Source organism: Passer domesticus, chromosome Z (assembly GCF_036417665.1).
Source record: "Passer domesticus isolate bPasDom1 chromosome Z, bPasDom1.hap1, whole genome shotgun sequence".
NCBI lineage: Eukaryota > Metazoa > Chordata > Aves > Passeriformes > Passeridae > Passer > Passer domesticus.
In genome coordinates this window covers 55,536,155-55,608,243 of record NC_087512.1, presented here as the reverse complement: position 1 = coordinate 55,608,243, position 72,089 = coordinate 55,536,155, and the positions used below count along the sequence as shown (strand labels likewise).

The window sequence follows — 72,089 nt, the reverse complement described above, 5'->3', positions numbered from 1 at the left end:
CAGATGTTACTAAAAGGGGAATTTGGACGATGCTACTGGTATGAGTTTTGGACTGTGGCAGACAAAGGAAATGCAGCCGAGGCTGAACATATCTCATTCCTCTTTCTCCCTGCTAATTACTGCTTCTCAAAAGTGTTCATTCAGTGGTGCTCCCTGATTCTTCACATGAATAGTAGTGGCTGTGCTATTGTAATGGTTGTGCTATTGGAGCTGCACTGTAAACATCCCAAATCATCTATTCCATTAAGTGAGTTTGATCACATTTTCTTATTTCAACGGTTATGAGTAAATTCCTCACATCCTGTGGCATCTCACATCTCCTAGTTGTTGTTGGTGTAAGCTCCAAGAAAATTCAATGCTAATACCTAAAGCACTGACTCAGCAAACTTCAATTCTGAAAGTTAAAGGGGTGAAAGCCAAAAACAATGGACCAGCTGTTCCTACTGGAACAACAGAAAGAAAAGGTGAATAACAAGGACTTGAAATGTGTGTCTTAAACACACATTAAAATAATGTCTGTGTGGTGTTTTCCTTCTTGAAGACTCTACGTAATTTAAATATACATTAATTTATGAAATACAACATTTGAAGCATTTCAGGCCCTGTTTAAAATCCCATCAGTTTTTTCACCCTGTTTAGAATGATGAAGCTCACAGAAAAAAAAAAAAAAATTCTGCTTTCCGTTCAGATGAATGACAGACAAACTCTTACTGGGGACACCAATCTACTCTCAGCTATAGCAAAGTTATAGCTAAAAGAAAAATTCTTTATTTTAGCTTAGATGCCAACTAAGCTAAACTTACTACTGGTACATAAATATGATACCAGATTGTATACAATATCATTGCAAATATGTACCACCAGATAAGTCATCAAGTGAACAAACTTTCCTGGAAAACTGTCCTTACAGTTCACAGACACATGAATAGGTAGGGGGTCTGCACAGCTTTTCTTGAATAAAATTGTGATTTAGAATTTAAATTGCTATCTTAAAATAATTTAAAATATTTGAAATAATTCTATGCATTTTTCAAAAAAGGAAACCCTATAAAAACTATGACTCTTTTTACCTTCACATATCACTGAGTTTTCTGTGTGAATAAATAACAAAGTGTTATATTATCCTATAGCTCCTGAAACTACTATGAAATATTAGAGAGTGAAGGAAGAGAAGAAAAGATGAAGAAGGAATGAAAAGTCTTATCTATGCTTAATTTTGTAAGGCTTATTTCATTCAAACAGAGTTTGTGAAAAAAAAAATAATTTAAATATCTACCCTAACACATGAGGTTGTTTTCATATTTTTAATCTACAGATACTAATATATAACTGAACTTGAATTCCAGCTTTAAATTGTAATTCAATAGTTTTGCTTTTTCCTTCCTCATCTCACTCGGTAGTTTTGAGTAAAAGTTACACATAGTTGGACTATTTCTCTGAAGGGACCTGTTTATTTTAATTACTGAAGTGGCTGCAAAATAGTATGCCTAGATAAATATTTGCTACTCTCAACTGCAAAACTCAATGTTTTCCTAATAGTTGAGGTTCCTCCTCTAGTCAGATAATTTTTCCTCTGGGATACTTGAAAATGCTTAGGAAGACATTACCTATTACATTTGGTTAATCTCCAGAGATGCTCCACCACGGCTGATTTCCACATGTATCTCAGAGTGCAGCATCAACCGTATGAGCACAAACTGTTTCAGAATGACACAGGTCAGTTTAAATCATGTCAGAGAGAGCAGTCACTTTGAGCAGAAGAGAGAGAAGCAGCAGTAGAGCCAGTCAATTGTTAGCATTTGTCCAACTGTAACCAGCTCACACTATTGATTGCAGTACCTCTGCTGAGAAAACTGCAACTCAGCTTAATGGCAGTAATTTCTTAAAACACTAAGAATATGAGTACTCTGTGTGATCCCTTAAAAGGCTACAAATGATATTAGGCAGATATGCATGAAAAGTAAAAAGTTATGGTCCAGTCTTACAAATCAAGAGTGCATTTACATAGAGCAATACATGAATGCCTTCTGTCTCAGAGGATCCTAACTGATCAATCTTGGCATAGTCACTCACTAGTAATGCACTAGTTTCTTCTGAGAATTTTCTTGGTCTTTTACTAATAAAAAACCAAATGTATCGTACTTCCCGGTCAGCTTTACATCTCACAACCTCATTTAAGTTTCTTCAATAGCTACTCCTCTGAGGTGGCTCATCTGAGTATGATTTGTTTGTAAACAAAATACAGTCCTTAAAATTTGAGGCAACCCCACTCTGAGCCCAGCTCATAAGTAAAATTAAGTAGTAGTCTTGTTGATGTTTTCACAACATTGCTAGCCTGAAATACTTAAATTGTCACAGGATGTAATACATTTTGTTTTCCCATAATTTAGAGTTTAAGACAGTTATGATAACTTTGGCTTTAATACTCATTACTAACACATACAAAGCGATTACAAGTGACTGCAAGTATACAAGTAGCACAGTGTTTTGCCTCAAAAAGAGTCAAAATTTGATGCTGACATGTATTTTTAAAATCTCTCTCAAGAAGAACTAATGCTTGCTTCAATTTCAATACTATTTTGTTATTTTGGTAGTGGCATTTAAGTATTACTATTTTGTCATTTAAATAGTATTAGAAGAATTGATACTGGTCATGTGTTAAGCTATGTACAAAGGACACGGTAAAAGGTAAACTCTGATATATCATCTTGAACAGTTGCTTGAATTTAGTAAAGCAAATTCAGGCCCCTAATTTATTTTGAAATTAAATCTAAATATCCTACCATTTGAGCAAACACTGCTATTAACTTTCCAGTAAAATAGGTGCCCAATGTCAATGTTTTCCTCTCTTGCTGAATATTATGTCCAGAAACTAAAACTGGCATGAATTCGTATGATAATGAATTAATTTAGAAGTCAAACATATGGTCCATTTGCTCTGTGTGGGTGAAATAACCCATCATATGATCAGACATGGAAATAACATTTCTGGTTATTAGACACATAACAGTGAATCAATAAATCCTGAATAGTGTCAATATTTCTCAATGTTAAAAAAAAAAAAAAGGAAGAAAAAAATTAACAGTTCAATCTGTGCTCGTCCTTCATGTGTCCTGTTTTCTGAAGTTAACTATTTTGCCATTTTGAAATGTAAAACCAAACCCTTCCTGTTTAATAAACACATGCTTTATATAAAGTCTATATTACTGAGATGGGATTTTAAAAATTTTTTAGCAATATTTCATCAAATAAATATCATTCAGGTCTTGAACATTTTTATACTTCAAAATTTCTTTTATCTAGTTTTCTAGTGTTAGATAATTAGAAATCATACGAAATTGCTGTAGGCCACTGGAATCGGGCTATTTCTATACTCTCCAGTAGCCTCGACCGGAGTGGGTAACAGCTGGGAATTGGGGTTTGCCCACCGCTGAACCTCAAGAGCCGTAAGCTCTACAGTGCTGTTATAGCCATGGCAAGGACCAGACAAAGGAAAAGACTCTTTTATCTTGAGGTTCCTTGGGGAAAACATACTCCTGATGAAGGAGTTAAGACAAAAGTGCCCCAGGCACCTCAATTCACAGGGTCAAATACAGTTACAAACTAGGGGGTGGGTACAGAAAATCAACCAATAGGGAAACTTCAAGGGTGGAAAATGGGGACTACATTATTAATGTGGGACCAATCAGGATAGGGGGAGGAGAGGAAAGGTCACATGAGCCAATGGGGTGTGGTATATTAGGCGATTTTCAAGTGGGCATTTCAATCAGGGATTGGCCCAGGGAATGAGTGGCAAGGAACATTCAGGAAAAAGGGGCAGGGTCGCCTTGTCAGGCAGGGAAAGAGGGGCAGGGTCGTCTTGATAGACAGGAAAGGAGCCAGAACAAAGGTAGGGGAGTAGCTTGAGTGGCAGCTTTAAAGGTGGGTACAACTCAGGGATACGCCAACTTTGGGGGCGTTAACAGAACAAACCATTTAACAGCAACTTAATGAAATAAACATGAACCGCAATATGAAATCTACTTAAAATTGCTGATACTTCAGATTATCCATTTCCTAATTATTTCTTGTATGTTTTTTTTTCTGTCAGATGAGCTATCCCTATGTAGGACAAAAAACCACAGACATAGAATATGGATGAGTGAAGTTGCAAAACAGCATGTAAAAGAGAAAGTTCTAGATGCACAGTAACTTCAGAGACACCTACTTTGGTCTCCTGATTCTTCAGGTGTAAAATTATCCTTGTGATGTATGCATCTCTTGCAATTTATCCTAAATGTATAATCTGCATTGAAACTATATTGGCAATTTTTTTCAGGCACTAAAATGGAGGTCATTAGTATATTCTTAAATGTGTTTGTACTTGAAACTAGCAATGGAACAACAAACCTTATTAGTCTAAGAGGTATGGGCAAAAACCGCACAAACTTTCTTACCCTGGAAAACACTGAACATTTGTACTTTAAATATAATTTTTCTAAAACAAATTCATGTTATTGAAGAAATTGACTCAACAGGAAAAAATGGCTCTTTCTCTTGATAGGACTGTCAGAGACAAATTCTTACAAATGAATTTGTCTATTACTTATTATCTTCTGTTTCTATATTATTGCAGAATAAGCAGTTAAAAACAGAGAAAAAACACAGGCTATTCTTTCTACTTTTATAACACCAGACTCAGATGAAAGATATTTAATCATAAAGTGCTCCAGTGGCCAGCTTGGCAGCAATGAATGCAGAGTCCTGCACTGCAAGACTCTTGATGGAGCAAATAAAAAGACATTTGTCTTCTCAGCCCACTCTTCAAGGTAAGCCTTCGGGCAACAAAAATAAATCCACTCACTTATGTTTGATTCTTTCTCATATTTATTATTTCTCTGTTGTATCATAATTTTGTTATGACATATTTCTCTGGTTTTTAGTCTAATTACATCCATATTTGGTGCTTTGTTTTTTCTATAAACGTACTCATTGAAAAAAAGAAAGAAGTAATGAATTTTTTTTTAAAACAGTTTTCATTAGAGGGAGATCTAGGATCTGTCAAGCCATTTTCTATCTTAATGTCCTTCTTCTTTCTGAAACACAGTAAGCTATTGTTTCTGGATATCTTTTGTAGCTAAGCTGACATATTGACAATTGAGCGTGTCTTTGAGCTGAGAGTTTTAGAGGTAGAGCAGCCTGTCATGAAAATTGAAAAAACACTACATAAGGAAAGTAACTGGCATGATTTATTGCTGTCAAGTAATAAACATAGCTTTCTGAGATTTTTTTTTTCTCATGAGAACGATCAGGATCTGACCTTCTATCAAACTAGACCCATGCTTTACTTTTTAGCTACTATCTTTTTAATTCTTGCCCTCCATTTCAAAGATTCAGCTTTATTTGATGGTCTCCACTTCTGCCACTGGCTTGGATATTTTATGAGCCAATGCCTATGATTCTCAGGAATACAGATATCTTGATCTTGAGGCATAATAAAAGTCACCCTAGAAATTAGATCTGATAAGGGAAATCCAAGACTCTAGTCACAGTATGTACGCATATGCATTAATATGAGTGCAATTTATGATCCATATTTTCATAATAACATTTTTTTTCCAGCCACAGATGGAGATTTCATGTTCTTCTTCCATATTCAGAAAGCTGAAATTGTTGTAGAGCTTTGTTAACACTTTGAACATGAATTTTCCTAGTAGGAATGTGTTCCACTGGCCAAACTTGCACAAACCACAGTGATATTCGCAGGTATTTGGGAGTTCCAGGGGTACTCAATAGAATATTTTTGTTTCAAAGTGTCCTCAGTTTTTTGTGGGACACTGCCCACAAAAATCTGTGTAAACTCTGCCACGTATATCTCGTGTCCTGTTATATTTAGAAGCTTTCACTTGATAGAATAGAAATCTTATTTCACTTGGTGAGTAATAAAGACTTGATGTAATGTATCTTCACTTGTTGTAGTGAAGTATAGTAAATAAGGCTTTGTGCTAATTTCAGCAGCACAGCCTAGTACATAGGTGAATGATAAAAATTACGATGGTTCTTCTGAGACCTTCTACTCAGAAATATTTTTGACTTATGTGTTTACCCTGTAAACCAAAGTGTTCTACTAAGATCAGGCTGGCTAGACCATATGATGTAATGCAAATGACTTATACAAATCAGCTTTTCCCTTACTGTATGCTTCTATCTGAGGAGAAGGTATTTAATTAACATTTCAGCTATATAGGAATATTTTGTGTATTTAGTCCACAATATGACTGTACTAACAAGGGAGATACTCTAGTAATTTACTATTTTGAAACCCCAGCTGGAATTTGGAGTGAAACATTATCTTTTTTTTTTTTTTTTCTTTTTTTTTTTTTTTTTTTTTTTGTTTAGTAAGATTATAAAAGCACAGAAAACCAATTTTATCATTACTATTATTATAGTTCTATCTGGTTCTTTTTCTGTTCTTTCAGACTTGCATCAATTTGACGAATATGGTTGTGGATGAAAATAAAAAAAACTTTCTTGACAAAGGGGAAAGAGATTAATGGATCAGGAGGTGAGATAGGGTGATAAAGCAGGTACATAAGAAAATGGGAAAAATCACTAGGATGCAGAAACTGTGTGTGCACTCAGGGATACGAGAAGGATCGATTAGGTGAGGGGTGGAAGGTAGGACAGAGGAGGAAGATGAGGGTAATAGAGGGCAACAAACTTTCTGTTTTAATATTGTGAGGAGAATGGAATGAAATAGGAACCTGAAGAATCATATGCAGCTGTCAATATGATGAGCTTTTTGAATACAAAATACATTGCTTGTTGTCCCAGGTTTTGCCTGTATATTTTGTGCACATTAGTTGTTTATATGAAAATCACTGGCATGCATGAGAATCTGGGAACTGTAAATGTGGATGTCAGACAGAAAAATAATTCATACAGGCTCATGGAGGTATTGATGAAAGCACTTCCTGTAGTAACTTCCCCAGCTGGTGACAGAACTGGTTTTTGGCCGTCTTGTAGTCTTAGGCTCTTTGCTGTTATCTCTACTAATGATTGATTATTGCTATAAATCTCTGATGTGAACAGATGAAATAGAGTATCTATGTATTATTGATCACCATATCCACAGGATCTAAGAAAAGCATCTTAGACAAGAATCCTAGACAAGAATTTCTCTGCAGAAAGAAACAAAACTAAACTGTTAGACCTGAAAGTTATTGAAATCACCCAATATATCAAGAAGCTGTGGAAGTAGACACTCAGTAGTATCAGTCTTCAGTGAAGGATACTTCACACTTTGAACTTCAGTGACTTTTTAGATACTTAACACTTCACTAAAGTGAGACATGCCAATACAATTTGCTTACAGAAAAATGTGATGAGAAAAAGTTTTCAGAGACAACAAAATGCGAAAGTATAGCAATTATTCTGTTTTGTTGCTATTTTATTGTCATGTAAATGGGAACAATAGAAGCAGAATACAATGTATTGTTGAATTGGAGACAGTACAAGAAAGAAGACAATGAATAGAAAAATATTTTTATTTACAGGTGATGTGAAAGAGGAACACGGATATCATAACAAACCCACTTCTTCAGTATTTATGTGGATTTATTTTACTGTTGAAGCTCCTTATGGGCTGGGGTTTTTTTGCAAGCTATTATTTCACAAACAAACTTCTCGTCTGCAAAGTTATATTTCTGTAGGCTTGAATTTACGACATACGTTCTCAGATAAAGAAAGACAGTATTATACTTTAATTTCTTTTTTTTTTTCTACAATAAAGGTTTGCTACAGAAAGCTAACTTCTCTGCTTAAAAAGCAGATAATATTGGGAACAAGCAAACATTGTTTTGGCGGCCCAACCAACTTCTGAATCTAAATATTTGGTTGCAAATAATTTTTTTTTTCCATAAGCGAACAATTTAACTAGTATATCAGGAGATTATGGGTTTTTTCTCTGAATTGGAGATTTCTATGCTGTTAAAAAGACCTTAGACTTACAAGACATTTATACAATTTTTCTTTCCTTCTCACATTCTCCTTCCTTCCTTCCTTCCTTCCTTCCTTCCTTCCTTCCTTCCTTCCTTCCTTCCTTCCTTCCTTCCTTCCTTCCTTCCTTCCTTCCTTCCTTCCTTCCTTCCTTCCTTCCTTCCTTCCTTCCTTCCTTCCTTCCTTCCTTCCTTCCTTCCTTCCTTCCTTCCTTCCTCCCTCCCTCCCTCCCTCCCTTCCTTCCTTCCTTCCTTCCTTCCTTCCTTCCTTCCTTCCTTCCTTCCTTCCTTCCTTCCTTCCTTCCTTCCTTCCTTCCTTCCTTCCTTCCTTCCTTCCTTCCTTCCTTCCTTCCTTCCTTCCTTCCTTCCTTCCTTCCTTCCTTCCTTCCTTCCTTCCTTCCTTCCTTCCTCCCTTCCTTCCTCCCTTCCTCCCTCCCTCCCTCCCTCCCTCCCTCCCTCCCTCCCTCCCTCCCTCCCTCCCTCCCTCCCTCCCTCCCTCCCTCCCTCCCTCCCTCCCTCCCTCCCTCCCTCCCTCCCTCCCTCCCTCCCTCCCTCCCTCCCTCCCTCCCTCCCTCCCTCCCTCCCTCCCTCCCTCCCTCCCTCCCTCCCTCCCTCCCTCCCTTCCTTCCTCCCTTCCTTCCTTCCTTCCTTCCTTCCTTCCTTCCTTCCTTCCTTCCTTCCTTCCTTCCTTCCTTCCTTCCTTCCTTCCTTCCTTCCTTCCTTCCTTCCTTCCTTCCTTCCTTCCTTCCTTCCTTCCTTCCTTCCTTCCTTCCTTCCTTCCTTCCTTCCTTCCTTCCTTCCTTCCTTCCTTCCTTCCTTCCTTCCTTCCTTCCTTCCTTCCTTCCTTCCTTCCTTCCTTCCTTCCTTCCTTCCTTCCTTCCTTCCTTCCTTCCTTCCTTCCTTCCTTCCTTCCTTCCTTCCTTCCTTCCTTCCTCCCTTCCTCCCTTCCTCCCTCCCTCCCTCCCTCCCTCCCTCCCTCCCTCCCTCCCTCCCTCCCTCCCTCCCTCCCTCCCTCCCTCATTCTTCCTTTCTTTCTCTCTCATTCCCTCTCTCAGTCTCTCTTCCCCACCCCACCCCCCCCCATGCTTTTCCATTTTCTTTACCCATTTCTTTCTTTTTTAGTCCTCTCTAGTAGGGCAACTCTTTTTTTGTTTTTTTTTTTTTTTTTAATTTCCCTTACCAGTAAATGGTTTGCAGACACAATACTGTCTCATTTGATTTAATTGCATCCTAGGACATCTATTTTTAAAAGAACTTATCACAGTTCCCCACAGTTGAATGGAACTCTCTCCTTCCTTTCCTCCTTTCCTCCTTCCCTCTTTCTCTCCTCCCTCCTTCCTCTTGTCCCACCCTTCCCTTTCATCTTTTCTTATTGTTGTTGCTTAGTCAAGTGGCTTAGGATGTTTGAGTTGAAAACTGTGGTTTGAGCTGAAAGAGCTGACGATGAACATTGCATGAAGAGGAAGTGTAATAACAATGTTTTTGTCCCTCCTATTGAAAAAACGTGGGGAAAAAAAGATGGAAGCTTGAAAGACTGCAACTTTAGAGGGAAAAAGGGGATGAGCAAATTGTAGAAGTTTATTTGGCAAGAAAGCAGTGATTCTAGTGTATCAAACCCTGTGTGCTGTTGTTCCTTCAGTCTCTATGGTAATAATAACACAGAAGAGGAACACTGAGGAAAGGCTGATGAAAACAAAGCATACTTGCATTTTCAAAAATGCCTGGGGAATTGGAGTTTTGGATGAGTTGACTAAAATAAAATTCATTTTCTAAATGCTTGGCATTCAGCATCACTAAATTGAGCTCTTCTGAGGTGTCTAAAGTTAGTGTCAGGTAGCCTGGATTCCATAAAACCATTAAAAGGTAAAAAGAGTATTATGCTGCTAGTCACTTACGGCAACATTTCTCAGACTTTTGTTGTATTCCTGGAATGAGAAGCCCCACATTTTACACACCACTTCAAATACATGAACAAAATCCTTTGAATAAATCAAGACACAGAGTCTAGCCTGAACTCATGTACAGATACAGTTGATAATCTATTTACTCCATAAATAATCTGATTCTTAGCTCGTCAGATTAACATCTAGAGTCCCATTTTTTATAAATGAGTGATTTGATTTTTAGTGTTACTAAGCAAATCACATGCTGCACCTTCCTCTGAAAGCATCAATCATTAACATACTTGTAAATGTTGTATTTATAAAAAATTAAAAGTGAAACAAAAGAAATTCTTGCAAAACATTTTCCCCTAGCTAGGTTTTAAATTTTCTGCAAACATTTTTGCATTCTTTATAGTCCTCATGTGACACATTTCTGGCATAGAAGAAACAATGTAGCAGTCACTGCTCATATTGAATCTAGTACAGAGGTAAATGTGCAGCAGCTGAACAAGGACAGTAAGCAAAGAAGCACAGGAGTAATCATAACTGTGAAGGACAGAATTTTTAATAGAAAAATGCCAACTCCTTTCTCCCTGACATATCTTTAACTCTTGTTATACCATTTGTATGACAGACAAGGTCATCTCTGACTAATTTTCAGCAAATTATGTTATGTTCAGTTAGAAGGTAGGTGAAATTAAAACCTTTTTTCTGAAAGATCATAATGGGTGCAACTAATAAAGCGCTTCTTCACCAATACCTAGTAGCCTGATTTTAAAAAATAGTCTATTAGAGAATAGTGTGCATTTTTGATTGCAGATTCAAACCTCTTGTAAAAAGTAAAAAAATGTTATTTCATCCTTCAACTTTGCATGTCTGTATATCTGTTTTGAATGGTTCTTGTTTTGGTTTCTGAGTTATATGGAAGCCTAGTGATGCTGAAAATGCATGGACAACCTTTTCACCGGCTAAGATTATTCTTTGTGATCTATATATTTCTAGTATTAAAGAGCAAATAAATCCCTTCTTTACAGCCAGATGCTCAGGGGTTGAACTCCCTTAGCTGCAGTTTGGGTTGTATATGAAACTTCTAAAAGTTTGTCATCACTGGAGCTTTGGTCTTTGCTGCTCCACTGTATAAAGCAACTATGCATAATTAGAAAACTAAACTTTGCACAGTAGATGTGGATTTAATTTTGTCAGCATAACAGTAAAAAGAGTTAAATAATCTCTGTATTTATTGTTGGCATGATGCTTTACTTGAAACAATTACCACCAACACCTTTTTAAAGGAAACTAGGTCATTCTGTTGCAGCAGAAACTGACAAAATTAGGGGATAATACTCAGATTTTACAGACAGGTCTTGCTATTACATAATACTTTGACTCTTGAAGAAAGGGAAAAGAAATAAAAAAGGATAAATAAAAATAAAAGAAATTTTAAAATACATAAACATATAAAAAGTCTCTATAAAGTAAATAATAGAAAACATGGAATTTCAATATGGCCCTCTGAGTAGAAATAGTTAATTAGCAAGAGATATTCAACTATAAATTTCTAATATGAAAGCTTCCAATACTTTATCCAATAGACTTTAGTTGACTGCTACAAAACACAACCCATTGTGCTAAAAATGTAATTATAAAGGGACAACATAAGTCTGCTTGTTTTTTCTCCTAACAGTCATTTGCTCTGCTTATTATGTCAGTATCAGCCAATCAGTTTTTGTTTTCAAAACATGATTTATATTATGCGCCTATTGGAATTTACATTGTATTCCACATTTGTGTGCATTAAGCATTTCTGAGCTAGTTTTTGGTAATAAATTATAATTGAGCTTCATATACTTTTGGATTGAAATAATGTGTGGGCAAAACCTACTTGAACACAGCCATGCTCAGGAATGAAATAGAAAGTGCTGTGCTGTCAGTTAAAGAGGCATCAGAAAATATTATTTTTTTCTGCTTTTGGTCATATTTACAGATATGTCATTGTCCTGAATAGGAAAAAGAAAATAATACTGGGTTTAACTGTTTCTTATGAATTTGGAGAAAAGCATTACTTGAATTCCAATTTTCTGTCTAGGTGGAAATTCTCATGTCTGTTCACTTCCTTCACCTTGTTTTAGTGTTTTTCTGTTTATTAAATATTTTATATATTGAGAAAATTCAATAGATAATTCAAATGTATGTATAGTACACAGATTTAATTTATTTTCAAGAATTTAGATGTATTCTTAATTAAAAGTTTCTCCAGCTGTGAGATACATAAGCAGAAAAAATTCTGTAACAAGGTGGTACTGTGTAGTGTTCTGACAGATAAGCAAATGCATATTACGCATAAAATAAGACTATGTATAAGCAAAGATAAACATCATTCTAGAACTTCCTTGTATAAGATAATTTCTTATAGAAACTCATCTGGTGCAAGTATCAGGATTATCTCATTAAGAGAGATTTATCCATAAATGAATTGCAGTTAATAAAGAGACACACGAACCTTAGGTGCTGTACTTTGTCTGTGGATCTAGACCTGCATTTCCACTGATGTCTAGATCTGCTACTCTCCTGGCTAAAGTAAACATCAGTCTTGCACTCATACATAAACTAGGCCACAATCTAGAAATGAGCCTATCAGAACTATCTGAGCAGTCTTCATGCAGGTTCACTACAATATTCACCATACCATATTTTAAGATAAATTGCTGTTGAATAAAACAAAAATTATGTCTGAAAGTACAAAGAAGAGAGAGTGCTCTTTTTTTTTTAAATAAGTGGTTTATTACTAGGCTGTAGGGAAGTCTTCTCTTCTGGTCAGACTTGATTTTCATTATGGAAACACATAAATAAGACAAAAGGCTAGAATATGGACCCTCTTTATCCTAGTGTAGTTAGATGGTTTTGTCTTAAAAGGGGATTTTAACTCCCTTAAATAAGGGAGAAAATTGCTGAAATTCTTTTGGATTTCTTAGGGTTCTCCGGTAATTACACTTAAAATGAAGGAAGAAGTTGTCAGGAAACAGTTTCTAATTTAGCAATCATAATGATTGAAATTACTAAAAATTTAATTTCTAAGCTAAATAATTTATATGGCTGTCATCTTAAGTGCTCAGAGTATTTTTTAATATAAACAGAAACTCCTGCCTGAATCACAGTTAGATTTTCATTGTGGCCTAGCTCTCATTTCCAGTGTTCTAGAGAAGTGTATGCCAAGTATGCACCTTTAAGAAAAACTTTGGTGCTGCAGTCCCTAAAAAATGCTGTTAGCATGTCAGTCTGGTCTTTTGTAGATTAATTTGATCTATACCTTCCCATACCCTCTGTATGATATGTCTGAGTAGGCCCTGTGAGGGCATTGAACATCATTCTAAGCATAGATATCTCCTGTTCTAAGCATAGATATCTCCTCCTTTGATATGTCCTGTTAGTTTGCCCAGGGTTGTATCTGGATAAGACTAAGTTGTTATCTCTGAGACTAAACTGAGGAAGGGTCATGGAGATAGTATGATCTGCCCCCTATACACGCTAACAGCATTATCTATTACAGTTGCAATGTTAAAATCCTTCCTCCACCGACACTAGTGTCAAGTCATTTACACATTGTAGTGGGAATGGCATCTGACCTATATGGTCCTCAAAGGCAGTCTGCAGCATTGCCTGCCATGGATCAAAACCATAGCAATACAGGATTGTTGCAAATCTCAAATATGTGTGCTGGTCACCCATGGTTTCTTCTAGGGGACAGATAGGTTACAACATATGAATACAGTGGGAAATTTGGAGAATGTGATAGAGAGGTGGACACACGACACACTTAGCCTTTATGGGCAAAATTTCTGAGTTTCCATATGGCTTGTGAGCCATATGTTGTATGCTAAAATGGAACTCTTTGCACTGTAACCTGTTACCTCCCTGTGGCTTGGCTACAGAAATCATAAATCAGAAAGAAATTATATACTCTCATATAATAGCATCAGGAATGGACAAGATAGGCCTTTCCTATAAAAGCTGGTCATGTTTAGTCCTCTTCTGATCAAGTTTCTATCCAAAGCCCTTCTCCTACAGATCCCTAATCTAAGTCTAAGCCAGCAGAGTATTAACTGCTCCCTTATCAAACCCATCCTGAAGTGACACAAAAGGACCTAAGAAAGGTAGGGCAATCACCTTAACCAGTTTCCAGAAATGAGGATATTGCCCCAATACTTGCACTATTAAGCAAAATTAACTATGAACCTTTTTCTGTTCAAAATAACCCATATATGCTGCCTGAACTATGGAAACAGAATATAACTTTAGCCTCAGATACTCTTCCCTTACACAGTATTAAGTTCCAATTTCTAGAATTCTTCTTAATAAACAATTTGTATATTCATGCTTTACAATAAATATTTCTAAAGATAAAAATTAATGGGTTTACTTGTTCATTTCTCCAAATATGACACATACACATGCTGTGCTTAAAAGTGAACATCAGTTTCAGCTAGCTTGAAAATTTTTCAAATTCATTTTAGACTTTCTCTTGAAATGTTAGGGTGCAGAGAGAAAGAAACCATTAAAACATATTCTAGTTTTCCCTTTGGAATTGAGGAGTCTACACATCAATGTCTCAGAACAACAAACAATCAGAAAAGCAGCCAGACTATCGTGACTGCCATTCCATTGCCATAAATTTTGTCCCCCTTAGAATATTATTTTTAAGGACTGAAACGACAGAAAACTAAATTCTGCTCTCAGTTACCATGGAACAACTCCAATTTTACTCAGTTTCTTCACAAAATATGTCACAATAATGAGGACATATTTTATGCCTGAGAAGAACTTAGTTTGCTGAGCTTATAGTCAATAGTACAGAAAAAATGCGCACAGCAGGCTTAGTTTGTTGCTCCTGCTTTGCAGTAGTAGGTGCAAGAAGTAAGGTGAATGGCTGTAATCACACAATGAAGAGTATTATTTTTTGAACAATGCATGTTGTCAGCTAAAGGAAATGATGAGATTTAATACATTTTTTTCCCTTATTTTTGATGTGACATACATGGAATATGAATGGAATGCATAATTTATTGCTCCCTTCCTGTCTTTTTTACTGGTTTGAATTCAATTTACCAAAGTGCCTGTTCTTTATCCCTGTTACACATGTAGTTTGTACATTGAATCATGCTGTTAAATGGAGGATCAATAATGATACATTATGTGCCATTAACACATAAAGTAAATGTATGGAGATTATAACTCAGTTCATCAGAGTTCCTGTGCCTAGAATTTGTTTAAATGCTCAAGAAACAAAGGGAATTCCCTCTAGTCTACTAGATGTGTCTACTGCCCAGCAGATTGTCCTTTACACAAGAATTTCGTACAAGAAATAAAGTCTCTCTGTAGTCACAACTGACCCTCATTTTCCTCTATTACAACATATCCTTAATTATGGCAGGGAATTTGGGGAGGAAACAGAAGATAAGACATGCATGTAGTTACCTATGACTTAGATGATCTTTCCGACTATATCTTAGTGTTTTTCCCCCTCCTATATGTAAACATGGAAAACCTTCCATGTGTGTCTGTTACATGCATCATTAAGGATTAGTGATCTGCACTGTCACAGAAGGAAAAAAATGCACTTGTTGAAGCAGTTTAGAAGTCAGAGGTTCATCCTAAAGTAGCCAGAACAATTGATTAATTAATTTCAAAATTAGGCCTTTTATTGGTGAAAAAACCTGTTCTTAATTGAAGGGAATAGAGCCTGATACATTTATGACTGCTGGAAATGGAGAAGGTCATAGATACCATCTGTACCAGCTGGAATTTTGTCATAACCTTGGCAGAGGTTACAGAGACTCAGTGGCACTGACCTACCATCCAAACTGGGCATAGCAGGAGTCTCTGCACAGTGGAAAGATTAAAGCTTCCCAGCAAACTGAAAACAGAAAAATATACTGGAAATTAAAAGAAAAGGAAGCTCTTAATTTAACTGTGCTCAAAGAGCACTCGAGTAAGAGTCTAATGCTTTGAGCCACTTGGTACTTGTAAAGGACTATTTATTTACCCTAAAAAGTGAAGGAAATACCACAGTTAGTTCTTCAGAGCAATTTACTTTTCAATTTATTATTTCTTTCTTCAAACAGAAGAAAGTAGTAGCAGATGGGAATTAGGCTTGTCTTAGCATAAGACTAATTTGCATTGCAGAAGATCTTGAAATATCATTTTTTGTTAGTATCTAGCTAAGGAAATCTGCTGTTATTTAGTTAAAAGTTGATCTTCACTTTAATTTTAAAGATCAAATCTAATTTTTTTTAAGCTTGTATTTTTTTGTGATCCTCTGATCATTCTCTTTTCACTGGGTTGTCTTTACTACATGTCTTTTTTAGAGGGCAGAACCTTTTAAGCACCATGCTATTCATGCTGCAGGTATGTTTTTCCTTAGTACACATTAACTATTGTAGCTGGGTTTGTTTGAGGTTTGTTTTTTCTCTTTCCCCTGTAGCTTCGTGTACATTGATGATTTACTCTTCTATACTTTCCATACAGCTTCTTGCAAAACACTTACAGTCTTTTTTCCCCAACCTTTCCCGAAGCTCCTGATGTAAATTTATCATTATAAAAAAAGCAGCTAACTTTGTCCAATTTATTTTCTTATCTAATTTCTCAAATTTATAAAAAAGGATCAACTTTAAGCCTCCTTACCAACTGTTGTAGGTTAAGAAGGAATTGAGTTTTTTGTGAGATGGTGGTCAAACCAATCAGTGCTTGGATTGGAATATTGGCACCTGGTTTGGCCACTGAAGTTACAGACCACCTCTGAGAACAGAGGGGGTTGAAATCAGAGAACTCCCAGGAGAACTCTCTCTTGGTCTGGTCAGTGGAGGAGGTCAGAGCTCCCCTGCCCAGCCAGGGCTGGGTGGGGGAGGGAAGCCATGTGGCCGGGTGAGGTAGGGCAGAGCCTTGGGCAGAGGAGCGGGGTGAAGGCTTGGCAAAATAGAAAAGTAGAAGAGCCCTGAGCCCTTCTACTCCCCTGGAAGGTAGAGAGCCAGTGCCTGTGCTGCCTTGAAATTCGAGATCACTGACTGGCAGCATGGCCAGCCAGAAAGAGAAGTGGGGGATGCAGTGTGAGAAAGTGTCCAGCCGCTGTGGGAGTTCTGGGCAGACAGAGGCAAAGATTTTAACCCCTTTCTAGAATAATAGAAACCTTACAAATACTGATCCTCCTGAATCAGAATGAGGAGAGAGAGATGAAGCAGGAAGAAATGAGCAAGTATGATGAAAGTTGATGCACGTGAGAAATGTCAGAAGAGGTGAGAAAAATCCTAAGTGAGAGGAGATGATGGAGTGGACTTGAGCTGGACTCTTTTCTTGTATAGCCATAGACAGACCCATGGTTTTTTCCTGTGACCCAGAGACTGCATTTAGGGGGAAGCAATGCCTTGGAGCCAAAAGTGAGGCAGTGGCGAGAACAGAGATGGCTGAGGAGGGTGTGGTGATGCCCTCTTGTCTTCAGTAGAGAGGAAGATCTCTGTTCACGAGGCCCCTTGGCCCCCGGGGGTAAATTTGGGGGGGACTGATGTCCCGAAGTTGAGAGACTGCTGCTTTTAGAACTGGGTGGAGCATCCTTAAACAGAGAACCCTAAAAGCAGTCCTAGTGTGCAGTGGTGAGAGCACTAGACATGGAAGGGAAGAAGTCACGAGGGCAGATGTTCTCTGGGCAGTGCCATGAGTGACATGGAAACAAAAGAGGTTTCAATTGTGTTTCCGGGGGAAGCCTATGGTGCAAGGGGGGACTTCTCTCTCCCTGATAGACTTGAGGGTTGATTATTTGAGGGGTGGTCATAGACTGAAAGTTGATTATCTGAGACATAGTAACAGGGTGGAAATCTATGGTGTTATTTCATGCTGTAAAAGAAATGAGGGGAAGGAAGAAGAATGCATTTAGAAAGTTTTCATTCTTAGTGCCATGTCTGTTCCTTTTTAGATATTGTAATTAATAAAGTTTGTTTTCCTTACTCCGAAGTTGAAGCCTGCTTTGCTCTGTTCCTGATCACATCTCACAGAAGTCACTAGGGAAATTATATTTTCATGAGGGTACTGGCATTGTGCCAGCCTCAAACCATGACACCAACTTATTTCCTTCCAAGTAGATGTAATCAGCATTTGTGAAAATATGTAGGTGTCTTGGTTTAGGGCAAATTCTGGAGGAAACCTCTGAATTGGGTTCCTTCTAGAAAGCAAATCTAAGTAGCCTCTTCTTTAATTGGTTTGGGAAAATATTTCTTTGAGAAAAGTGGAAAAAAACCCTGTTTATTTAATAGGCAAAGCATTTACCAGCAGAAAAATGAACAATATTAAACAATAAAACCTCTCAACGCTTGAAAAAGATGACAAACTCATAAAGTCCCTTCATGGGGTGTAGCTTGGCTCACTGAATCTCTTGTCAGTCCCTCTGGCTCTGGAAAATACCATGGCCCAGGCCAGGCCCCAGTGGGCTATAGGTGTGAGCCTCCAGTGCTTCTCTGGGTCCCTAGTCTAGAGCAGGTTTAAACTGTTCTAAGAAAAGGAAAAAAAAAACACAGTCCAGGGAACTTCTCTGCCTCAGCTAGCTGAAAACTAACTAAAAAGCAAAGGAGACCTCTCTCTTGCTGATTGTCTGCAGACAACACAATCCAGGAGCAGGAATGTGGAGGAGTGAGTGCAGTTACTGAAAACAAACTCCACACTTCTCTCTCCCTGCTTCACTCTCAGAACCAGTCTTAAAGGTGCAGTACTTATTTCTGGGCTAAACAGATGAACTGTCTGATGTTTATCTGAGGGCAAATTTATCTAGAGGATTCTTCATTTAAAAAACAAAAAAACCCTAAAACTCATCCTAAATTACTTCTGTCCAAAAGACCTTTTATTTAGTTGAATATGACATAAAACAGTAATACAACTGCTTTTTGATGAACACTTTAAATTCTGCAGAAACTCATTCCTATATTTAGGTTTCTAGTTTTCTTCTGTAGTGTGTTTGCCTACACAGTTCTGGTACAGGGAGTCAACACCTTTGATAGAAGATGTCAGAGGTTGCCTTGAAGTTAGATTAAATCAGAACCAGCTTCAGACGAACCCACTGCTGGCCAAAGCTGAACCAGTGGTGGCAGTGCCTCTGTGATAACATATTTAAGAAGTAAAAATTACTGCAAAAAAAGCATCCAGAAGATGAGTGAGAATATGGAAAAGAAACTGCCTTGTAGCCATCAAGGTCAGTAAAGAAGGATGGAAGAAAGATGCTACAGGTTCTAGAGCTGAGATTCTCCTAAAAACACTCATTAATACCATTGTAAGGCAGCTATGACCCTGAAGATCATGAAGGTCTACAGGGAAGCAGGTCTCCCCTGCAGCCTGTGGAGGAGGCCACAAACGAGCAAGCAGATGTGTCCTGGAGAACTCTGTCACCCATGGTGCCCTAACACCTGTATTGCTCAGTAATTGGTGAGTGATCTCTCTCTGTCCTAACCTTTACCCATAAGGATTTTGCTGTATTTTCTGCCCCTGTGCAGCTGAGGAGGGGCAGTGATAGACCGCTTGGTGGGCACCAGGAAAAGTCAACTGATCTCTCTGCCTTAGCAGCTTTTCTTTCTGTAACTTGTGCTTATATACAGCTTGCTGTAGTCTCTTCATTGAAGACAATGTTATACAATTCTTTCTTTAGCTGGTAATTCATCATTTACAAGACTGTGGTGACAACCACTATGGTTTAGTGTTTTAGTAAATTCCCATAAGTAATATAGAATAAAAATAATTTGTCTCAGAATCTAAAAGTGCCTAATTGTCCTAAATTCTCATTAGTTTCTTATTTCCTAGGCTGAAATTTGATTCACTTGTCACCATTTTAAATTGTTATAGGGATTTGATTATTTAGTGATTTTTTTTGGAAGCCACTGATAACTAGTACACAGCTGACCACAATCATCACCATAAATATGAGGGTTAAAATAACTTCTCCTATGTATCTTCTGCTTTTCTCTTGTCGCTGAAGTGTGTGCAGTGTGGCATGCATGCATGGCATGGTGTGGTTTTTAAATGTCATGGAAGAATTTTAGGAGTAAGAGATCCCTTCTAGTTTTTACATCTTTGTGTTGAGAGCTTATGGTACTGGGTAGCCTATTTTGTATTCCTGGTTGGCAAGACATGTAGAAGTGATATTCCTGCTCTGTGATTAGTGTGTCAAAGACAGCAAATGGGTTTTGCAATATTATCTTTAGTGTAATTTCAAAAACATATGGAAAAGGCCTCCTTTATCTTTTTTTTTTTTACTTGTTTGCTTATTTGTTTTATTAGTAGTATTAGAAGTAGTAGTACTGTGTTTTTTCAGAGTTGGGTATGGAGAAGCCATAAAATAAATGTAGAGCTAGAAGGTTTTAATTTTGGAGGAGTGGGACTCTGTTGTCCTCTTCATTTGCCAGCCAACAAAGCTACTAACCTAGCAGAGGAGGATAACTCTCTTCCTTGAACAGGAAAAACAGCCAAAGCTACACTTAGACGTGTTCAAAATTCCGATGTTGTATAGACATATACATACATATACACACACACAGAGATATGGATATTTCATACAGAGATAGACAGATAGATATAATGTAGATACCTAAGAAAATAGATATATCAATCTATGATAATGAATTTTTACCTCATATACATCCTTAGACACTTTTTACAGGCTATGGAGAGCCTTCAGTTACTAGCAAGGTGTTTTTTCACCTGTGAAAATTTGGATTAGTTATATTTTCTTTCCAATTTCATAAAGAGTAAATACCAATTAAAAATAAAGAATAAATGTCTTCCATGATGTAGATCTAGGCTCAGTTTGTACAATCCTAAAATAGCATTTGCAGATGGCACAATGTTTGTTTTCAGTAGGTATTTAAAAAATTCATCTCTATACTCTAAGCAAACATCTCTACACTCTTTGACAGTTATTTTATCTAGCTTACAACATAACAATTTTTACCTGAGGGACAAAATGAATCTTCACCAAGAACATAAAGTAGTATACTGTTATCTTGAATAAAAATAATTAGTATATATTTTCATCCAAAAGTTGAAAAATAGTAACAAAACAGATAATGTAATTATATTTAAATACACTGCATGCAAATTGTACCTGAATTGGCCTAAAGACTGGTGTTTTCAATATTGTAGAAACTATCTACTAGTTTATGGCATCTGATTTAAAAAAAAATTGCTGTAACACTGCTACTTACTCAGGGTAAGTAAGGTAAGGCTAGAAAAAATAATCCTCAAATCATCCTCTTGTAGTCTGTTCAGGAAAAGATATGAAGATGTGAAATACAGCATGTGGGGTTTTAGATCCAACCTCAAAATTTCCTACTAGAAATTGACCTCAACAAAACCAAAAAGGCAATTCATGGCTACTGATCTGATTTGTTATTTTACTTTGGAGCCAAACATTTTAAAGATAATGAAGATAATGGATGGTTGTAGCTTAGACAGCAGCAGTTGCAGAATTATGTCTTACAAAAGAGAGCATCATTAAAAATGTTAAAGAGGAAAAGGGTTTTTGCTAAAGTTAAGTGAGTGACTAGAGGTAATTGCACTGTTTCACTTATTTTTCTTCTTCACATAAAATATTGTGAGGCTGAGTGCTCTACAGAAAAAAAGCAGCAGATAATGAAATGCTGAAAAAAACTAGATTCAAAATTAGTGCTAGAGGAATGATCACACAAGGACTCCTAACTCTGGCATTTGGATGTGCATACTGTCAATGGAATATGGTGATAAGAGTTGGTCATTATCATAAGAAATCTAAATATGTATGTAAAGAACAATGATAGACAATTTCTGAATTGCCTTACGTTTGGTTCTGCCACCTTCAGTTCTTAACTTTGCAGTGAGGTAAACTCATTATAGGAGAGGAGAAGGTGGTTGAGGTGGCTGATAAATGTTCTGGAGTGTTTGCAATGTGTTTTGAATGCACAGTTTCAGAGGGTGAGAAAAAAATGGCTTTATTTAAAAACTATTGAGAAACCCTTTGTCTGCCAACAAATTTTCACAGCTAATTCTATTCTTACAGATACATTTTTAGTGACGCTAATTTCTTTAAATGCCTTCTATCAATTAGTATTACCATTACACATCCTTTGAGATTATAATCACATGCTCCTTGCTGTGAAAATATTTGTATTTGTAGATCTATTTGTCGCACTTCACAGGGTAGCACTTTAAGCCTCTTGAGATGCCATAGAACATAAGATGCAAAAAGGAAATTAAAATACAAACCACAGTTTTTAGACAACAAGTAAGATGCAATACAAGGGTTGCAATACTGTGGAGCCATGAACTTTGCTGAGGAAAAATACATTGTCTTCTCTACATGGCATGTAAAAACTTATTCACAGAGATCTTAGTGACCCTTGGCATTAATGGAGAAAAATATTCCATGGGTAATATAACCAGCAGCTTTATGAATCTTGAAAATATTTTGAATATGACAGAGCTGTTTCAAGAAAGGTTGAAGATAATCTTGGTAAGAAAACCTGACGTGCACTTCACCATGTTTCCAGCAAGGCAGGAAGGATTTAACTACTCAGACTGCCACTAGAGGGGAGTAATAGCACAGACTCTCTCTCCTCAATGGCTACAGGGAAACAAAAATTCCATGGATGGATAACAATTATTTCCTGGGGGAAACAGGTGCTGCAGAGCCCAAGGAGGTGGAGATGACTATATGCTCACTTTCCCAGTCCCAATCCAAAGAGCAGAAATTCAGATGTCCTGTCTCCAGTGTTTCCTCTTCTCTCTGTTGTTTAACACAGTATTTACTCAGCATCCTGCCAGCTTCAGCTGCCATCTTGAGGAAGTTTCATGAGTTCAGAATCAGAATGCTCAAGACTTAATAAAGGTTTCTCAAGTGATCCATGAGTATGCCTGCTTATGTATGACAGCAAATATTTCTAACTGAATTTACTAATGACTTGCTTCTCTTTAACACATCTAAATACAAATGATTGAATGCTGTATACAGAGGACAAATGTGAAGAATAGCCAAGAGCAGTTCAATTTGTTTTGCTACATAGTATCAAACCAGTTGATAAAATGTTAAATATTTTTTTGCAGCATAGTTTATTGTTATTTTTAATGTGCTGCATCCATTTCACAGATGAAAATATGTATTTTGCCAGTTTCCTTCTAGAAGTCAGGATTGTGTACAATCAAATTAATCGAAGTAGATGAGAGCAGAAGAAATGGATTGTGATTATCCTGGAGCTCCTGGCATCAAAATATGAAATTATTTAAAAAAAATATCTTCAAAAGTTATAAAACTACAACAGTAACAAAAATTGAAGGGGAATTAAATTTTTCCTCTTCAAAAATTGTGCTTTTCATGAAAAAGGCACAACATTATTTGAGTGGAGAAAACAGATATAGAAATTATTGCTGCTCTCTTAGTGGAGACAAAGAACACATCCCTCACATGTGAATGAGATGGCTCTCATAATAGACGTACCTTCTGAAATTGCTTTGATCATTACGGTTCCAGTGCCTGAGTTAAGAGAAAAGGAGGGATGCATATTCTGATACTAAAGCAGTGAAAATGCTTTCATTTTGTCTGCCTTCTCAATGACAGGCAGACAAAACTGATCATTTTTTAAGGAAGCATTTTACTGAAAAGTGTTTCAGCTTTGTAGTTCTCTGAGAAAATAGAATAATGTAAAAATTGGACAAGATGAAATGAGCTTTTCCATTTCACACATTGACTGCACAAGTCACTTTCAATTAATCTACTGCTTATAAGACTTAAGGCAGCACTTTGTTGACTTTAAGAAGGCAGATACAAAATTTTCTGTTTCATAAGAGAATCTTCTGGCACCAGAAACTGAAGTTTATCTAAAGAACATATTTGAGTACGGTTTCAAGTATGTAAGGGAAAAAAACATGAATTAACTGTAACAGGTCGGTCACGGAATGGCTGTCAAGACAATCTGATTAGAAAGTTGCTTTTTTCAGACCACTATAGAATTAAAACTCAGTGGTAAAATGAAGCAATATATATGCTCTTTTACCAGACCTTGGATCTCATAATTTTCATCACATTGTAGTACCCCAAAACCTGAGTTAAGACTAAACTAATTATTTCAGTTCCTAGGGGTAAAGAAAACCAAGAATCAAATCTATATCAAGAAGCAAAATACCACCCTAATTCATGTTTACATTAAAACCCCAGCAGGGTCTTTACCCCAGCAGTGTTTCTGAGGAAGTGGTGTTGCCCCACAGGAGCATGACGATTGAAGTTTGCTGGATGAGATCTGGATCTGACTTGATTTTTTTCCTTAAAAAGTGGGCGAACAGAGTAGTCAAGCAATTGCTCTCTGCTTCTCCAATAAACAGGTTTCAGCAAGATTTGCCTTGAACACTTGGACAGGATCCACTGACCTATGGAAGCTGATGGGGATCCCTTTCTTTTCTTTCCATGACATGCCAGAAAAATAATGTCCAAATGACACTGACACTTGGAAGGAAACAGACTTCTACATTAGCTGAATTATTTTGTATTTCTGCTCCTGCCCTTTGTTCCTCCTCCAGTACCACCTGAATAGCTGTCAGATACTAATTAGCTGACACTGAATTTTTTCTCCTGCCATAACGCATCTAAGCCTGCTTGCTGACTCACCTACATGAGAGGTGTCAGAAGTCAGCAGAGTTTTTTCTAGAATAGCAACCAGTGTACCCCAGGTTAATACTTTGATATTTAGAGTGGAGGAAGTTTAGTAGATAGTGTCTCAGTCTACCACACTGATACCCACCATCAATGCACTCAAGACCACTGGAAAGGATTACCTTGTAAAGGAGTTTCTGAATCTCTTCTTTAGAAATGTTTAGAAAAGCCTAGACAAATGTTCCATACTGGAAACCCAATTTAAAATAGCTTAGAGTAAATTACCCAGATCAACAACTATTCCCTATTTCCTCTTAGGAATGGAGGAAAAAAGTTGAATAGTGCTATTTCTTGACTCTGCTTTTAGGACTTTTCCAATAATAACATAGCACATGCTAAAAGCCTTTAGGCTGTTCACAGACAGTGCTAAGACTACATAGGACAGCAGCAGAATGAGGAGAATGAGGAAATCTCCTCTATTAAATGTGAGAACTGGCGCCACTTAGATTTTGTCTTAGTGCTCCACAAACTGCATCTCTGGCAATCAGGAGAATATATTCTGAGTCTCGCCTGAATGCTGTAATTACATTTTTTACTGATTAAAATTTATTTATTTTTAACTGTGATACATTACTATTTTTGTATGTACTGTAATAAACAGTAATACCACCAGATTCTTACCAACAGCCCAAAATCTTTGAGTCAGCATATGAAAATCACAGTCTAAATTTTGCTTTACAGCATAAAATGACCCTCAATTTTCCTTTTTGTTTGCTAAAATATGAAGTGACATACTGCTGCTGGTATTTTAATGTTATCAGATTTGATTTCATTAGCTTTTTATAATATCACATAAATGATTATTTGTCATTTAAAATGTTAATTAATCTATGACTTCTGCAATAGGAAAATATTTTATTCAGTAAAGCACCTAGTATCAGCAAAGGATTGACACTCATGGGACTCAGTTACCTGCTTAAAATTTAGATAACTTTGAGGAGTATTGATAAAATCTGATATACTTTTAGAGGTGGTAGCATATTTGAGTGATTTGTTTAACACTGATATGTCTGTCATCTATCTGTTAGAACTTTAATATCTTTAAAAACCTGTCAGTTTGACCTTGTCTTGCAGCCAGGTTAAAGAGCAATTAGAATACACTTCAAATAAAGTATAAGTGTATATATGTCCTATGGAAGTTCATTGTGTATGCTCAGCCCATAATATATAAAGAAAGTTGGGAATCTGTAGGGTACCTGAGATAAATATAGGTATTTCAGTATAATTCCATTATATATTGAACTCAGAAGTAAGCAAATTTCAGCCTTTAAGGTTGTTCCAAATCCCAGCTGTGGTTTTGCAACACTGTAAACCAGGTAACAGGCATGAATAAAAGGAAGGTCTCAAATTGGTGGGAGGAAGTGTAAATATGTACAATAAAAATACAATTTTGAATGCACTGCTTTGTAAGCAAAAAACCCTGTGATAAAACTGAGTTTGTCCTGTGAAAATAATGATTTACTATTATTGATTCATAGCCACAGTTAAGTTTCCAAAGCTATTAACTGGAGATATTAATTTCAGTCTGATCTGGGAAAGAAAAATGAAAATAATTAGAGATTACTAAATGGATAAGAAAGCAGAAACTTACCCTGTCACTACCTTAAATGAAACATTTGAAAGCCGAGGTATTCTGATTTTACATACTCTAGGTTTGCAATTATCTGATCACAGGGAAAACTTAGTATCACAAATGCTGGAATCTCACTAACTGTTTCTGACTCACTAAGGTGTTTCCAAGAAAAAGGTCAAAGTAAATGGGACAAATTATTATGTGAAATGCTCAAGAGTTTAAGCATTTTTACTTATTATTTATTTACTGTCACATCCATTCATTAAAACACCGATTATGATTTCCTGGTCTTTTTTCTTCTCCTCCTCTTGACACACACAGAGAAAAAAAAGAGAGAAAAAAATGGCGTTATTAAAGAAGCTCATTGCAAAATGCACTTTGCTGTGAATAAATTAGTCTAGTAAGTGGGGTTGTGAATTTTTGAGAACTTACATGTGTGACTGAAAAAATTAACTAAATGGTTCTGTGAAAAATGTTTTTTAAGGATGGCAAATGTTTCTTAAGTGTTATACTAATCATGGAATGAATTATGTCCATGTCCAATCCCCCTGCTTTGTACAGGGATACTACCACTAGACTAGATTACTCAGACTCGTGCAACTGCTTTTGAACAACTCCAGGGAGGGAGCACCTACAGGTTTCCCTGGGAAACCTGTTCCAGTTCTTCTCTCTTCTCTAGGTAAAGTATTTCTTCCCAATATCTAATCTACATCTAACTGTTTTCAGTTTAAAACTGAAGCCGCTTGTCCTATAAGCACAAAGCTTCATAGAGTCCATAATCACCTTTCTGTAGGCTCCTTTAAAGCACTGAAAGGCTGCTATAAGGTCTCACTGGAGCTGGCTCTTCTCCAGGCTGAACTCCCAACTCTCTCAGTCTTTCTTCATAGAGAATGTACTCCAGATTCCCTGATAAGTTTGTGGTCTTCTTCCAGGCCCACTCAAGCAGGTCTGTATCTTTTTGTGCTGGGGACCCCAGAGCTGGACTCTGTGCTCCAGGTGGGGTCTCACAGGGTCCTTGTAGAGGGGTAAAATCACCTCCCTTGACCTGTAGTCCAGGATGTGGTTGGTCTCCAAGCACACATTGCCAGGATATATTCAGGTTTTCATCCACCATGTCCTTCTCGGCAGAACTGTTCTCTATCTAATGAGCCAGGCTGTCTCCATGTTTGCTGCCCTATCCTTGCATTTGGCTGTGCTGAAGGTTGACATGGACCCACATCACTAGTCTGTTGTACGTCTGATTGGCATTCCTTCTATCTGGATCACACCTAGACTACTAAGCCTGGTGTGATCCACAGGTTTGTTGAGTGTACATAGTCCCATTGTCCGTGTCCCCAGAAAAGATATTACTGGTCCCAATACAGACCACAGAAGAACATAACTCGTCATTGGTCTCCACCCAGACACTGAGAGTAACTCTTTGAGTATGATCATCCACTCTATTCCTTACTCAGTGAATGGTCCACCCATCAAACCCATGTCTCTTTGGTTTAGAGACACCAGTCAAGTCCAGCTAGATAACATCATCCATAGAAGCCCACAAAGTTTGACACGCTTCTCTTAGAGAAGCCATGCTGGCAGGCACTGGTCCCTTCTCTGTTTCCTATGTACTCTAGTATAGGCTCCATGAGGATCTGCTCCATGATCTTGCTGAACACAGCAGTGAAACTGACCAGCCTGTAATTCCTCAGGTCCTTCTACTTTTGTTTTTCAAAATTAGAAGGTTATATCTTCCTTTTCCAGGAACTGGGAACTTCACTACCATTCTGCCATGACTTTTCAAATATGATGCTCTTCACTGTCATTATTACCGTCACACATACTAATTTATCAGCAGGATGCAGATATGGTATGATTCGTTCTGTAAGTGGCTCAGTCATCTGTACCAGTTTCTGGCCTGGAAATTGTAGATTTAAAATTCCACATGTTGGAACCACTAGTGCTCTGAAAAAAAAAAAAAAAAAAAAAATAGGAAAAGAAAAAGTAGTAGCAGAACTGATACCTATTAAAGTAGTGACAGCCAAATTTATATAGCAAGTGCATATAGTATTTAAAGATTCTAGCATTTGATAGTATTTAAATAATTATTTGGGTATTAGTTTATTCTAATGATGAAAATATTTTTGGAAAAAAAGTCCTGTAAGTAGTCAGGCAATTTCTTAAGAGTTCCTTCTCCACCTCATTTTCACTGCCTCACTGTGAAAAGATCACAGGATGGATGAATGCACAGAGGGTCACACCAAACATATACTCAAAGCAGTGCACTGTCTCTAATCCATTGCCTCAAATGCATGCTAAGGATGATGCGCCCGTGCTGTTGTCTCTGTTAGAAAGGACTGTGGCTAGTCATGTACCTCTCAATGAATAACCACCTCTTTCTGTCTCTGTGAACTTACCTCTTTTTAGTTCCGTTTGATGGTAACTAGTTCTAACAGAGGGACAAACTGGGGTCTTCACTGAACTTAAATATACTGATTAGATTTTTTGTAAATCTGTAGTCTTAGACCTCTTACAAGTCCTTTTTTCAGAACTAATACTCAGCTTATTTGAAAGGTCTACTCAACAAAGCACTTCTAATGTTATATTTTATCAACACTGTTGTCTAGAAAAAGAAGTCTTTCCAGGCTAGTTTACTATGCATTTTAAAATTAAGAAAACAAAACAGCATTCTATAATCAGTATGTGGGTGTATGCAACACAGAGAAGTTAAGCCTTAACTAACTTTTGCATCAGGCTTAAATAATAAATATTTCTCAGTTTAATGAAGAAGAAAAAAGACTAGTATTTTAGCCCATCTGTGGAAAGTGCAAATTTAACTATTTTCATTAATACATAAAAATGTTTAATTTTTTCAGAGAACTAGCCTTGATTTCCCCCTGTTCTCTGGGCTATACTTTTAGAGATATTTTGTGAAACTGATAGATCTTTTAAAAATTTCTGAAACTTGGAATCCTAGAATATATTAAGAAGTTAAAATTACTTTAGAATCAGTTCCTGAATGCTGATGGACTTATATAGAACCCCCACAGCGAAAGAGTGTAGCTGAGAAGACCAAAAAGCATTTAAGCCGATGTTTGAATTTCTGCATTCTGCATTGACAACTGGTTTCTCAGTGCAAATAAATATATATTTTAACTGAGAAAAGCTACCAGATATATATGAAAATCCTTGAAACTCTTCTAATTTTGCATTTAAAGTTGGCTGATAGCAGTCAAGAATAAAAGACAGCAGGATTCTTCTTAAGTGAAGCATCTCTGAGAGTATTTCAGTATCAGGAGAGAACAACACAAATTTAGCATTGCAATTACAATATTATTAGTGTTGTTCTTGATAAGAATTAGTTTTATTTGATTTAGTATCCAAATGATACAAGAGCTCAAGCTGTGCTAAACACTGCAGAAGCACAAAAGAAACTTCTAATCTTACTTATTTGTTGCTGAATGAATAAGAAAATGTGAAAATCAGTTTTACAATTGAAAACAACCAAACAAAAAAAGCACTGATGAAATAATTCCTGCTCAAATTTTATCAATAACTACTCAGAAACAGTTTAGTATTCTTTACTGCTCCAGTGTGAGAAACGACTGCTCACTTTAAAAATTTAAAGGGTTTATTAAACCTTAACAAAAATGCAACAAAAAGACTAAATAAGGACAAGCAGGTCTGTAGCTGTCCTCGTGGCTACCTACTGCATGGCTAGCTCATCTTCAAGATGGATGGGTTTTTATACTCCTGGGGGGTTGCCTCAGCCAACCTGGGCCCCTCCCAAAGTCTGTCAGTCAGCTCTTTGCCATTTTTTGGTGGAGACTGCTTTCTTGTAACTGGATTGGAGATCAGGTGTTGTCATGCCATGCCCCACCCCCCACCCCAGCAACAAGCTTTTCCATTCCCAACAGCCACCGGTAAGGGGCAGATGTGCACATCTTCTTTCTACCTGTCCTAGACAGTGCAGGCTGTCTGATGGCAGCAGTACGGGGGTGGGGAGGAAAGGGAACTATGAGTAGAACAGAGGACATCTAAACTACAATAACATAACTATACATCACTAAAGCTTCTCTTAATATTCATTCAATATTAATCTCTTAATTGCGAAAGCAAATAATCTCATTATCCATCTATAATATCCAGGAACTATAAATAGAAAATATTCATGTGGACATCTGTTTAGCCAGATTTTTGATTCTTAAACAGTTGTTATTCAAGCAACAATCACCACACATATAAAGAAAACAACAGACATATTCACACACTTCTGAAGATTTTTTTCTGAAAATAGTCCTTTGCATTTATGGTTGAATATATTTACATTTAACCCCAAAATTATTTGGTTATGCTGTCTGAAATTACAATTTAATTGTCTTTAGATCTGGTAAGGCCTGGATGACTTTGGAATCTATGAATTTTTTTCTTCAAAATTAAAATAAATAAGAAAGAGATACCAGATTTCAGTTTTGCAGTGTTCAGCAGGAACTGCTCTTAACACAGCTCTCCATTTTCCCCCTGAACCATCAGCTATAAATATTATTGTCTACTTTAAGGGGAAAATTCCTTGATAGTGCCGAGGTGAAGAAATAAACAAATGTCTCCATCCTGAATTTTTTATTCATCTGAGGAATCCTGATTAATCACCACTGAAAACTGAAATTTTTTGAATAGGGATGTAGGGACTGTTATGTTAGTGTTGAGTTTATCAGCACTGAAATACATTAGCGTTGAAAAGGAATTCTGAAATTCTTATGGTATATGGCACTTGGGAAAATGTGACCTTTAGGTTACTAATTATGTTTTTGCATGCACAAAAACAGATTGTGGAAGAGTGGACCTTGAAAAAAGACATAGAGAAAGAATATGCAGCAACTGTTGCACAAAAAGCCCCATATGATTGCTCTCTTACACAGTGTTTTCAAGCATATATGTGAATAAAAGCACTGCTTGTGGTCCTTAATTAAGTATATGTAGTGAGTGCTAACTCAGGCCTCATTCAGGAGTTAAGGATTATGTGAATTTTAAAGTGGGGCAGTTGAAGGCATTTATTTCCTGCCTGAAATAAATGTCTAAAAGCAGTTATTTATTTAAAGTTTTGGCTTTCCTGATTTTTTTTCCTGACCAACTTTAAACCTTTCCTCTCAGTTGGGTACTTAGTACACAATGATGATATTTATAGAACAGTGGGTTTTCTGTAAATGATACTAAAGCCAAAAAGGTTTTTAGGAAAAAGCCAAACCAAACATATATTAAACTGTTTATATTTGGTTGTTTTCCACTACCAATTATTCTCTAGACACAAAAAACTACTACCAATTTTTTTTTCTTTTTTTTTTTTAGAATGAAAACCTAGGTATTTAATCTTCAGAAGAAATTACGTAGTCTCTCTTTGCTAAACTGAAGAAAAGCTTTAAATACTTTTGTGCTAGTGAAAATGTCACTAGAGGCACAGAAAGTATAGTCATTGCCAAAGCCAAGGTTCTGGAATAACACTCATAATTTTTGTGACCCTTCTCTGGACCCAGCCTAATTGACACATTTCTCTTGTTCTGGGAACCCCAGAGCAATATTCAGCATTCTAAGTTGGGTCTTTCAAGTGCAAAGAAGAGGAATGGGGTGATCAACTTACTGTCTCTCCACTGGACTAATTTCAACAGGTCCCCTGTCTTACTCTGTGGTCTCACAAGACTGGAGTGTAGGGGAGAGACTAACTTCAAATCCATTTTAGTTATAGAGTCCTTGTTCTGAAAACTCCCAAGCAGCATGAAAACAGCCAGGTTTCATACAAAACACAGCTCTGAATTTTAGCTCTAAGTGCCTTAAACATAGCTTGGTGTATAAGGTGTTTGGGAGCACTGACAATGAGGATACAAGTTACGTGAGGGAGAGAATTCTATTGCATAGATCTATGCTATCCTAGAGTACACTAGTGTATAATACTATAAAGAAAGAGAGTAGGCAAAACCATGAAGCTTTGTAAATTTTAAGAAAAAATATATAATTTTATAGCTATTTAGAACCCATCTTTCCCTATACCAAAATATCTTCTTGGCACCAGATGTTGAAAAGATAGGATATCCAGAAATCCTGAATTAAGACTTTAAGTTGCTGAAAGAAATAAGTTTTCAGAGACATTACTTATTGGCAGAAGTCTAACAGTCTCTAAAATGTTTTTGTTCATGGTTTAGTTCTGTTCTGAGATATCCTGTTTTTCTAGTGTCCAGAGGATTCTGGGTTACAAATTCTGTTAGAGAATCAGAAAATATTTTCCAATATATATTTCCAATATAAATGCCAAGACTTTAACAATAGGCTTTGTTACATCTAACAGAACAGTTTCTATATTTTCTTCTTGGTCCAGTTTTATTCCTATTTTAACCATATCCATGAGTTGAAAATACTGTCCTTAATTCATATAATGAAATGGCTTGTTGAAGAGAGTATGTCCTAATTGAGGCATGTGTTTAAATGTTCCTTATTAACTCTAAAATAGGTAATCCTGAAGTGCCACTTTGAAAGAGAAATTAATTACACAGAGATTTTTCTTTTAACATACAAATTAAAAAAATAATTGCAAGAAGCTAGGAAAAATAGTAAAATAAACCCCTTTCTCTCAGAGAATTTGATTCTGATTCATAATTTTCTGAAAAACAGCCTTTTTTCTACAGTTAAGTAACACTCAGGGTTTAACCCCAGCCAGCAGCCCAGCCCCATGCAGCTGCTCATGCACTCCTGCACCAACAGAATAAGGGAGAATATTGCAAGGGTAAAAGCTACAAAGCCCATGGGTTGAGTTATACAGTGTTTAATAGGGAAAGCAAAAGCTGTGCACACAAAGAAATTGAAACAAGGAATGAATTCACATGTTCCCCTGTGTGGGCAGGCGTTCAGCCATCCCCAGCAGAGCAGAGCCACGTCACATGTAATGGTGACTTGGTAAGACAACCATCAAACCAAACATCCCCTCTTTCCTCCTTCTTCCCTCCATTTTATATACTGAGCATGATATCACATTGTCTGGAGGTCAGATGGGGTAACCTGTCCCATCTGTGTCTCCTCCCAGGCTCCCATGCACCCCCAGTCTTCTCACAGCATGGATGTACAAAAACCAGAAAAGGCCTTGAGTCTATTCAATTCCTGCTCAGCAATAACAAAACCATCTCTGAATTATCAACCCTGTATTCACCACAAATCCAAAACACAGCTCTATATCAACCACTGTGAAGAAAGGTAACCCTACCCCAGCCAAAACCAGCACATTAACATACAGCATTTAATAGTGTGTTTTAGTAAATACTGTATTAATTCCACCAAAGTAAACTTCAAAATTTATCACTATTACCACAATACAAAAATTTTCAAATGTCAATATATAAGCATATATATATATATATATATATATATATATATATATATATATATATATATATAGTTTTTCTGTTTTTATTTATATATCTTAACAAAATATGAAAGAAGCATTGGCACGGCAGTATACTATAATAGAAAAACAGTTTGTTTGAGCCAGCCAAACAATACATGGCAATAAAAGTAACCCAATCATCCATTTTCCTTCTTATCCCATTACTTGACAGATTCACTAGTCACTGATTTATAAGTATGATAGGAATATGCAAATATGCATATATATGTTTGTTGAAACATGGGAAAATTTATAGCAAAATACTAAGAAAAGAAAAAGATTTTCCCCATGACAAATGTAAAGTGTGTGGCCTCCTACAGGACTTTTAATTGGCACAAATATTCGGTGGTGTTTCTTACAAACTAAGAGATTTTACCAGCATTAATTATTGTAGAATATTTTGTCCAAATTTTAATATTTCTGACAATTGTAAGCATTGGTTTTCCTCCAAGAGAGATCAGTCCTTTGCTGTAATATGTCACTGAATGTAGTGGGTTTAGTGCTGGCCAAACACCAATACACCCATGAGAATTATTTACTCATTTCGTGCTATGCGATATGGATTAGGAGGAGGAGGAGGGCAAACAGGTTCAAAACTTTAAATGGCATAAAGAAAATTTTATTAACAAAATTAAAAGAAAAAATAATAAGAAATCAGAATATTTCTCCTCCCCCCAAACCCTCTTTTCTTTCCCACTGACAATGTGAAGAGACAAAACCTGGGACTTTGAGTCAGTTTACCACCTCTGAAATAGCTTTTCTTCAGTCCTCTTAAGGAGAGGAGTTTCTCTTGCCATGCCATGGAGACTTGTCCTCAAAAAACAGTTCTCTTGTGGCTTTTAATTTCCACAAATAGCAGCCACCTGGAAATCTGCAGTCTTGAAGTCCCTCCCATCTTTCTGCAGCCTTCACACAGCTGCGTTCATGGGCCATGTCAATTTATTGGGGTGCTATTTTTAAGGATAAGCTTTTCTAGCAAAAAAATAAAAGTTCTTTAATTCAATCTCTGGGAACGGATGTTTTCTTCTTCTGTTCCTGGGGCAAAGTTTCTCATTTCTGTTTTTTCAAACTTCTCATTGGACCACAGCTACTGCAACATCTGCTTATTTCAACACTGATGGTTCTGCTCACAGCTGTAGCAAGAACACTACATCCCCCACAGTGCATTCCATGAAGTATAAGGAAAAAAAACCAGAGTTGGACATATCAAATATGTCTTCACCACATCTTTACAAAAAGAATTTTAGACTAACAGATCTCCTCAATCCCCTCCCATCTAGAATTTTACTCCTTCTTTACTGATCTCAGTGTCCCATATTATTTTCTCTACCTGTCTTCACCCTTTCCTTTTCCAGACTCAGGAAAGAATTAGAGTTTGTAGGTTCATCTGCACTCAAGCTTTATCAATTAAAATGGTTTTATAGACCATTTATAATGGTTTTATGCATTTTATTTTGCAATGTTTAAAGGCTGATTTTGTCCAGGCTCCACAGTCGAGGAATTGCTGTGGCTCTTTGTTGATCATGTGGTCCCGGCTGACACCATGTGAGTCACGCTGGCTGCTGGCACCACTCCTATGGCTTTCTTTCATGTGAGACACTGAAAGAAAGAAAAAAGATTTTGTCCACATGGTCTGGGCCAAGTGCTGCTCCCAGTCCAGGATGGCAGCGGCCACTCCTGGCCCCACCCACTCTTGACCTCAGGGCCACCCTCAGCACCAGCTGCAGGGCCACTCCTGGTGGTGGTCCCAGAGTAAACAAAGTTCATTTGTGAGTGATGCTGATATACCTGCAGCCATGTGGCAATGCCCAGCTATGTGGCGCTGCCCTGGCCATGCAGCATGGCCCAGGCTGTGTGGTGTTACCTTGGACATGTGGATCCCAGCTGAGCAGTCTCGGCCATGCAGCCACTTGCAGCACTGGTCCCGGCTGCACGGTGTTGGGATAGTCCTGGTGGTATGGCCTGGCGGTGGCAGAAATCCCAGCCGAGCTGCATGCCAACCTGACCACAAGGGCTGAAGGGCGCCAGCGTGGCCCAGGCCAGCCCCATGGGTTGAACAGGCCCTGTCTGGCCTCTTCAAAAGCTGGCCCGTCCTGGTCTGGCCTATTCAAAAGCTGGAAGCTAAGAGAGCTTTCCTGGGATTTATTAGTTTTCATGTGTCTTCACAGAGCTGTGTTCAGCTCTTTTAAGTGATTTAACTGCGTGTCAATCTTTAAACCTAGCTCTTCAAAACTAGGCAGCTGATAGGCTCTACAAGGTCCCCCCAGGGAACCACCCCCCCCTCCCCCATCCCCAACTGAAAACCAGTCTTTGTTAAACCATGACACTGAATAACAGGAAAACTCTGTCTACTCTTTAATTTACCACAAAACTTTAAATTATTAACTGACAAAAATTCCGTTCTTTCTTTGTTAAAAATAAATCATCTCTGTATGCATTTTGGTAGTGTTGTTCATGGAGAGGGCAGATTTTTACTAAATTATAATCTCTTGAGGTAAAGATAAACTGCTCTGTCTCTGACTTACTGAACTAGTGACTTTCTGAAAAGACAGTGTGCTGCCCAACTCTCAGCTGATGCTATTAAATTCCAGAAATTTTACAGTAGATTAATAAAACATTGATTTTCAACATTGGATTTTGGCCTTCTGTTGCTAATAGGATAGAAAAATATCCACGAACCCAGAACTGCAATGTTTCCTACATATCCTCATTCATTAATTAAGATCACCAGGCCTGACATAAAATAATGGTTTTGAAGCAGTAATGTATTGACAACTGCAGAAGATAGTTGTTTCCAAATAGTGCCACAGCAGTTGAACTATAACTGCTGTAGAAAAAACCACTAACATTCAATGTTCATAAATTAATGTTCAAAAATTCAAAAGTAAATCATTACCATGTCTGACTTACAGGCTTTGAGTGGGATTTACAAGGAAATAAGGGGATCAGAGCTGGAATGAATGTGGTATTGAAAAAACTAGACAAAATAATGAGACAGAGAAGACAAAAAAGGAGCAGATGAGGGGGTGGGAGTATAGTTAGGATGTGAAATCTAAACACAATTCTAAATTCTACATGTTATATAAGACACTTCCACTGGTGGATCAAGGCAGATTACAGTTGATTAGAGAACAAATAAATTCTCATTAAAGTGGAATAGAATAAATAATTTTAAAATACTTGAAAAAAATTTCTGTGAATAAAATTATTGAGAGTAACTTAACCATGAGTTACTGCAAATGAAGTTGCTGATAATCTGTTTGATAAAGTTGTTAATGAAGATCACATCTTATGGTGAGAAATTTCATATATGATAGACTGAACTTAATTTCCTGAAAGTGCTACATATATTTTTTGTCATTTTTGTCACAAAAATTAAAATGCTGAGACATTGCTTAAAGTGAAAAAACCCCCAATTTCCCTAAGTAACCTGAACAATTTAAAGATTTTATCTAGGATCCACATGGAGTGGAAGCAACCTAAAAGAATATTAGCAATTTTAAGAAAATTAGATCAGAAGGTCTAGTAACCGGCAGTATGAAAAAAACAGTGTGAGTTTCTACTTACTTTTTCAAGGAAAATTTGAGGCAGCATGGAAGAACTTAATTCAATATTTCATTTTAAATTCTCAAGAAAAAAAATGAAAAATAATGAGACAAAGTAGAAAAATATATTTCAAGTTCAGTAAAATCCCCACTTACTTTTTTCAAAAAGAAAGGAGGATTTGCTGAAAGTAAGGAGAATTAAGTACTTTAGGTAGGAGTTTGCCACTTTCATTTTTAGAATGTTTTTAGAACATCTGCACATGAAAGCAAGCACAAAGCCTCATCTGCCTACAAAAACAAATAGCATGATGTTTATATTTTGAGCATTTGTCACAAGAGAATAAAGTCGATTTAGAACACAAAATAATTCACAAAGAGACTCACAGAGAAAGATATTGAAAAAAAACACCCCCATTTATATTTAATTCAAATAATAAAGAGATCTAAAATCCAGAACAAATGAAGACTGAAAACTTTATTTCACTAAAACAACAGTTCACTGAAATCATAAGTACTTATCACAGGAAATTTCACAATGAATAACTTATTTATAAGACCTTTTGACAGATCTGTGAGGAGTTTGATCATGAGATATTATTCCCTATTTATTCTAGTAAACTAATAGTTACTTGAAAAAGTAAAACAAATAAAAAATCATTTTATAGGCTCTGAAAATTATATTTTTTTATAACAATTTAATTTATGAATGGTATCATTTTACAAGCCAGTTTTTCCCATCTTCTTCCCCTCTTCTTTCAGTTAGCCTGTAGAAATTGTCATGATTTCAGCAGCTGTATTTAGTCTGAGAATGGAGAACACGTTGTTGTCTTGGAAGGAAATCCTGCTTAGCTCTACTTTTCTAGATTAAGAGGAATGATAACTGAAGCCTAATTATCAGTATATTAGTGGCACATGTGTACAGATATAGCAACTGATGGGACAAGCAAAACATGAATTTTGCAGTGACAGAAGTGCAGAATTCACATTAGATTTAGTGAACAGAGGATAATCACTCACATCTCTTACTTTCTGTTATTGATCATATGCATTTCCAAATAGATAAAGTTTATCTGTTTCCTCCAGGCTACCCAACATATTTATTTAATCCCCAGGGCTATTAATGGGTTTTACTGCTAAGAAGACAGTATTTTTTCCAATTTTATTTTTCTTCACTTTTTCAGGCCAGTGTGCTCTGGGTGATAATGAAAAAACAGATTTAGGAGTATGTAGTGAAGAAATCACCTGATTAACTACTTTTACCACATGCTTCACAGGAAGTTGGTTTTTTTTGCATATGAATATTCAAAACCAGTTGTAGTGTGCATTATGAACATAAAAGAAGTGTCATAGTCGGTATAAATTTAACAAGCTGTTCCTTGACTGAATGTGACACTGTGTTCAATCCACAGTAAGGCTAGGTTTTCACTCTCACCCCTTACCAAGAGCAGAGGGATGTGTGTTAGAGACAGCTGCTCATCTTTCTTGGGCATGCTGGCACATCCTGATTCAGAGATCCCCACTTAGCATGAGATGCCCCTTTCCCAAACCCTGACAAGTTCTCTCTATATGTCTGCAGCCTTCATACACCAAAACTGCAAGGGGCTGCAGTGGCTTTCTCACTGGCCTACCCTGCAGTCACACCACAAGGGCTCAGGTCCATGACTTAGGTCAGCCCACAAAAACGGAACCTTTTCTTTACATGCTCTACATGGTGGGCTAGAAACAAAGACTAAGTCAGAAAGACGAAGAACTTAAGCCCCCTGGGGAAAAGTTGTGGTACTAATCATCTGACAATGTTTGGCTCCCCTCCCTACTGCACACTCTTATGGAGGTCTTTCAGAAAGGTGTGTCAGCCCAAAAGACCTGGGTATCTGGTGAGGAAACTGTGAGAAGAAATGATGCATGGTCTATTAAAAAAATAAAAATTATCTGGATATGCTATTTTCTCCAAATAAATCAGAAAATGTTTATTTTGTTCATGTATAAATTACTAATGAATAACTGTGATTTCATCTCCAGTTTCATGATAGTTACTGAAGAACTTTTACTAAATTGATACAACTGCTACTTTGTCATATGTTTCTAAAAAATGTAAGCACTGGTAGATAATCATATATACAGAAATTTCAGAAAATTACTAAGTTACCAAGTCTACAAAGCTATTTATTTTTTCTGTATTTTAACAACTTATATTTCAGTGTTATTAAATTGAGTAATTTAGACAATCTTTCTTGTGGCACTTAGCAATGAAAATGTATTGGGTTTGCTTTACTAGGTATTGGAATGGGAGCAGCTACAGGGGTGGCTTCTGTGGGAAGCACTTAGAACATTTCTCCATGTCCAACAGAGCTAATGCCAGCTGCCTCCAGGATCAACCCAGCATTAGACAAGGCCAAGACAATCAAGAATGAGTCTTGCCTCTGTGATATATTTAAGAAGGAAAGATTATTACACAGATGTAATTGTGCTCAGAGAAGACAGAAGTGAGACTATATGAGAGAAAAACCCTGCAGAAACCCAGGTCAGTGAGAAGGAGGGAGAGGAGGTGCTCCAGGTACAGAACTAGGAGTCCCCTGCAGCCCAAAGCGCAGCCAACTGTGAGGCAGCTGTGCCTCTGCAGCCTGTGGAGGGCCATGGGGATGCAGAGGTCCACCTGCAGCCTGAAAAGGACTCCACACCAAAAAGGGCTGTGATCCTGTGGGAAGCCCATACTGGAAGGTCATGGCAGTGACCTGGGGACCCATGGTGAAAGGAGCCCACAGTGTTCCCTGGTAGGATTTGTGACCCTGTGGGCTCCCAAGCTGGATTAGGCTGTTCTTGAACGACTGAACCTTGTACAAAGGGACCCACTTTTAGCAGTTTGTGAAGAACTGTACCCAATGGTATAGACTCTCAGTGGAGTAAGGGAAGGATTCCTCTCCCTGAGCAGTGACAGGAACATGTGATGAACAGGCTAAACTGCCATTCCATTTCTGTGCACCACTGGGTGGGAGAAGGTAGAGTCTGGAAAGGAGGGAGTGATAGCAGGAAAGTACTTTTAAATTTTGCTTTACTTCTGATTAACCTACTCTGATTCTGTGGGCTAATAAATTCAATTAATATCCTCACTTCCAGTCTGTTTTACCTGTAATGGTAACTGGGGAATAGTCTCTCCTTGTACTTATCTCAGCACATAAGACTTTGTTGCAGTACAAGCTGACATGTACTGAACATTCATTTGGCTGTGGATAAGAAATCCAGTCCAGCTCCATGAACCAGCCCTCTGCCCTGAATGACTGTTATTGGATTCAACCAATAACTCTCCTAAAATGCAAGTATTTCAATGGTCTAGAGTCTGAGAGGCGTAGAGATTAAAATAATGCCTGTGTAGTGTTATAGGTAAAAATTGATCCAGCCAATTAGATCAAAAATAAAAATTAACTTTATTCGTGACTGATATACAGTTCTGACTGCAAACAATCAAAAAGTAGTACTGACACTGGGATCGGAGCAGCTGAACTATGATCCGGCCTCTATCACACCGAATCCCCGTTCACTACCAAGGCCTGGCAGAGTTTGATATTTATACTCTTCTTCTTGCCTGTAGTGGAGTCCCTTTTTCCCCTCCTCCTGGAGTCCTTCATATTCATGTTGTGTCTATTCTCTGTCCCGTGCTGGACAAAGCCTCATCTGGGAATTGATGTGTATCTGTCTCCAGTTCCCGGAATCCTTCATTCAGATGTATGTCCTTGATGGTCCTGTCTATCTGAGGTGGACATCTACATGGGCCATCATCACTGGGTGTTTTCTCGTTCATGCCATCGGGGAGTGCCCATCTCCTGTGCAGGCTAGGTTTTCTTCGTATGTTAATGATGCACCTCCTCCTCAACTGAATTTTCCCGTGTGGCAATCACCCTCTCCCCTTTGCTGGCATGATCTTAAAGATTTATTTTATATTGCATTAATAATCTTACATTTCCAGTATGAATTACCACCTTATTCATAACAATCCCCCCTCTTTTTTTTCTTAATACATACTTATTTTTAGCCCTTTTCCCTTTTTATTTCCCGTGTGTGTGACTAGCTATTTTTGTGCACAAAAAAAGGGACAAGACATAAGTAAAACATTATTCAGTCTCACTTTCATTTTCCCATTCCTCCCTAGGTACCTCTTGATACATTTTATATTCAATCTCATTTCCTTTTACTTTTTTAAAATTTAGCCAAAGCATCTGCTACCCACTTGTGTGGATCTCCTTCTAGTTTCATGATTTTAGAGACTGGGTTAGTCCTCCCTGTGGCACATTCTGGGTCCATAGGCATGGCTGCTATTTGCATGCCTTGTACAACTGAATGTATTAGTCTGATAAAACATGGTATCAGGCAGGGTAAGAATATGATTCCTGCTACTGAACAGAGGATGAAGAATATTAATTTCTTCCACCATGCTCCATCAAACAGACTATCCCACCAAGATGCATTTAAGATAGAATTCCATTTCTGGACTGGGACATGAGCAACCCTCTTTATCCGCTGCCAAACCCCTAACTGTCTCTGCATAGTCACCTATTTCAATACAGCATTCTGACTCGTTAAATATCCTGCAGACTCGCCCTTCCTCTGCTAATAAGTAGTCTAGGGCTATCCTGTTTTGGTACACAAATGCCCTCATTTGGGAGTGCTGTTTAGATAGTAACTCCAGGGTGTCTGAAGTGTGATTTGAATCGATTTCCACTACTGCCTGGAGTCTTATTAACTGATTTAGTAGGTATATTGGGTTCTGTAACTCCAAATTCTATCTTGGTTCCAGGTTGCTGGTCCATAATATTCTATAATTCATTCCGCGGGCCACTCTTCCCCTCCCCATGTTTGGCTTCCCTCAAAAATAGGAAATTTCTTCTTTATCTCCCTCTTGTGTCTAAGAGTTTCATACAAAGGAGCTCCTAGAGAGCTGCTTTCTGACCAAGGTAAAGTAAAGAACACAGGTCTTATTATTCCTAAAGTACAGGAACCTTTCCATTTTTGAGGCAATTCACTATAAGCCTTTTTCCCACCAATCAAATACAAATTGTTAGGAGCCTTCTATTTACTGGCAGTACTCCCTGGTTCATTCCAGTAACCTTTCGATCCTTCAAGAGATTGGTAAGGGTTAGCAACAGAGGCTTTATTACAGCATAGTCCAATTTTATCGCTCCACTCACAATTGTTCCCTTTTCCTGGCTCCAATACCCTGCCGGGGTCTCTGGTTGCCAGGTTTTACTTTTAGCATTTGAATTTACTGATAGAGTGGAAATACAAGGGGTATATCAGACTACTTCGGTATACTCCCTCCCTTCCCAGCTAATACAGATTGTTCCAATTACTCATTGGTCCAAAACGCAACCCTCCGGTCATTGTATTAGTCCGGAGATTTTAGTGTTATCCCATTTAAGAAGCTGCTCTGGAGTGAAACTCTCCAAGGCCACTTCTCTGCCGACTGCAGTCCTCCACAAATCCAACAATTAAACAATCTTAATTCTATCGCGATTTCCTGCATCAAATCTATAAAAAGATTTTTGTCTGAAGCAGGCAACCCCAGATCGTTGTACTGTTTCTCCAGTTGGCCATATTGCTCACTGAGGGTTCTCGGCCTTTCTTGCTCCACCCTCTTTTTCCTCATCTCTGCCTCCTGTCTTTTTAACTCTTGGGACACTTGTTGTATTATACTCTCTGGGTCCAATCCCTCTTTGTTCCGAGAGAAACAAAAGGTCATGTCATACTGTAAACATGTTCAGTCATCTTGATCCTCGAGAAGGTCGATGATAACCCGTTCCTTTCTAAGTGGCAACTTATTCCCATATTTTAAATTCTTCCCCACCCAGTATGTTTTTCCACCCACTACACACATTTCCAGTAAGTTATTACATAACACAGTTTGTTCACTGACACTGGCAACTATTTATAGACACGAACGGAATGGGACCACACCTGAACGGCGTTGTGAGCTGTTTATTTAAGAAGCATCAGTCTCATTACATGGCTATGGCAATGGATCGATGTGAGCAGCTCGCTATCCAGACAGAAGGCCAAGGAAACTTAATGTTGCAACATATTATAAGATAGTTTCAGACCTAGTTTCAGCCAATTACAAAGGGCAAAAGCATATTGACAGTCGTTCTATCCAACCACATGAAGCACACGTAGCTTTGGTTAAAACAATAGCAACTTTTTCTCTCATACAATAGTTCATTTATAAAAGACAAAGCACAGAGCCCTATTCATATTTAACCTTCTAAATATTTACTAAAATATACCTTTTTGCAACTTAGAAAGCCAAACTACATAGCTTTATTGTTCTATTTCTCATGTCTTCGCTACTGCTGATATCTCTTTTCTGCTGCTTAAGCATTTCACTATCCTTACTGTCTCTGAGGCCTTTCTTTTTCCCACCTTTCCTAAAATCCTCTAATCCCATGGATTCCCACAGTTCACCTGTACAGATTCCATCCTATCCCCAGTCCATACAGTACAATTGCATCTGTTACAAATAGGTATAGGTGCTTGTCTCACCTCTCTTTTGCGTTGGACGTGCTCTGACTCTCCAGTCTTAGATGCTGCCTCTTTCAAGCAGCAAATGTCCTTTCCATTTACTTTGCATATCCCACACTGGGTGCCGTTGAAGAGACAGTACCTGCCTGTTCCATTTCCATCGCAGTTTCCCAAGGCTGGGTGCGTTGAAGCCTCCGCTTCACCCCGTCCATCCAGGATGGTTTGCATGCAGGGTCCACACTTGTTACTGGAGACCTGTTCTCCCAAGCTGAGTGGGTATGTGCTAATCCTGAGGCACATGACTAGACTCAGGCTCATCAGGACTTCCCCTAGTTTCATTCCTCTGTCTCTGCCTACGCTCACTGGGGTGCCTCCAATGGCGGGGAAAACCATCTTCTTGGCAGCAGGAATATCCTTCACGTGTATCGTGCCTGGCTCAAGCCACATATCTCCTTGTAAAAGTGCCCCACACGGATAATTTGACTGCTATGGCGCTGCAAGGTACCTTGTTTAGTCTCCGGCACTCTACTGCTAAGATTTTTGCTCTGGATCTCAATTTTCCCCTTACCCCGTTTTGAAATAGCCGAAACCACACTAGTGAATCTGTCTCAATTACCCCCAAATCTGTGAGGAGCATTAAGATAAGGTTAGTCAGACGCACTTCCCCATCCAAGCACTTATCACATAGACCCTTTGGCCACGTCCCTCTTCTGCAGTGTACCACCCACACCTCATTACAATATTTGCATTTGAATTGAGCCAATGGGTAGCAATTACACTCTGGCTCTGCACATCTTATTTGGTCGTTCTTGGTCATTTACTTGGTTGACGTAGAGTTAATTTCAGTGGAGAAGTAACTTTCCACTCAGGCTCTTCTTCTCACGGTTCAACCCTTTTTACTCACAAAGTGTGGGTTCAGCCTTTTTCTGCTGTTCACACTGCTGTATCTGTGGTTAGAAGAACAAGAAATGGCCCTTCCCAGTGTGGGTTAAGGAAAACATCTCTCCAAGTTTTTATGAGTACTTTATCCCCGGGTTGAATTTTGTGTACCACAAACCCCAGGGGAGTGTTTTGCATTAAAATTCCCTGCTTCCTTAGTTCCTGTAGGTTTTTACCTATGGTTATCAGGTAAGGTCATATCTGACCATCTTCTACTCTCGGGTGTCCTATAGGCATTCTGCATTCATAGGGCATCCCATACAACATTTCAAAAGGTGCTAGTCCCGTTTCAGAATGAGGCAGTGTCCTAATATTTAAAAGAGCCAAGGGAAGGCACTTTATCCAGGACATTTTAGTTTCCAAAATTAATTTGGATAGTTGGGATTTCAAAGTCTGATTAATTCTTTCTTCCTGCCCTGAACTCTGGGGATGTTATGGGGTGTGATATTCCCAGCGGATTCCTAAAGCCTCCGCTAATTGTCTGATAATTCTCGAGGTGAAATGCATGCCCTGGTCTGAGTCTATATACTTTACCAAACTGTACCAAGGCATGATTTCTTCTAGTAGGTGCCTTAACACTACTTGTGATATAGCACTGGAGCTTGGGAAAGCTTCCACCCAGTGTGTCAGCTTATCTACGATTACTAGAAGACATCTGTATCTTCCTACCTTTGGCATATTGGTGAAATCCACCTGGATCCTTTCAAATGGTTGGTATGCCACCGGGTGGCTACCTGATGCCACTTGTCTCACCCTAGCCCGATTGACCCTTTGACATATCATACATCCTTGTACTTCTTGTTTAGCTAGCCCATAAATCCCTTTGCACCCAAAAAACTTGAAAAAATGCTGAGCCAGTGCTTGTGCTCCCCAGTGGTTTTGCGAGTGAAGCATCTTTAAAATTTTTCTAGTATATTCTTTGGATACTATTTCCCTCCCATCTGGCAATTTCCACTTATCTTCCTCTAGTTTTCCCCCAGTCTTCTCATGTCCCTCAATTTCTTTCTGAGAGGGTTGTGGGGGAAATTCTTGTACCTCCCCCACTTCAGTTTCTGGGGTGCTTACCTGCAACAATACCGCGTTTCTAGCCTCCTTATCAGCTAAGTTGTTTCCTTGGGTCCGAAACTGTACTCCTGCCTGGTGTCGTTTTATATCAACAACTGCAATTGCTTCAGGTTCCCTTATAGCCTCTAAAATTTGTTTGGTTATCCCTTCATGCATCAACCCTCACCCTTTGGTGTTAATCAGCCCCCTTTCTTCCCATATCTTCCCAAATGTGCGAACTACCCCGAAAACGTATTTCGAGTCCATGAAAATCGTCCCCTTTTTCCCTTTTAGCATCTGCAAAGCCCTCAATACTGCATATAGTTCACAGGCCTGGGCTGACCAACTGGCATTCAAGGGCTCGGATTCCATGGTTTCCCCCGTTTTCCATCTACCACTACATGTCCCGATTTCCTTTTCCCCTCTATGATTCAGGCTGACCCATCTACAAACCATTTTTCCCCTTCTTCCAATTCCTCCTCTTCCAGGTCTGGTCTTATTTTGGTCTGTAATTCCACTATCTCCGCGCAGTCATGGGCAGGTTCCCCCAGAATTTCTCCATACAGGAACTGTGCTGGATTTTGTGCTGCTGTTGTTTGTAGTTCTAAATCATGTGAGTGATCAAGATAGCTTCATATTTAAGAAGCTGGGTGTCCGTGAGCCACTTTTCAGCCTTTTGCTGCAAAATGCTTCTCATGTTACGAGAAAAAGACAACCAAGGGTGCTCCAGAAGTTATTTTCTTAGCCTCTTCTACCAAAACAACCACCCCCACGATTGCTTGCAAACATGTAGGCCACCGTCTGCTGACAAGATCTAATAACTTTGATACATCCCCCCCAGGTTTCTTTGACTCATGTCTACGAAAAGCTGAAATGGTCTGTTCACATCTGGGAGACTCAACACCAGAGCTGTCATAAGCTCTTTGAATCTCTCCTCATCTTGCCTGGTCCACTTTGGTTTATCCATGGTGAGCTTTTCATAAAGAAATTTCACTTTTTCACTATATCACTCAATCCACTGTCTACAAAACCCCACAAGCCCCATTACCTGCCTTCCCTCTTTGATTGAGGAGGGGGTAAGGCAATTATTCCGGCTACTCTATCTGGGTCTAATTTCTTCTTACCTTTTGTGAGCCAGTGCCCCAAGTGACTTCAGGTTCCATGAATTGTAATTTTGATTTTGAGACTTTCAAACCCTTGTCTCCCGAAAAGTTGAGCAGGGTTATAGTGCTTACACTTACCAGTTCTTCTTGGGGACCTACCACCAGCAAATCATCAACATATTATAGTAGTTTGGTCCCTTTAACAGGAACAAACTCACTCAATACCTCTGCTCGATTGAAGAGGTTTGGTGAATCTCCAAACCCCTGAGGCAGGGAAGTCCACCTTAGTTGTTGTTTACGATTAGTGTCAGGATCTTCCCATTGAAATGCAAAATAATCCTGACTTTCCCTTGCTAGTGGGCAAGTCCAAAAGGCGTCTTTTAAATCTATTATGCTGTACCAGGCATCCTCTGGAGAAACATTATTTAATAGTGTATAAGGGTTTGAAACTGTAGGAAATAGTGTTTTAGTCCTATAATTAACCTCCCTTAAATCTTGTACCAACCTGTAACTCCCATCTGGTTTTCGTACCGCTAGGATAGGAGTGTTGAGCCTGGACATACAAGGTTCCAGTGTGCCCTTTTTAATCAACTCCTCGATTATTGGTTTCAGCCCTCTCCTTCCTTCCATTGGTATGAGGTACTGTTTGATCCGGATGGGATCTTCGGGTCTCTTAATTTCAATATGGATTGGTTCCATTTCTAATTTCCACTTCTCCTTTTAAATGCCAGACCTTGGGATTGATTTTTCCCTCATCCTCCATGGTCAATTGGTACAAACTTACCATAAGCTGTGAGTCCTGAGTGATCAGGCTAATTCCTAAATCTATCATCAAATCCCGTCCCAGCAAATTATAATCTGCTTCTTCTACTAATAGGATATTTCCCACACAAAACTTAGTTTCTGATTCAATTACCACACCCTTTATATCTGGTACATCAAGGGCTCTCTGGGTGTTATGGACCCCAAATTAAAAAGTCCCTGACACCCCTAGTCTTCCTGAAAGATGCTTTCATCCCTCAGCCTTTTCTTACACTCCCTCTTAAAGTGACCTCTTTGCTTGCAGTACTAGCACTCCAGTCCCTCTCCCTGCCTGTTCATGGGTTTCTTTTGGGGTTGATTATGTTTCCCTTGAGGCTTGTGTGCCTGACTAGTCTTACCTGTGTTCGCATCCTTCTCTTGCTTGTGGGCCTCCCTTACTGCTGCCACCAAAACCTTTGCCTGTGCCTTCTGCTTTTCATCCTCCCTCTTCATACAAAACCCTCTGTGCTTCCCTTAGCAATTCCTGCAGAGTTCTTTCCTGCCAATTCTCCATCTTTTCTAGTTTCCGCCGTATATCTTCCCATGATTTGGCTACAAACTGGGTTTTTAGCAAGATTGCCCCCACTGGGGACTCCGGATCTGTCCCACAGTACATCTTGAGACTTTTTCTTAACATCTCCAGCCACTCAGTGGGAGTTTCATCCTTCCCTTGGCATTCTCCTAATGCCTTGCTCAGATTTTGTTCTTTTGGAACTGCTCCCGATACCTCGTATGATCATATTCCTTAATTCTATCATTTTGCGTCTATCCTCTTCCGTCTGCGCATTCAAAGAAGGCCTTTGATTAGGCCATTTGTCCTCCCCACTCCCCCCTTGAGGGTTTCTATGCTCCCAGTCCTTTATTGCTGCTGATCTAATCATCTGCCTTTTCTCTGCATTAAACAATGACCTTAGGATGGCACTAATATCATCCTAGGAGTATATGCTGTTCCCCAGAAATTCTACAGCCTCTCTGCCACCCCCAGCGGATCATCCATTATCTCCCCCATTTCCTTCTTGAATGCCCGTATATCCCCAGAGTTTATCAGCACGTTAACATATCCAATGACTCCCGGAGCTGTTGGAACTTCCCTTAATGCAAAACGACCTTGTTCACCATCCTCGTCCTCACTATCCTTGAAGTTTACCTTCCAAGTCCACTGTCTTGTTCTACTAGCAGGCGGGGATCCGTTCCCGCCCATGGGAACAGTGTGTCTGGCGGTTTCTACTTGTTGTGAGGGAGGAGGGGAGAGGGACAATTCTTGTGAATGTTGCACTGCCAAAGCCTGTCCTGCTGGTGGCACTTGGGGTACTGCGGGTTGGTGCACAGGATTTACTGGCACAGGGAGAGGGAGAAGGTCTTGTGGCATTGGGTAGGGCGGTGGGAGATTGTCTAAAGGTTTGCAGGTTTCCCCAGGGTTTGTCTGATTTCTGTAGGTCCTAACTGGGAATAGTCCTGTGCTGGCATATTCCCATAGTCGGGCATATTCTCTTTCCTCACTGGTTGGCCCTGCCTCCTCAGAAACGAAGAGGTCAATTCATAATTAGAGCAGCCATGACAGGCGAGGAAAATGTGGTAAGAGTTATAAGGCTGTAGGAACTTATTTTGGATTTATTAAGACTGGTAATATTGAGGTATATGGTGAGGATTGGACATCAGATGAGTTTTTGGGGAGAATGGGCACCTTTCCAAACCTGCAGTACATGATGTGACCGGATGAAATGGCCAGCCATGCTGCTCCACATGGCTGACCTGCTTTAAATTTCCTCCCTGCACCAGCACTGTTGCTAGGAGAGCTGTCCTCCGCAGCACTCCAGCACGGAGCGGACTCACTGTGCAGTGATACAGAAGGGGTCGGCGGGTTTCTGGCAGCCCAGGAACATCTGGTGCCAGCACCTTGCAGACAATATCCCGTGCCTTTCCTGCAGGACTCCTACAATGACTCGAGCTGAGCTACCATTTTGCAGCAGCCTATGACCATGACTCAGCGCCATGCTGTTCCCGAGACCGCCTCGCAACAAGCCAAAAACAGCCCACCCTGGGACGTACCACTGGCAGGGCACCCTCCCTCGACTGTGGGTAATGGCGCAGCCCGGGGGCATGGGGAAATCTCAGCAAACAAAGACAATCAAGGGCCACCTGCATTCCCAATCCCCATAGAAACTCCAAGACCGTCTCCTGAAACCAGGTGGCCCAGCTGCAGAAACACACCAGAAACTTCAGGGAGCTTAACCACGCCTCCATCGGAGAACGTACCTGGACTCTGAATCCAGCCTATGGCAGGGGGCAGGGCTCTACCCCCAAGCCAACCTCTGGAGAACACAGCCATGCCACCAGTGGGCATGGCTCCGCCTCCAGTCCTGCCTACAAGGATGGATCTGAGAAGAGCTGCAGACACCAAATCAAGAAGAAAAGCATGGGAAAAGCCCATGGTGCCCAACCAGCAAAAAGCAGTGGGAAGAAGTGTGCGGGGGTGTGGTACTGTGGGAGTAGTAACAATCAAATCGTCCTGAAGAGATGGTGCCAACCACATAACACAGCTGTTTTGCAACAACTAAGAACAAGCCACTCTCTCACCAAGTCCAGCGGGAAATTAGCATCTCCCTTCATATGGACAGTGAAAGTGCAAACAAGCACCAAGTCTCTACTGCTCAAACCTCAACAAAACTTCACAGCCACCTTGCCTTCTGATATTTCAACTACAGGAAAGTTTTCATATTACACAAACTCTAATAAAATAATAACATGTGCTAAGGGTAAAAAATATCGAAGGATTGTCACACAAGAACTACAAAATCACACATCAGTTTACTAAATATGTCCTAGAATTCATAGTACAATACTTATTGGTTTTTTGCATTTGCTAAAGCCAAAATTGGTAAGCCTGTGATAGCTGATTCTGCTAAAGTTACTAAGAAAATATTACATTTCTATCCCAGGCTACTGTGTCTCAAAGAGATCCTAAGATGTATATTAACAAATATCTTGATATTCCTAGTATTTCTGCTTGCATTGTTTCTAGATTGACCTGGAAGATTCAAAGAATCTTCTAACATTCTAGATCCACTAAAGCATACATAGAACATTAATTTCCTAACATCATAAGCAAAATTTCAGCTGCAAAGTTTTTTCACTGAGAATTTGCCACCTGCCATCACTTAAAAACCTAAAGTCACCAGTTAAATCAATAACATATTTCTAACCTGTAACAAAAAGAAAAAAGGTATATTACTTGCACTATTACCATAGTAACTAGAAAATTTAAATGCTTATATTTCTTTAATTATTCATAAGCTGTTCATATTAAAAATTTCTTGCACTAGATATTAATACAAGCTTGTTTTTAAAATATAAAATATGGAAAATCTCTCCCAGCCAAGTCATGGCCTGATCAAGCTATGAAACTGGCAGGTAAAGAAAATATGTATACAAGCTTTACAAAAACTAACCCCTTTTTCCCTTGAGATAAATGAGAAAGCTTTGTCCAGAAGGGGTTCTTTCAAGTCCTCATAGGAAAAAAGAGATCTCTCAGCAACCCTCTAAATAATGGTATCTTATCAATACTGTTCAATAACCATGTTTTGTTCCTAAATTTAATCACTAATACAAAGAAAAAAGGGGAAAATGTTGAGGTGAATGTACACACCCCTCCCCCCCACGTTTACATTTTAGGTCATGTAATGTTCTCATGTTTTTCAATTAATTATATAACAATACAATAATTCTATGATATTCAACTGCCTAATCCCAAGGCAAATGCATTTCAATGGATGCTGGAAATCACAGACAGCATCCTGATCTCCCTTCAACAGACATCACAGGGCCATGTAACCAGAACAATTCATGACTACCTCATAGAAATCTGGGACTCTTGAAATAACAGTTCATATAGAGACTCTATTTGTTTATAAATTGCTTTATCTGTTAAGTTTGTTTTTCTTACAGTTCTAAAGTTGAATGTTTCAAAGTTTTTTAATTTCAGTTTAGAGTTAAGATATAACTTACAGCTTTGTTTACCAACTATTTTTCATGTCTACTAAATGATTTTTATGTTTACTACATGTTTTTCTGTTTACAAATTGTTTTTTCTAGTTTTCTGTTTAAAAATTGTTTTTTCTAGTAGTTAAGACTTTCTTTAACCATTTTAAGAGTTAAGTAGTTTGTTGTTTTAAAGATAAGCTATGATTTGTAATCTAAACATTAAGCTTGTGACATGCCAACTTGAATCATGCCTACAGACTCTGAACCTAAACACTGCACATTCATTAGACTATAATTCATGCGAATTAAAACCATGCTGTTTTCTGTCACCCTGTTTGCTAGGGACACCTGCAAACAGGTGACAGAGAGCAAACCACACTTTTGGTACAGACAAACAGGAAGAGATGTTGCAGTACAAGCTGACATGTACTGAACATTAATTTGGCCATGGATAAAAAGTCCAGCCCAGCTCCATGAACCAGCCTCTGGCCTGACTGACAGAGGTTTCAACCAATGACAACTCTCCTAAAATGAGAGCATTTGAATGGTCCAGAGTCTGAGAGGCGTGGAGACTAGACCAATGCCTGTGTAGCATCGGGAGTTTTTGAATGGCCTATAAAAGCTCTTCAGGAGCAATGAAACAGGCTGTTTGGCTGATGAAGCTAAAGGGGTCTGTCCTGTGTTAAGCTTCAGACATATGAACACCAATGGGTCAACACTTTTAATACATTTTCCCTTCTCTGTCCAGCTGAGAAGGGTAGTAGTGATAGAGAAGCTTTGGTGGGTGCCTGGTATCCAGACAGGGTCAACCCACTGCAGTAAACTTTGAAATCAATATATTTTACTAAGAGGAAAAAGACTACATAGGCACCCAAACATATGAAGCATATGAATGCTTTAAAGAAAATGAAAGGAAACAGTGATTGAATAAAAACCCTATTTTATTCAGTTACTCTTTTTGCTAAGGCTTCAATTCTCTTTTTAGGCAAAATAGCTGTACTATTCTCTTTGCATAAAAAATACGGACAATATGTTCTCCAAGTTATGGAACTATCACATATTAAGTACTTACAATTTCTAACTGGAACATTGTTAAGTACTTATTATGATATATGTTATTATTTATTATTGTTAACTAGAGACCACCATCCATATTTCCTTTCAGTGATGAAGAAGAACCCCATTAATTTAATTTTAATGTATCTCAGGTATGGTGACATCTATATATTATCTATAATTTCTACACTTGTCTTATAATCATTCTTTTATTGCTTCCTCTGATTCCCTATATAGATAATTCCAATCTCATTTAGTTCCTTTCTAGTTAGAAGCCTCTATTATTGCAATTTTCCCCTTTGAGCCATATCTTTTATGTGGCAACAGCTCTTTGGACACAGAGAGCAACACATAACTTTCCCAGGCATTGTCCTGGGGAAGGCTGCGAGAAGATTAGAGAAAAGAATGATAAACAATTCTTATCCTCACTTTCTGCACCTGTTGTTGTGAACATGTGGAATTTGCTTACCAAAGGGTGGTTTCTTAATTAGCCAATGGTGATGGTTTTTGGATTGGAGGACCAATTAGGTCCACCTGTATCATAGCTGTCTATAAAAGCAATGGTTTCTTAATAAGTATAGTATAATAAAGTATTGATCACCCTTCTGAGAATCATGAAGTCAATGCTAATTATTACCCAGCTGGGGGCCTGTTATGCTAATTATTTTTTTTTACTATGAGGTGACCAGAACTGCATCTGTATTCAAAAAAACCCAACAAACATTAAGAACAGTTGAATAAATTTTCATGACCTATGCTGTTTTTCAAGGTAAAGACATAGATCTTCATAACTGTCATTGTAAGACATGAATTTATGTGAACAGAGGATAAAATATTTCTGAAGATTTAGCTATCAGCATTTAATGAACTGTTCATGGCTATTGTAAGATTGTTCTTCATCCCTGTTCTCCTGGAATTAGCAGTATAACTCATATGAACATAAGTGTTATAAGATTGTGCTGCAAACATGTCTCTATTTAGACTATTCTCATGTTCATAAAAGTACATGACGTCACAGAATCGTAGAATATCTCAAGATGGAAGGAACCCACAAGGATCATCAAATCCAACTCTTAATCCTTGTAAGACTGTCAAAACATAAACTATATGACTAAAAGCATCATTTGGATGGAACTCTGACAAGTTTTGTGCTCTACCTCCTTAATTGGAAAGCCTGTTCCAACTGACCACTTTGTCAGTGAAGAATTCTTTCTAATGCCAGTCTGAACATCCCCTTACAGCTTCATTCCATTTCCTTGTGTCCTGGTGCTGGTCATCTGAGAGAGGAGATCAGCACCTCCTCAGCCACTTACCCTATTGAAGAAATTGTAGACTGAGATGCATGGCCTTGCACTTTGCTTTGATGAAACTCATTAATTTTCTGTGGGCCCACTTCTGGAGCTTGTCACTCAGCTTCCTGTCATCTGCTAAATTCTTGCAGCTGCACTGAATCCCACTATCTATGTCATTAAATCAGTTATTAAACAGTACCAGTCCTAGCAGAGACCCCTGCTTAGCACCAATCTCTATCCAGCACCTTCAAAAGCACATTCCATGGCAACCTTTCAAAGTAGTTCTCTAAGCAGCCCAGGATCTGCTCTTTCCATATCCAGGGCCAAAGTTTTGCTGGAAGTTTTCTTACTAGAGCAAACAATTTGGAACTTAAACATTTAATGGTCACTGTGACCAAGACAGTCACCAATCTATGCTTTGCCCTCTCTGTTAGCAAGCAACAAATATGGGAACAACAAACCTGTCCTAGCTGTTTCCCTTACTATCTGCTCCAGAAATTTATCTTTAAGAAATTTCAGAAATTTCTGGGACTTGTTTTTGTCAGATGTATGATGTTCTAGTTGATGCTTGAGAAACTGAAATCACTCACAGAGAGAGTCAGGTGGTTCTGACATACTCCTGAATTCCTTGTGGAAAAATGCATCAATTTATCATCCTGGATGGATGGTTGACAGCATGGTCCCCACAACAATATGTTTATTTTCTTTCACTGTCATGTCTACCCAAAGGCTCTCAGGAGTTTCACTGCCGACTACAAGTGTCATACAATCCCATCCCTTCCTTACACACAGCTCCACCCTGCCACCTCACCAGCCCTGCCCATCCCTCCTGAAGAGCCTACAACCATCTGTCATAACACAGCAGTCATATGACTCATTGTAGCAGGCACAAGGCCTGCACGGCCTCCTCGGCGATCAGAGGCCTAAGAGCTAGGAAATGCCGAGTCAGCATGACCCTAGCAGTCCCTCTCTTCCGCCTTTCGGACCCTGCTTATCTCCCTATAAATCCATAGGTCACTTTCCCCTGACCCTTACTATTGGACAGTTTTCAAAACCCCGGTAGGGTATAACAACCCCTAATTCTGCCCGGTTCGGCAGAGGAGCTGTCACTGGACCCTTCGTGGAGACCCGAATAAAAGAATCCTGTGGAACCTCACACGGCCTTCTCCTCTCTCCCCTGCATCTGCTGCTGCGGCACCTAGCAAGCTAAAGAGCTGAATATCACAAAACAGCTGATTATCACAAAGAGCTGCAAATCACTCTAGCTTGCCTAGGTTGCCTGAGCCCCCCGCTGAGCTATCCTGGCCGGCCGGCATTCCCTGATGGGGTCCTGCCCTGAGGGTAATGACCCAGCCATAACTCATGTCAGTAAAACTCAGGTTTTGCTTATCACAGTGGTGTCATAGTCATGGGACTAGGAAAAAATGTCCTGTTTCCTCTTACATTTTTTAAATATGCCCCATTCTACTCAGCACATTATGAAACAGAAAGAAGGACTCTACACTATCCCTCAAACACTGCTGTGCTGCCCTCAGGCTTATCTTAGGGAGGCTGCTTTCACACCTTTCCCCTTCACATACAGTTAAAAGTTCTGTTGAAGAGTCCTAACTCCAGTGCAAAGATCCTTTGTCCTTGGTATACTGTCTGTTGTGAGTAGGCCTGATGTCTTCTAGATTAACAGTGACCAAAACTCAAAATATTTTGCTGGTGACACAAGTCACAGAGACAGATATTGATTTGCTGTGTCCTTTTCTATCTTCCATTATCATTCCCTGCAACTTAAAGGACAGAGGAGAACACTAATTATGCTCCTGACCTTTTAGTAAACCTTTGGCAGTGAAAACAAAATTTTTATCAGTTTGATGTCTAATTAATTATTTCAATATCTGCTTTTAATTACTCAACGGAATGTCTCATGTTAAATTAAGCATAAGTATGTCAATGGGTTTTGATTAATAAGGTTAAGAATTTAAAGAGAATGCATCTTCTTTTCACAGATAGTTTCCCACTGGGATTACATGGAGTTGTGAATGACAGTTTCTTCTCTCTCTCCTTATCTCTGAATAGCAATGTTTATCAAGACTGCCTGAGATGTCAAAGAAGACCTGCCGAAATATATGTTCATTTAAACATATATTTAAAATCTTCTATAGAAGGCATCTATGTGGATATAATAAAATTACTAAAATCTGAAAACATGCTGAAAATACCTGTGTACTTGTAGCAGATTAAGAAGCAGCATTGGCAAAGCACATCAATCATATTCAGAAAATAAGAGTCAATTAAAAAGGCAAAGCATAGGAAAATTAGGGGCAATCACAATTGTTATTAATGATCAATTAAATACTGCTGTAAATATACAGTGAGAAAAATGGTTTTAACCAAAATGAAATTTATACTATATGAATACATTGCTAGCCCCCTTCTCCAGCCCCTCAAGATCCCTCTGCCTGGCAGCAGCATGACCCTCCCACCCATGAACCTCCTCTGCCAGCTGTGTGCCCTCTGCCCACGGTATGACGGGACACTCAGCCCATCCCCTGTATCACTCAAAGGCAACAGCCCATGCAGAGGACAGGAGAGGGCAGGCAGCACTGCCCCTTGCTACCAGGTAACCTGTCCCCAAAGCTTCCCCAGCTCATGGAAAAGCCACAGCACTTTTGGCCATGATCCATACAGTGCTGCTCCTTTGCATGCCCCTATGCCTGAGTCAAGGCTATCGTAAGGGTCCCAGCATGCATTAGGATGTCCCATCTCTTCAGAGTGCTGACGAGATGTGTTCATCAGATGGGACTGTACTATGCCTTGGTTGCTGGAGAGTCCCTAGCCAACCTCCTTAGGCAGCACATTGGCCGCGTTCATGCTACTCACCCGGTGGCAGGAGGTTGCCTCTGGCTGTGGAAGCCAAGGCTAAAACCCAAGGGTAGCTCTTGAGGGGCATGTGATTTGCCCATGCTCAGCCCCGAGAAATGGGACTTAAGCTAGGCCTAGAAGCATGGATGGGTTTGGGTTGGGCAGTCCTGAAAGAAGGGAGATGTCCCTTGGATTGGGGCTTTCTTTCCTTTGCTTGCATTCCCAATAGCAATTGGAGCTTTCCTTAGCAGGCCCTTTCAGCATCTTCTCCCCAAACATGTGGCTCTACCATGTGCCCAAACCCTTTTACAGGTCCTTGCCCTCTCTTTATGCAACCAGGGGATCGGCTGGGCACGCCTGCCTCTTTTCCCCTATCCCCATCAGCACTCCTTGCCAAAGCCCTCCTGGATCCTAAGGTGGACATCTGCTAATTGCTCCCAATGACACCAACCAACACCTATTTCAGTTCCCAAGTTTCACTGATTGCACCTTGCTCCAGTGGTGCTGCTCCAGTGGTGCTGCTCTGCTGACTATATGGAAAGCTACAACTACATAAACTATCATTTGCAGTTCACACCATCTAATGTCTGACAGCTTACGAAGTCACACCTATACAGATATACATGTTTGGATAGACAGAAACAAACATCAATCGCACTCTCTAAATACCCACAGAGCTTAAACAAAACTGTACAATGCAATACATGTTTACACAGAAATTCATACCAAGGTGAACAAAACAATTTACGGTGTGTAAGTATATTGCCATCTGTATAAAAATGGCTATATACAGCACAACCTGATAAAGAACTACACAAATACTAAAGTACCAATCCACACTTATGTACCTCTGTAACGAAAGACATAGAACTGTACAGCTATGCAACTTGATATCTGCTGAAATAGAACTGGAGACAGATAAAGACATAACTATACACAGACACAATGCTAACCTGGTACATATGTGGCTGGCCCATCTTCCCTCCCTCCCCCTCAGACCCTTGGAGCCATGCAGAGCGGCCCTTCTGGAAATGTTGAGCAGATGGAGATCTCTAGGAAACAAAGGGAGCACTGACTCACTTGCGGTGTGCTCTCAGCCCTGCCATAGCCTCAGCACACCCGCAAGCTCCCCAGTCCCTTCAAAACCTCTTAGCCCATCAGCCCCCGCAGTGCTACCATCCCCCTGAGCAACCTCAATGCCCTGAGCCCCCCCAGCCCTCTCAGCCCGTGCCTCTTCCCTGCCCACCCAGCCTCCACCACCATCGCCCTCAGCTCCTCCAGAGCCTTGCTGTCCCAAGGGAGCCTGAGAGTATGCCAAGTAGCCCTTGCCATCACTGCTGAACAGTGCCTCTGTACAGAAGGAGGTGGTTGTGTGGCACCTGTTGCAGGCAGCGTCTACACCGGCCTTGGCTGGAGGCAGGGGGCTGCCAGGTACGACACATCTGGGCAGCCAAACTGGCTTGGCTAGCAAGGCTGCAGCCAGCTGCTGAAAATGCCATTACCTTGTTGTTTTCAGCCAGCATGGCCTGGAACTCCAGCTGCTCCTCCTCCACTGGGCTCAGCAAATTTGGCCCCAGGCAGATGGCCAGGTTGCTGCAGGTCATGTGGCTGGTGGACAGGTGCTGGCCAATATGCCACAGCAGGGCCAGCAGCTGCTCAAGGAGGAGCAGGCTGGCAGCAGGCAACTTCTTGGCCACTCTGAGGGAACTGGATGGCAACATTCATCAGCAGGCCCATGTTGCCCACGGCCATCCCCAGAGTTGGCCCCAGGCAGGGGGCAGCCATCAGCTGTGCCGCATGGCTTTTTGGGGACTCAGCCTGTGGTCAGGGCTCCTGCAAGAAGGAAGCACGGTGCTGCTGGCCAGCTCAGGATTTGCCCCAAGTCCACACAAATGAAGGCTCCCAGTGCATTGCCCTGCAATGGGACTGACAGCCAGCAAGAGGGAGGTGCCCAAGAACACAGCCTCTTCAAGAAAGTGTCCCCTTTCAGGTGAGTGTTAGGCTTCCAGCAATGCCTGCTGCAGAGCTGGAAGCTGCCACCCACACTTTTGCTTTTAGCTGATATCCTGTCCTCCCTGCTGGCCATCTGCATGGCTGCCATCTAGTCCTAGTAGAGGTCTGTGATGAGGAACTTGGCAGGGATGCTTCTCATGAAGTCCTGCAAGGCCAAGGGCTGCTGGTGAGCCTTGGAGCATGGTAGCTCAGGCAGGAGCTTTTGCAGTGGTAGAACAGGAGGGCTTACATTGAGGATGATGGCCAGCAGCAGTGCCAGCTGGCTTGCCATGTCCACAGGCAGGCCGTGGTCTACAGCCTGGCACAGCTCCTGAACTGCCCTGATGCTCTCAGCTTTGCAGAAGATGCCTTCCCTTTGTGGACAAACAACACCAGCCCTGGCCCTGCCTTTCTCCAAGCTGTGGGCAGCAGCACAAGTCCTCCCTCAGGGTGCCACCTCTGCATGGCCACAACTCAGGGCACAAGTGAGCACAGCTCGGCCAGAGCAGAAGATTGCCTTTCCTTCCCAAACTCATCTGGACAGCAGCCAAGTCATCCTCTCTCAGCAGACAGAGCCATGGCAGGACTTTGTTTGGGATCAGCTGGCAAGAAGCCAGCTGCTCTCAGAGAAGAGCCTTGCAGCACAAAGGGCCAACAGCCAGCTGCCACCCAGCCCCAGCAGCCTGAGCGTGGCACACAGCTGGTAGCCTCTGGCCCACTGGCCTCTCTGCCGCACGCAACAGCGCTCCTGCCAGCGGCAGCAGCAAGGACGTGCCAGCACTGCTGCTGGCTCCCTGAAGGCTCTGCTTGCCCAGTGGTAGCAGGGCCCCTTGCTTCCCGGCACACAAGGTCAGTGCACTAGGCAAGGCTCCCCAGCAGCCCAGCACAGCCACATGCCACAGTGGGGGGAAAGGCTGCCCCTTCTGACCTTCTGCAGGTCTTCCAGCTTCCAGGTACTCATTGGCCTCTGCTGCGCAAGAGACTAGCCATGCAAGAAGGTGAACAGCTGTGCCTCTGGGGCTGGGCACGCAGAGCAGTGCTCATGCAAAGAGCTGGCAGCACAGAGACATTCGCTGCTCAGCAGCTGTTCAACTGCACAGCCAAGGCTTTGATTCTTGGCAGGTGGCTGACTTGGGTTCCCTTGGTCCTGTGTAGTGGCAAAAGGGATGGGGAGAGAGCCCCAAGCCACTTGCAGTGCCTCAATCAGGCACCTGTGCCTGACAGCTGCCGGCAGCCACAGCTCTCCCCAGCTGAGGAGCTGTGTTCCCCAGTGCGCTTGCTGTGGCCGCTGTGGGAGCATCTCCCTGCGGCAGCGGCAGCAGCAGCAGCAGCAGCAGCAGCTTACCCCTGTAGTGTGCCCACCCTCAGTGCCTGGGAGCTGCAGGAAGAGATGAGACGGGAAGAGAACCAGCATCAGGCCCTGTTGCTCCCAGCCCCTGGCGGGGCAGAGAGGCTTGTCCGCATGGTCCCACCCCATGCCCAGGGACATGAAGCCCTGTGGTGGGGGCAGGACAGAAATGCTGCCCAAGCCCTGCCTCCCTGTCAGTTGCCAGAGCAGTGGCTTTTGCCCTTGCCTTCTGGCAAGCCAAAGCTGACTGGGTCACACTCTCTGCTTTTGCTCTTCACAGAGGCCAGAAGCTAGGTTGCCCAAGGCCTCCTCCTTGCCATGACTGGCAAACTCTTGTGCCTGCCCCTCCATGGCACGTGGTACCATGACTCACCCAAAAGTGGCAAAGCAGGAGCTGCTGGGCCAGAACATGATGATAGAGGTGGCATCCTCATCACTGCCTTCCTGCTGCTGCTTTTCTGCCTGCAGCACCACCTCCTTCCTGGCGCTCAGCACTCAGCTGGTCCAGGGCCAGGCAGAGCTGGGGATGCAGGGTGGTGCCCCGGCTGCAGAGACCAGAGGCAGCAGTGAGGGGCAGATGGCCTCCCTGGCGTCCGCTGGCACAGAGCTCTGGTGTGTCCCCCCTTCTCCCCGCCGCCCAACAACACCTGCATGCACATTGGTGCATCCAGCCCCAAGGGCTGGAGGCCTGGGGCTTAAGACAGGCCAGCTGGACCCAGGCCCAGGGACAGGGATGGGGCAAAGGCATCTGGGCCCACAGGCTCTTACTGAAACTTGGCGACCACCAGTTCCTCCTGAAGGAGGGGAAGATGACTCTCACTGGTCTTTGGGCTGTGGCCCAGAACCATGGCCGTGCTCTGCACTGCCTCATCACTGCTAAAAAACTTCCTGCAGATCACAGAGTGGCATCTGTAAGAAAGGCATCCCCTCCTGCTGCACACCCAGCTGTGGCCATGTGTCCCTGGGCTGTAGGGGAGCCTACCTGGAGCTGAAGCAGCCTGTGGCCTGGTCCATCCTGCCTGGTACAGGAGGATCCTGATCTTGCTGCAAAGACGTGGGCTACTCACTCTAGGCAAGGACAACAAGCGGGGTGGTGGTGTTGGAATGACGCCATTGCTTGCTCAGATATTCGGGTTTTTTGCACTTTTTGAGTTGCACACCAGACAGCTCTGGGCTGCTGCTATCGCTTCTTAGAGGATGCTGAGTCCAACTGACCAATGGTCTGAGGCGAAGGGACCCTGGCCAGGGCACGGGTGGGGCACTGGGGGCAGGATTTCTTGCCAGGACAGCCACGGCTGCCTTTGCATACAGGAGCCCAGCGCTGGACAAACCCCGAGGTTCACCTCCCTCCACATGCTGCCAAGGCTTTGCTTTCTGCAGCCCTGCACACACTCAGCCGCCTGGGCTCCAAGAGCCTCCCAATTGCTCAGCCTGGCCTCCAGCAGCAGCTGCTTTTACAGCTTCCTCTTCCCCAACCTCTATTGCTGCAAGGGCTTCTTCCTTCTCTTTCTCCCTGGCTGCGCAACTTGCCTCTTCCCCTGTATGTTTACCTCCAAGAGGTTCAAAACCCAATTCTTTTTAACAACTGAAACAAATTATGCTGGTAAATAGCTTTTCCACATCAGTCAAAAGACCAGAGACACAATTTTTAGCTTTTCATATTGATGAATGATGCATTTTCTTGTATTATTAAATGTAAATATGACTGTATAATGCAGTTTATAGTGTCTATATATAAAAATTGTAAGTAGGAAATTCTAACATAAGATATTATTTTGTAGTGTTTTTTAAAATATAGGTTTTCAGCTCTTGAATACATCAGCTACTTGTGAGGGCTTACACAAACTTTTAATTTTGATTAATTTTCTTAATGAATTGTCCTGTGTCTGAATTTCTTGTAAAAGTTGTTGCTTTAGTTGAGGTCTGACATGGTGATGTATTTTGAAAAGTTAAAGTGGGATAAGGCATTTCATCAAAGGATGGAGAGGAGGGACAGAGTCTTTCATGAGGATGTATTGGATAGTCTGCTACTTGAACATGATATAAAACTATACAATTTAGGGTGGATAATGTGAGTTTGGGTTTGGCTGGGATATAGTTAATTTTCCTCACAGTATCTGGTATGAATTTAGTAGCTGTGGTTTGAATTTGTGCTGAAAACTATGTTAAGTCAGGGATATTTTAGTTACCACTGAGCAGGGCTTACACTGAGCCAAGGGCTTTTCTGCCCTTCACCCCACTGGTAAGCAGGCTTGGGGTATAGAAGGAGTTGTGAGGAAACACAGCCAGGACAGCTGACACTGACCACAGGGATATTCCAGACCATATGGAGTAATGCTCACCCTGCAAAGCTGAAAGGAGAAAAAGAACAAGGGAATTTTTGATGTGATAGTTTGTATTCCCGAGTCACTGTGATTGAATCCTGCTTTCCCAGGAATACTTAAACACCTGCATGTTCATGGGGAGCAGTGGATGTTGTTTACTTTTCCTTGTGTACATGGCTTTCACTTTATATGTTACATTATCTTTATCTTAACTCACTTGTTAACTCACTTTGATTCTCCCCCATCTTAAGCTGGGGATGTTGTTTACTTTTCCTTGTGTACATGGCTTTCACTTTATATGTTACATTATCTTTATCTTAACTCACTTGTTAACTCACTCTGATTCTCCCCCATCTTAAGCTGGGGGCTTAAGCTGGCTAGTTCTGATTCAGGACTGCAGAACATGCTGACTCACTATGCTACCTTTTTCTATATGGCTTCTGGGAATTCCCTAGTGATGGCAAAATATCTTCATGTCTTTCTGAAATATGACTTGAAGTTATGCTTTCAAGTGCATCTTTTCTATTTTGAAAGTTGGAGCCAATCTTGTGCAATTCTGTGAATGAAACTGAATAAGAAAAACAGCAAGAGTTATTAAATTCCCCAAAACAATGGTTATTAAGAATTATCATGCTCCCTGATTAAGCTTACAAGAACATTGGTGTGGCTTGCAGTTGCTAGGGTCATTTCCCAATAAGTGTTTGAGTTAGCAGTTCCCTTTTACCATGGCTGCTATCCTGCTAACACCTGGAAGTTTTGTTCCATCTGAGTACTCTGCTGCATGAATTCAGTTGAAATTTAAGCCAATAAGAAAGTGTATTTTGGCCATCAAAGTAGTAAAAAGGAGTTACAAAAGAAATAAAATAAAGATTCAGGATAATTTCAGGTAGTGATTACAGGATCACACAAGATAAAAGGCAATAACAACAAATAATTTGAGAGAGAGAAAGGGAATTTTAAAAAGCCTGTGAGTGCCGGGTCTGCCAACTGTATTAAAACACTTGGGAGGAAAGGATTTTGCATAGTGTGTTATGACTGCTGCTAGCATGGCATGTCGGCCATCACACGGGAGGTGTTCAGGAAGGTATCTGTTTTTGAATGGAATTTTTCAATTTGTGTGTTATTATGAGAAAAAAATGCACAACTGTTAGAGACTATTATTAGTAATATTAGCCAAATCATTGTCCTTTGCCCAGCCTCCCCAAACAAAAAAAATCTCTGTTATACAGATGTAACATATTTAGTATTGTGCATATTACTGCATATATTTGAGCCTGCTCCATAGTGCTTGGCAGATCAGACAGAGAGATCATTCACAGGAAAGGTAAGTATTCCACTATATGACTCCAAAGAACAGGAATGCTATGCCTTTCTCTTTTTATTCCTGCTTCTTTCTTCACAAAGAATAAAGATTATCTACTTTTTTTTTAAGCCATGTGGTTTTTTTTGAATCTGAGAACTAGCTCTCCTGCATCCGTCTAACCAAACTAAGGAAAGCAACTTCAGCTGATGTTGAATGTCGCAGAGACTTACAAGTACGTAACCAGGAAATTGAACACAAGAGTTTTTGAATTGTCATTGCAAAATTTATATCTATGTAGTTATTTAAATGCAGGTTACAAACAAATAGTTTTGTTTGTAACTACTATGCCTGCATCTCTGTTATGTTTTCAATTTTCCTGTATTTTCCCATTTTTAACCATGCTTTCTTCTAGTGCTCTCATGGAGAGGATCTACACTAATGATCAGGAAGCTTACTAATTTACTCCTCTGTGGAAGCAATGAAATAGACCTTAAAAGTCACAGCATGAGACATGGATTTCAAAATGGTCTCTACAAGCTGTAAGGGTCCACTTGTGCACGTCTCACAACTAGACTCTACCTTAGAAAATTAAAATTATTCTTAATGACAAACGGAAGAGAAGAAAGTTATGTCTGCTGTGCTTTGGGGCTTTACTTCTGAGGAAGTAGGAATGTAAATTATTTTATCTGGTATCCTAAAGATGAGACAGAAGGATCAGGTATGTTCAGACTCACATTCTACATGCACAATGCATTTTGTGTCTGGTTTGGTTTAAAACTCAAACTTCTGGTACAAAAGCCAAATGGTCATCAATTGCTTTCAAAATGTCCACCTGCTGCTGCAAAATCTGCATGAATTGTTACATAGCACCCTGTATTTCCTCTTGCAGCTGGAATCCCTGGGTTACCCTTGTTTGCTCTGTGAGTATGTTGTCCTTGAGAGAAACAGGGTAAATCCTGTTGTGATGCCAAAGCTTTGCCCAGTAGATGTTTAGAGCTTACTGTAAAATGTGCTTATATAAATGCTGTTTTGCAGATGGTTATGACACAGAAAATGTGGTTGTACCTGAATGAAACATCACGTCTCTCCTCCCCATTCTCCACTTAAAATGAGTGGAGAATGAGCCACTGATCACCATCTACCTTTTCATTTACAGAGTTTAACCATTTAGTATGAAATAACTTGGGAGACTACATCTTTGATTAAAAGAGATCTGAAATGTTTTATTTGGTATGTGGTAAGGAAAAATATTTCAGTTTATGGTACATGGAGATAGTATTTTTAAGTGGCAGTATATGTTGTCAGAACCAATTTTGCAATAACTGTAATGTAGTGCAGAGTAGTAGCTGATTACAGCCTTTTACAGAGGTGTTTTCCCAAACAGCTATTTTAATAGTGTGAAACCTGACATTAATACACAGTTTCATAGAAAACCTACAGAGCTTGGCTTGTAAGCACCATACTGATCTTGAAATTTTTTCGCTTTCCATTTTGTCATTTTCTGACAACTGGCAAATATACGTTTAAAGGTACAGTTATTTTTCTCATTCAAGAACTAAAATGAGAAACAGTTAAGATTAATAAAGCTGTTTGTTAATGCAAAGAAGCTAAATGGTGATTTCTTAGTATCATTATGTACTAAATTTTTTCAGACTTAAAATTCCTCCTAGAAATGGAGAAGGACTGTTGTTGCTGACACACATCCTTTCTCTCCCTCAATGAGACTGCAATAGTGTGTAAAGCAATATGCCTTTCCTTGTAAATTCTTCTTTTCTGGTAAACAAGGTGATTTTAAAGTAAAAGGATTGTATTCTCAGCCATGGCTTACACTTAGAATTTTGGGGGAGCAGTCAGAATTCAGTTAACCTATCTCTCATGACATTACTTATTCTATGGTTCCCAAATTCCTTTCTCAAAAGTATCAGTGAATTTCCAGTTTAAACTTAGAAAATACTAACTTAGATGATAGTGAAATCTTTTGATGGCATGCTTTTGAGTATTTTATTAATGTTTTTCTGTTATCATTAAGTATTATTTATAGATATTAAGCCAATATTACTAATTTGTTTATTAGATCAATGTAAATAAATACTTTTAACATAGAGATAAATTTAACTCTTTCTATGAAACCTTTGAACTTACAGGAAACTTTTTAACAGAAAATGGTTCAGCAAAAATGTTTTTCCAGCTTCTGTTTTATATAACTTTTAAATGTACTGTTTTATTACTAGAAGGATCTCTGACCTTCTTTATTTTTCAAATACTTTTTAAATTTTATTGCCCTTGAGCAGAAGACATTTTAGATAAACTTGACAATGTGGAAATGTCAAAAAATTGTAATCTTGTCTGACAAAGCAGCAACATCTTATCATTAATGTATCATTAATTTTCATTTACAGTATGAATAGACTTGTTTGTGTAAATAGTTAAGAACTACATCTAAAATATTCTTTAATATAACTTCTTTTTCCATACTGATCTATTTGGTGAACTGTAGTAGCATAAATGTTGTTATCATAACATTATATATTTGTATGTGTCCAAAGACTACTTTAGTGTAGGAGACAGAGCTCTGAGAGGACATAGGAGAGAAAACAGTATCTATATGTGTATAAAGTTTATTAATTTTCATAGATATTGAATGGGTAATGTCATTTTTCTCTTTCAAAAAAACCTCCCAAAATACATCAGTGAGGCACATAAGTGGCATCTTTTTTATTGGAATGAGTAATTGAACATAGAAAATAATGCTACTTTGTTATACTGGTACAAATGAAATAAGAATGGTTAAACAGAAACCAGATCAATTTCTGAAATAGGGGCTTAATGGCACCTATGAAACACATTGCTTCCCCCATGTGTAGGCTTCCCTAATTCAGTGATTAACAGAATGCATCAGAGAAATTTCATGTCATGTATGTCATCTTGACTTTTGTGTTCCCTAAGTATCCACTACTAGTAATTTATCAATAGCAATATCTGGAGGGGTAGCTCAAGTGAAAAGTATGAAAACCTGAAAAGAGTTTATGATAAGAGAAACATCAAGTTGAACAACCCTTGAAGCAGAAAGCAATTGAAATGAGTTTATTCTGAAAAAAGTTGCCCAGAGACATTGTCGATGTCCAGTCCATAGAAGTGTTCAAGGCTAGATGAGATGGAGCTCTGAGCAAACTGGTCTAGTGTGAAAGGTGTTGAATTAGATAATCGTTAAGGTCCCTTTGAACCTACACCTTTCTATGATTTTATAATTCTATGATATTTGTGTGGAAATAGCTATATATTAATTAATAGAAGAAACAGAAGAAGAGTCTTTTTAGGAAGGTAGTCACAGATTACAGTTACCTGTGCGTATGGAGAGGAAGACTCAACCTTTTAAAGAAAACTTAGTCTTTGGTGAACACAAAATAAAATGAACCAGCACTGAAATCTCAGGGTGTTTTGATGTTTTCTGAGGAAGGAAATTCCAGCATCTTGGGAAAGTGAAGGGCCAATGAAATCGTGGCATAAAAAACTGAGGAGAAAGAAATTGTAGAATTGAGAGTAATAAGAGTATTTTAATGGTCCAACTTCAGTAGGTTTTTTTTTCTGCAGTACCTAGTGAACAGTAGCGTAGGAGTGGCTGGGGGTCTGGACAGTCAGGACAAATGCAGATGAGAGATCTCTGAAGCTAGGTCTTGGGACTTGTGGTTTATTGCAGAGGGCATGGGTGCAGGGGCCCTGCTGGGAGCTGCCAGCCACAGCTAGAAGCAGGCTCCAAAAAAAGAGGTAAAGAGAGTGGTAGAGAGAGAGAATGAATGTAAGAGTGTGGTAAAGGAAAGATGAAGAGAATGAACGAATGGTTCCCGTTACAATACAATAAATCTTCTTCTGTATTGAATATTCTAATTCTCACTAACCAATATAATACAAGATACAAATCCTATAGCATTTACATACAGCCTATAAGAATCATTACATTACCATACTGTGTTACATTTTAAACCCTAAAAACTACTCTTTGGACCCCTTCTGCCAAGCTGCTCTGACCCTTGGACCTGTCTGCAAGCAGAGGGCATTGTTTCATCAAAAGGTGATTACCTTCATCTGGCCATACCACTGTTTTGCTAGTTGTTCAGTAACTAAGGTATCTCAAAGCTTGCTTTCATTTCAATCTTGCTTATAGTTTCCATATTCTCAAAATCTTTTGCCAGGCAATCATATTTATAAGGCTTTCCTGTATCATCTTCCCCAACACAGTGGTAAAAAAGAACTTTGTTAATATTTTCTTAATACTACAGTATTAGAAATAACTCCTTTCCAGACAATCTTCAATAACCAAACAAATGGATAAACAAACACAACTTTACAAGATCAAACTTCACTAGTTTTGTGAACCTTTTTAAAAAGTTCAAACCAAAAGTAACTATCCTGTGATGAAAGTATGAAAATTGTTATGTAAATCAATCTTTATGAGTGTAAATAATATCAGAATCCTACAACTGAGGAGCTATATTCTAATTGTAAATAGGGCTAAAAAATTCTGTGGATCAAGGCATATTGAAATGCTTTCCTAACCAATTGTTCTTAAATAAAAAGCAATCAAAAAACCAAAGACACCCATCCCCTCCTGTTGGCTATTTCCATCTCTCCTGCACCCTCTTCCCCCCAGACTTCAGGGAAAAAAACCTCAAAACAACCAACCAACCAACTAAAATAATTCAGAAAGAAAAAACTTAGTAACTGCCTGCATTGCATTTAAAATGTCTAGCAGAATGGCAAGGTAACTCACGATTCTAAATGTTTCTGAATATATGTTAGCAAAGAAGATGTAGCTGGAAATCTTCCGTTGCAAGTGTAATTCACAGTCTGGGAACTTCAGTACTCAACTCAGAGCTTTGATTCTACTTCTAAACAGGAGAGTAAGGCATAGTATTTCTTCCAGGCAACCAGTTCCATTATTGTCAGAAAGCTATTTTTCTTCAGCCTGGTAGGGCATTATTAGACTAATTAGTTTTACCAATAGGATTTGTCAGGCACAGAAGATCCATATAATTGTCAAGAAACAATTTTTACTTTGGGGTATGGAAAACAAGATTTTTGTTGTGGTTATTTGGTGTGTTATTTAAACGATTGTCCAGAAATAAGACAGGATTTAATGAAAAGAATTCTTTCTGGATAAAACAAGCAGGGAATAAATTTCTTGGCACCACGTTTGGAGATGCTTCTTTAGTGTCTTTTCACCATTCCTTTGTCAATGAGAATCAAGACAAATTACCTAAATCCAGTGCACTGTCTAAAGGTCACTATGTTTGCATCTCTGCTGGTTCACACCTCTTGCTGCTTGGCTACATATCTGACAAAGTTAATGACAGATCTCAGGTACAGATTTATGAAAAGGCAATTGTCCATCACTGTTTTCTTTCTTTGGTTCAGCTATCTGTTCCTGTGGTGATTTACACAGGGTGTGTAAAAAGGAAGGTTGCAATCTTTTCCACCATCCTACCTAACAGTCTAAATATGTGGGGATGAAAACTATATTCTAGTTTAATAGGTTCACTCCATATTAAAGAAAAAAGATTAGCGATGTAGTCTAAAAACCACTCAATGCAGAAAAAGTTGCTGGCTTAGGAAATTGGAAAACAATGCTTCAATGACAGTATTAAGTTGTGTAATAGACAAATATCTCAGTCACTGGCATACAAGTCAACATCAAATATATGGATGAGTAATGATACTCTGCCTCTGGAGAGCGAACAAGATGAAAAGCCCAAGGTTTATTTTTTTCAAAGGGCTAGGTCAAACATTTTACAGCTTCTAGACACAAAGAATATCTAATACAAACACTTAGGAAAAAACCTTATAACGTCAAAAAATTATAACAGAGCAACTGAAACTGACATATCACAAAGGAGAACCTATCTTAACTGAAGTAAAAGATAGCACACGGATAATTTTATGACATTTCAACCAGAAGGGTTCAGAACAGTCATTTACAGAAAAAACACATATCTCCTGGGTTCATAAAAGTATATGTTAATTTGTTTGCAGACAGATGCACAGATTTTATTGAGTTAATAGGAATTTTAGAAAGGAAGACATCTGGGGAAGTGATAGAGGCACAGCCCATCAGCAGCTGCCTTACCATCTGACAGACTTGTTAGTTCTAAATTGCCAGTTGTCTATAAAACCTGCCAAGAATACAGTTGCCACCATGGGGTAGTGGTACACATCTGAAATCCCTGCCCTAGGTGAAAAATAGTTTAGCATAATGTTGTATTACTTAAAAAAGCATGAATCTTCCTTACAGTTGAAAACTCAGGATTTTATTAAGAAGCTCAATAACTAGTAGAATTTGAAGATTAAGTCCTAAATTGTAGGTGAAATTATGGGTTTCATGAGACTTTCAAGGAGCTCTGGATTTTCTGATACTCTTTCTTGCAAAACACACAGTCTGTCTATATTTTATGGCTAGATTTTAATTTAAATTATTGATCCATGGATTTTAATGAGAATATTTTTAATTAAGGTGGCAGGAGATTGCAAAATTGAGAGTAAATCATAGAGAAGTTTGTTAATATTCAGAAGAAGGTAGATGAGAGGTTGGATCTATTAAATACTGAGTTCTGCAATTTCACACGGAATCTACATATAGCATTTATGTATTTATATTTTACGTATATATATATATGGGGATACATCGGTTATGAATGGGAAGGATTAGGTCTGCTAAGATTCAATACTTCTTGACAACAGCCAAGAAAATCTGTAATTTCCCTCCTGTATTGTGGTCTCTAACTACTGTCAATCAAAGTCACTAAACAGCACCAAGTGGAGCTGAGAATAAAATTATTCTCTAGATTTCCAGACCAGGTTTCTTCTTCAAGTTTAGCAAGGAAATCAGAAGAGTTTATTTGTTTCCCACATCTTCCCCTGCCCCTGCCTGCACAAACAACTGTTTTCTCTGTCAAAGAGTTACACATCTAAAATTATTCAGGCAAAAATCTTGTCTCCTGTTTTTATCTCCTGCCAGGTCCACAGTGACTTCCTGTGAGGTTGTGGTAAGGAGAAAGAGACAATATCTGGAGAATTGGAATTGGGCCATAAATTACCCAACAACTCTCTTTTCAGGTTCTTCTAAGGTTCACAGTTCTCTGATGTAATGAAAGCGCTCTGATGTCCCACTAAAAACTACAAAACTTCCTTTTGCAATTAGGAGAGATAGCTTTTTAAAAGCAGATTCTGACCAGACTGAACTGTAGGAGGGAAACCAGGAAGAAAATGCTTATCAAGCTACCTAGACTGGGAGAATTTGCTTCCTCTTTCTAGACTAGTGATAAAGCAGTCTCTGTCAGCAAGTGGCAGTTGCAGAATCTAATCAAAGATGAGCTGCTGAGTGATGTCCTGCCAAATATTAATATATTAAAAAAAATATTAAAAAAATATTAAAAAAATATTAAAAAAAAAAAAAGTGTGGCAGGTTTCTTACTCTGGTTGTCCATTTCTACATGTGAGCAGAAGGCACATATTTTTCAGCTGTGTCTTGGAAAAAAATACAAGATGCTAGTGATAAAGATGTGGATATAATGAGATACACTGGGAAAATCTATATATTTTTTCTAATATAACAAACTAATATAATTGTGGGTCAAGAGGTAAAAACAGAAAGTGAGAAGCTACTGGCATGAAAAGCTTGCATTGAACAAATTTTGGACTTGTGGTGTTGTGGGAGCAACCATCAAAACATCCAAAAGGAAGATTCAAAAACCTTTCTGTCTGATTTTTGGAATATAGTGATGTTGGTGGAACTGCAAGGCCTTTCTTCAGTGAAAGGATGGAGAGCTTACCGTTCCTGAGGCCATTCTGCTCTCTTATATGGTCAGGAGTATATTACTTTTGCATTGCTATTGCATGATAATAATAATTGTTATAATATTAAAGTTGTGTTGATGTAACTTCCCTGAATTGCGGATGATACTCAAAAGTTATGTTCAGATATTTTTTCATGTTTTCTGATATGGTAGATGATAACAATGTGTGATTCCATCCCCAGAGGGAATTTCCATGGAATTTAAAGCTCTCTGAAAAAAGTTAAAATTTTGTGATATTAATGAGTTTTTTAAAATCAGAAAATTAAATGTGGAAAGTTCTGAACTCTAAAAAGCATTCATGTCCTAAAATAAAGAGAGCGGAAATTGGCAAAGAATTTGAAACCTTCCACTACAGTGGTTAACACTAGAGGTCCTGCAAGGTGCTGCACCTTGTCTCACTCTTCTAGGGTGCTGGGAGTCCAGCTAGGAGTCTAGAGAGTCCAGGACAATACAGTTGGGGTTCTTTTCATCTTCTTGGCAATGTGTAATCGCAGTAAGATATAACATGAGGTATGAATCTTGTTTAGACTGCAACCCCTGGTGCGAGGACACGAGGCTTGACTCCATTTTCATCAGAAGGCTGATTTATTATATGTTATACTAAAATACTACATTA

The 72,089-nt window shown here is 39.4% G+C and overlaps 2 long non-coding RNA genes across 4 annotated transcripts; both read right to left on the bottom strand.

The window, feature by feature from the left end:
• Nucleotides 1-20,982: 20,982 nt before the first annotated feature.
• On the bottom strand, nucleotides 20,983-35,817 carry LOC135290774 (uncharacterized). Of its 3 annotated transcripts, none has more exons than XR_010353579.1 (3): nucleotides 35,403-35,817; nucleotides 34,258-35,137; nucleotides 20,983-28,077 (listed from the first exon to the last, which is right to left on the bottom strand). It is a non-coding gene; the product is annotated as an uncharacterized LOC135290774 (long non-coding RNA). The 3 variants fall into 3 exon arrangements; XR_010353577.1 differs by having other exon boundaries at nucleotides 34,283-35,137; XR_010353578.1 differs by lacking the exon at nucleotides 20,983-28,077 and having other exon boundaries at nucleotides 34,128-35,137.
• Nucleotides 35,818-40,486: 4,669 nt separating this feature from the next.
• Nucleotides 40,487-49,409, bottom strand: LOC135290814 (uncharacterized). The gene is made up of 2 exons (XR_010353633.1): nucleotides 45,595-49,409; nucleotides 40,487-44,537 (listed from the first exon to the last, which is right to left on the bottom strand). It is a non-coding gene; the product is annotated as an uncharacterized LOC135290814 (long non-coding RNA).
• Between the last annotated feature and the right edge of the window lie 22,680 nt (nucleotides 49,410-72,089).